A 72,089-nucleotide genomic window follows, 5' to 3' on the forward strand; every position below is an offset into this window, starting at 1 on the left:
TACCTAGGACGAAATTCTTCTTTTGCCACATGACAGCTGAACAGGTATGGGAAACTACATAACCTCTGTAAGCCTCAATTCCCTTATTTGTAAAATGGGGTCAATCATAACACGACCCACCTTAGATACAGTGGTAAAACAGTTCAATGAGATACTATACCTTCATCATGGAGCCTTGTCAATAATCAATATTCAACAAATGTGGTGGTAGTTGTAGTGGTAATTATAATTATCAATATTATTATTCATTTGCTGGTTTTATAATCTACAATCAGGACATAAGAAATTATTACACTGCACCAGTTCCAAGGAATCTGTCTGGGACACCTGCAGCCTTGGAGGTAGGAGTTGTTAGTCAAGTTGTGGCTGTGGACTACATCAAAGTGAAAAATAGGAAGGACAATGAGGGAAAGTTCTGTTTCTGTTTAGAGTTAGAGGTATTCTTCCAAATGGGGCATCAAGGAACCAGTCCTTCTAACACAAACACCAGGTCTACCATGTGGACAGCTCAGTAACTTTTCCCAATATCATAGATAAAGGGACTCATCTTTCAACCATCAACGGAACAATTTCAACATTGTGCAGGATGTGCAGACACAAAGACAAGCAGCCAAAAAAGTCAGAAAAAGATAACTAAGAGAAATTTAAAATAAGGGGAGCAACAATAACAAATTTAAAATAAGAAAAGCAACAATAATATTTGAAATATTAAGAATATTTCTAATTTGGCTGGGCACAGTGGTGCATGCCTATAGTCCCAGCTACTCCAGAGGCTGAAGCAGCAGGAATCCATGAGCCCAGGAGTCCAAGGCCAGCCTGGGCAACAGAGTAAGACTCCATCTCTAAAAAAAAAAAAAATTTAAAATTCACTGGTCATTACAAGTAAATATTAAGGATTCCCTAGGCTATTGTACCTCTGTAACTTCCTTGGTTCTACCATTACTTGTTTAAATCACCAACCCAAAGCAAACTACGGAGACTCAGGCCAATTTGTAAGAAGATAGTACTGAAGAAGAAAGGAGACAACACAGGCACTGTAATTAAATCTTGAACTGGTCCTAGATTTTTAAAAAGATTGCTGATCCCTAGCAAGGGCAAATAAGATGTCAGGGTAAGAACCACATACATATAGGCATATATATAAAACTGCAGTGGAAACTATTAATGAGGAAATAATACAGAATAATGGCTAAGAATCAGCAGACCTAGGTTTTAATTTTGTTTCTACCATTCACGTGCTGTGTGACCTTGGAGAAGCTGCACAATCTCTCTGAACATCAATTTCTTCATGACAGTAATTTGTTATTACTATTTTTACTATTATTGTTTCTACAGGAATATGTATGGATCTTATGTCCCACCCAGGGACTCTCATACTGTCACAATTCTTTTTTATTTTTTGAGACAGTCTCACTCTGTCACCCAGGCTGGAGTGCAGTGGCACAATCTCAGCTCGCTGCAGCCTCTGCCTCCCAGGTTCAAGCGAGTCTCGTGCCTCAGCCTCTGGAGTAGCTGGGATTACAGGCATACACCACCATGTGTGACTTATTTTTGTATTTTTAGTAGAGATGGGGTTTCTCCATGTTGCCCAGGCTGGTCTCGAACTCCTGGCCTCAAGTAATCTGCCCGCCTCAACCTCCCGAAGTGCTGGGATTACAGGTGTGAGTCACCGCACCCAGCCACACAGTTCTTATCTAAGCTGAATAATATGATTCCTGATCATTGTGATTGTAGAGAAAGTAAACAGAAGCTTATTGGTCGAAGAAAACACTCAGAGCTAATGATGATAATGAATCTGCCTCAAAGAGGCCACCTGAAGAGAAGGAGGATTGGGTTTGATGGCTTAGGAAACCGCTGTCACAAGCTGCAAAGAGTCAGAAATTTTACCCTACTTGAAAGCTAACAAGGTAGTCTACAGTTTAATGGACAGACGAAGATGTGTGGATCAAAGACGACTTTATTCCTCAGTGGGGAACATGAGCATCAGCATATCTATACAGTTTCCCTTGTCCCCAAGTCCAACAGGGGTGACATGATGGGACCCGATAATACCTGCTCACACAATGGGGTGGCTTATAGGAGAGGAGCCCAAGTCCTAGCGTCCAGAAATTTTCCCTCAAGCAGCAAACATTGTAGCAAGCAAAAAATAAGTTAGTCCCTCTCCTCCTAGGGCGCAAGCTGTTACAGGGTGGTCACACTGTGGTCATCTAAACCTGCTTACTTGCCTGTGACTAGCTACAGAACTGTTCAGCATCAGGAGGCAGGTGAGCCATTTTGCAAGAATGTGTAGGAACGCTCAGGGGCCATAGCAAACTGCCTGCCTAATGGGGCACTCACACTTACTGAGTGCCTTCTGAGTCCCAGCAGTCTGTGGGGTGCTTTATTAATATGTTTGCAGGTATTTTTCCATTTATTCAGAGCCGGAGTGTGGTCCTTCATCAGGATACAAAGGCAAAGTCTTTCAAATGGATCATAAGACATCGACTCACCACATCTCTAAAGTATATGATTATTATTTCAAACCACACAAGATATCTGGAGTTCAGGAGACCTTAATTATGAAGTACCTTTTATAAGTTCCTAACAAAAACCCAGTTCTGACCACTGATGCTTAAGAAAGATAGACTATAGGAATTTTAACTTTCATCCTTCTTGTTTTTCTTTTAGAATTTCTAAGCTGTGTCATGTCACTTCACTGGAAAGTTATATACCTGAGTACTGCTCTAGTTCTTTATAGAAATGGCTTCACAAACTATGACTTAATACTATGCCCTCATTTTTCTATCAGAAACTGGTGTAGATAATGCTAAATAAAGAACACCTTGTTTTGTTGAAGATATGTCCGCTATGTTTACCAACATCTGCAAAGATTTACAACATAATTTTTTTGAATTTAATTCCAGTAAGCCATTTATTCAGTATGTTTACTCATATTAGATATGAGAGCTAGATAACCCAAATTGATTCCCTTGTTTCCCTGGCTCTAAGAAAATCCAGAATTAAGTCTTGGGCTTAAAAGTAGACATTTCCTGGCTGGGCACAGTGGCTCACTCCTGTAATCCCAACACTTTGGGAGGCTGAGGTAGATGGATCACCTAAGGCCAGGAGTTCAAGACCAGCCTGGCCAATATGACAAAACCCCATTTCTACTAAAAATACAAAAAATTAGCCAAGCATAGTGATGGGCACCTATAATCCCAGCTACTCAGGAGGCTGAAGCAGGAGAATCACTTGAACCCAGCAGGCAGAGATTGCAGTGAGCCCAGATCACACCACTGCACTCCAGCCTAAGTGACAGAGTGAGACCCTGCCTCAAAAAAAATAATAATAATAACATTTCCCTTAACCTGAGTTTTCTGGAATAATTATTCAATGTCCTTCACTGCTTGGCCCTTATCTTTGCATTTTTACTTCAGTGCTCTAAAGAATTATGGTACATTTTCTCAAATAATGTTTTGAAAGTAAACAGAGTAAATGCAGTAAGTCAATGAAGGAACAAAACTACCCAAGTTTTGGGTTATTTCATTTATTATTACTAATATTTTGCCTAAGTACCCATAAAGCTTTTTAGTTTAAGACGTAATCCTCAAATTAGTCTTAGCCTTACAGAATGTAAATTGAGCTTCCAAAAGTTAGTTAGCATGCCTTATATTATGAATTTTCCTGACTGATTTTATTGGGGTTTAATCAGAGACTATTATAAGAATTTCTAATCCGGGTTCTAAGCATTTGACATTATTAAACAGCTAAATGAAAGAGAACAGAAGGGTTGCAAAGTAGAAAATGCATTTTATTTTTAAATTGAACACCATTATATTTGTAATAACATTGCATGCTAAGAAGCATTAGGCAGCTCTGTCAGTTCCTGCTTCATACAGTCTAAATAAAACTGGAGAGCAATTTCTGAGAAGCCAAGAAGGTGAGGATCTCATGTCTACCCCAGAGCGATTCCCAAGAATAGCAGGTTGGAAGTTCTAAGGTACAAGTGAAAGGCTGTCTGAAGTTCTATTTGGTTGTTGACCTACTGCTGGCTGCTAGGTTTGCCCAAGGGGCATCAGTGATAATAGGTTACTCATAGGTCAGTCATTGCACAGATACACTCATCATCTTTGGAGGGAATCAGATGTGCCTGGAATGACTGCTGTGAGTCATGAAGGCCCCCTTGGAAGACCACATCCAACCCTGTACTTCTCACCTGGACTCTGCCTTAAGCAAAGTCCTCCTGAAGACCAGAGAGATGATCCACCATTGAGTGTGCTCCGTTGGAAAACACCCAAATCCTTAAGGACATACAACCTCTTCCTGGGACCCCCACATCCACCCTTGCTCTGGGGGTGGCCTAAATGAGGGTGAAGACTCAGCTAGAAGAATAAGGGGCAGCAAACATACCTGCTTACTACAAAAGAAAGGAGAGCCGTCAACACTCAATCTTGTTTCTTGATATCACCTGAGTCTTTAACTCCATCGGAGGATTTAGGGGGCAAAAATTAAACTCTCAAAAATGATTTTAAGGATTTTAACCTTTAAAGAGTAAACATTTGTCATCCCATTTTGAGTTGCACTGTGTCACAAACCAGAAACAAATAAAATTTTCAAACCAGCAGCTAAGTTTAGCACAGTTGAGCCGGGACCATCCACAGTGAGAGAGGCTGCCAGCACAGTACCCTCTGCTGGGCAAAGGGGTCCCTACAGCCCTTCTTAGCAGGGCTAAAGCTGTGTGCAACAGGGTGACCCTCCAAGCTGCCCTGGTCCCCAAAGCCAAATAGCCCATGGGAGTGTCATGGCTAATTTTCCATCTTCGGATATGAGCTCAAGAAATATACATGGCCGGGCACAGTGGCTCGCACCCGTAATTCCAGAACTTTGGGAGGCTGAGGTCAGGCAGATCACTTGAGGTCAGGAGTTCGAGACCAGCCTGACCAACATGTAGAACCCTCATCTCTACTAAAAATACAAAAAAAAAATCAGAATAATAATTAGCAGGGCATCGTGGCAGGTGCCTGTAATCCCAGCCACCCAGGAGGCTGAGGCACGAGAATCACTTGAACCCAGGAGGCAGAGGTTGCAGTGAGTCAAGATTGCACCACTGCACTCCAGACTGGGAGATAGAGTTAGACTCAGTCTCAAAAAAAAAAAAAAAAAGAAAAAGAAAAGAGAAGAGAAGAAAAAAAAGGAAAGAAAAATACTTGAGAAAAAGCAAAGACCAGAAAGCCAGAGCAGGTGGGAAAGAACAAAAGACATTTTTCTGCTTCTCTCCACTTTTTACCAACTGCTGCTCACAGCACTTTCTGCTGAAATGTTATTGCTGCTAAGGTGTCAGCAGATGAGAGACAAGTTTCCGCCTTCCCTTGGGACATCTGGATTTCCAAAGCAGGGTTTTGAAAGCTAAAAAGTTTTCAAGCCCCAAATGAGAATGGGTTTGGATTTATTCACAAAAGGACCATACACATGGGAGAGAGATTTTCCTGGCACACTTCAAATCACATTTTCCAGGAAAGGAGTGCTTTCAAGTAGCTCTGCTCAGGTCAGACTTAGGGATATGGGATACTCAAGGGATAGCATAGGATAGCCTGGGCAGGGTAGGGGGGTGGAGGGGACATCCCTGTCTTTAACTGAAATGCAAGAATATGTTATAGAAGAACGATCACTATTGGGAAGAGGATGGTTTCATGTAATGTATTTGAAATTATATGAAGGGTTGGTTGATTCCACTTGACAACTATGTATGGAGATCCTCTTAGGAGCTATACTGTGAGATACTAAAGTATACAAAAATGACTAAGACACAATGCCTACCCTCAAGGTGCTCATTCTGGCAGAGGAAATAAACATGGAAATACCAATGCATTGAGGCCCATACTATACTAGCTTTATATTCAAAGTGCCATCACCCAAGAAGAAAGAGTGGAGGAGGCCTTTTCAAACATCAGTAAGTATAGAAGAGAGATCTTGACTTTAAAAATGCTGATCTCTCATATAAATGTTTTTAATGAGGCTCGTGCTAGATAAGGGAAAGAAATGGAGAAATGAAGCAAAAAATGAGACCTGTAAATTAAGTAGGACCTACTGCAAGAGAATGTTTTCTTTTGCTTTTTAAACTTGCAGCCATTTGAGATGCATAATTATTAACTGTGTCACAAGAATAAAAAAATAAACAGAGCATGGAAGATGATAGTGCACATAAATATTAGATCTTAATATCCAAGAAACCTTGGCCATTCAGTACATTTAGGGTTAGGGCCAGGAAACCAGAAGGTGAACAGAAAGAGAAAATTGTAATATAGAAGGAAAATCAGATGAGCATTACCAAATATTTCAATAAAAGTGGAACTGAGGCCAAATAGCACAAAAGGCAGAGCTGCAGAGGTAGATGATTTATTAACAGAGCTACTAAATTCTGTGTCAAGGGTAATTTCAAGTTACAAAGACTGAAGTTAAGAAAGAATGAAGTAGAAAGTCCAGAGAATTGGGAGTTTAGGGATCAGATTCTAGACTTAGCTGCACTGCTGACAAATAAGGGGACCTGTGTAGACCTTGGTTTCCACATCTGTAAAAAGATGAGGTAGACCGGATGCAGTCACTCACCCCTGTAATCCCAGCACTTTGGGAGGCTGAGGCAGGCAGATCACTTGAGAGCAGGAGTTCAAGACCAGCCTGGCCAATATGGCAAAACCCTGTCTCTACTAAAAACACAAAAATTAGCCAGGGCATAGAGGTACACACTATAATCCCAGCTACTCGGGAAGCTGAGGCAGGAGAATTGCTTGAACTTAAGAGGCAGAAGTTGCAGTGAGCCAAGATTGTATCACTACACTCCAGCCTGGGAGACAAAAAAAAAAAAGATATACTAGAGGCTCTTTAAGTTTCCTTGCATCTCATTGGAAAAAAAAGAGCTGGCTGGGCGCAGTGGTTCATGTCTGTAATTTTAGCCCTTTGGGAGGCTGAGGCGGGTAGATTGCCTGAGCTCAGGAGTTTGAGACCAGCCTGGTCAACACGGTGAAACCCTGTCTCTACTAAAATACAAAAGAAATTAGCCAGGCATGGTGACTTGCACCTGTAGTCCCAGCTACTCGGGAGGCTGAGGCAGGAGAATGGCGTGAACCCGGGAGGCAGAGCTTGCAGTGAGCTGAGATTGCGCCACTGCACTCCACTTTGGGTGACAGAGTGAAACTCCATCTCAAAAAAAATAAATAAATAAATAAGAGCTGAAACATGGATAACATATAGCACCCATTCATTCATTTCAACAAATATTGAGCACACATATAGCATGTTCCTGGCATATAAGGACATCATGGAGAATAAGGAGTTTATACTCTGTCAGGGAAGACAGTCAAAGGAGACAAGAAAGGGTAAGAACAGTACTTGGGAATATTTTCAATTCAGTTATTGAGCACTGTGGTAGCAGCTCCAAGATGGCCCCCAATAATCCTTGTCTCAAGTATTCACGTCCTTGTGTAATTTGCACTCACACTGTACCAGGGTTGGTCTCCATGATTGACAGTATACAGCATAAATAATGGCAGATCACTTCCAAGATTCTTAGATTATAAAAGACTGCAGCCTCAGTCTTGAGTACCCTATCCCCATCCATCTGTATCTGCATCTGTATGTCTATGTCTATGTCTATGTCTATCCCCATCTCTATCTCCGTCTCTCTTGGATCTCTTGCTGTTTTGACTTAACGTTTGATGCTCTTTTCACTATACTGCATTGACTCTTTAAAATGAGTTAATTTCATAGATAAATAAGTTCAAGTGGATTAAGTAATTTGTTCAAGATTCTACAGCAAGTAGCTGAGCCTCTGCACTAACCTATCAAACACAACTCCATTCTTTAGGATAATCTTTTTCCTTCTGTTTAGCTTCACTGACCTCGAGATAATTAGCTGAATGAACATTAAAAGAAACCAGAACTGTCCTTAAAGGATAAGCTGGGGTGTTTGCCTCAGGTCTTCCAATTTGAGGTGAGTGCTATATCAGTGATTCATACTTAGTGATCTATTCATCCATTTACTCAACAAGTATTTTTTAACACCCACTTAAACACAGTGGGTTGTAGGAAATACAAAATGCTAATATTTATTAATCTAATCAGGAATAAAAGGTAAATGTCATGAAAAATTAGAATAAGATCATTATATGTCTGCCTGCTGAATGAATGATGTGAACAGTATATACAATAAGCATTTAAAAAGAATCATGGAACCTTAAAAAATGAAAGAATGAAGAAAATCCACTGTTTCCTGGAGGAATCATACCACACTCTCAGGCAATGGAATCTAGACCTAGAACCCCTGATTTTTTTTTATTTCCATTTTTATTTTGGATTCGGGAGGTCCATGTGCAGGTTTGTTACAGGGGCATATTGTGCGGTGCTGAGGTTTGGGCTTCCATTGATCCTGTCACTCAGACAGTGAACATACCACCCAATAGACAGTTTTTCAGCCTTTGCCCCCTTCCCTATCTCCCTCCTTTTGGAGTCCTCAGTGTCAGTTGTTCCCATCTTTATGCCCATGTGAATCCAAGATTTAGCTCCCACTAATAAAAGACCCGGACTCTTATTCCCTCAAAGTTACTTTCTCTCATAGGGATAGCCCATCAGTTACCATTACAAATACTACCAGACCCCAGGAGACACTGCTTTCTCCTTCAATATTTTGGCTGTGACTTGGTCATCAGGCTAAAGAATTTGAGCTCTGTTTCCATAATTGTTGAAAGTTTTTGAGCTAAATTCACAACAGGGATGAGAATTGAGGTGTCAGAGGCGGGGGATTGACGTCAACACCCCTAGCTCACACCAGGCCAGCAGGGCAGGACCACCACCTGGTGACAGGCACAGATGGGCAGCAGAGTCCTCCAGAGAGAGAGTTGGGCAGGGCACTAGAAGGGGCTGTGGGTGCTGCAGTGCTTGACTGACTGGCAAGGACTTTTTCACGCCCAACTTAAAGAGACCCTGTATTTATTTATTTATTTATTTATTTATTTATTTATTTATTTATTTATGGAGTCTTGCTCTGTCTGTCGCCCAGGCTGGAGTGCAATTGTGCGATCCCAGCTCACTGCAACCTCCGCCTCCCGGGTTCAAGTGATTCTCCTGCCTCAACCCCTAGAGTAGCTAGGATTACAGGCGCACGCTACCACGCCCGGCTAATTTTTGTATTTTTAGCAGAGATGAGGTTCCACCATTGTTGGCCAGGCTGGTCTCGAACTCCTGACCTCAAGTGATCCGATCCACCTGCCTCGGCCTCCCAAAGTGCTGGGTTTATAGGAGTGAGCCACTGTGCCCAGCCGAGACCCTTTTTTAGCTTCATGAAGAGCAGAGACAAATGCAGGTGTTTTAAGAAGATTGATATGGCCCTAGGTTCTCAATATTTTTAGTTTTCTGGCCCTCTGGTGTCATGAAGTCACAGTAAAGATAACAGAAACTACCTACTTTCAGCATATGCTGATTTTCACAGAAGATTGTGAGAAATGGACTGCAAAAGTAAAAAGGGAAAATTCCAAGCAGGAATGTAAAAAATATTTGAATCTATGCAAGTTTTTCAAGTCAGGAGGTAAACAAGGGCTCCTCTTTACCCCTAGAGGCCCCACAGGCACCTTGAGATTACTGTACTCCAGAGTGTTGGCTTTCTCCTTAGTACCTGTCCTTCCTTTTACATTCTATGATATGGTGAATGACATCACCATCTACGCACTTAGGCCCAAAGCCAAGGATCCATTCTCTCTACCTCTTCTTCCTCCTGACCCTACAGTCAGTGACTATATTGTCAGTTCTGCTTCCTGAATATCTCTCTACTCTATGTCCTCACCTTCTTACTATGCGAGTCTTGGTTAGAACTCTCGTTCTCTCTACCCCAGATCGAACAGTTCCTAGAAACGGATGGGTATTTCTTAAAGACAATGTATTAGTCCCTTCTCGCACTGCTAATAAAGACATACCTGAGACTGGGTAATTTATAAAGGAAAGAGGCTTAATGAACTCGCAGTTCCACATGGCTGGGGAGGCCTCACAATCATGGACAAAGACTAAGGAAGAGCAAAGGGATGTCATACATGGTGGCAGGGGAATTTCCATTTATAAAGCCATCAGATCTCATGAGACTTATTCACTACCATGAGAACAGTATGGAGAAACCACCCCCATGATTCAATTATCTCCACCTGGTCCTGCCCTTGACACCTGGGGATTATTACAATTCAAGGTGAGATTTGGGTGGGGACAGAGCCAAACCATATCATTCCACCCCTGGGCCCCTCCTAAATCTCATGTGCTCACATTTCAAAACCAATCATGCCTTCCCAACAGTCCCTTATAGTCTTAACACATTTCAGCATTAACTAAAAAGTCCACAGTCCAAAGTCTCATCTGAGACAAGGCAAGTTCCTTCCACTATGGGCCTGTAAAATCAAAAGCAAGTTAGTTACTTTCTAAATACAGTGGGGGTGCAGGCATTGGGTAAATACACCCATTCCAAATGGGAGAAATTGGTCAAAACAAAGGGCTACAGCCCCCATGCAAGTCTGAAATCCAGTGGGGCAGTCAAATCCTAAAGCTCCAAAATTATCTCCTTTGATTCCATGTCTCACATCCAGGTAATGCTGATGCAAGAGGTGGGTTTCCACAGTCTTGGGCAGCTCCACTCCTGTGGCTTTACAGGGTACAGCCCTGTTTTCAGCTGCTTTCACAGGGTGGCATTGTGTGTCTGCAGCTTTTCCAGGCATACAGTACAAGCCGTCGGTGGATCTACCATTCTGGGGTCTGGAGGATGGTGGCCTTCTTCTCACAGCTCCACTTGGCAGTGCCCCAGTGGAGACTCTGTGTGGGGTCTCCCACCCAACATTTCCCTTCCACACTGCCTTAGCAGAGTTTTTCCATGAGGGCTCCACCGCTGCAGCAAACATCCGTCTAGAGATCCAGGCATTTCCACACATCCTCTGAAATCTAGGCAAAGGTTCCCAAACCTCAATTCTTGACTTCTGTGCACTTGTAGGCTCAACACCATGTGGAGGCTGCCAAAGCTTGGGGCTTGCACCCACTGAAGCCACAGGCCAAGCTGTTCTTTGGCCCCTTTTAGCTATGACTGGGATGCAGGGCACCAAGTCCAGACTACACAAAGCAGCAAGGCCCTGGGGCCCATTTTTCTCTCCTAGGACTCCAGGCCTGTGAAGAGAGGGGCTGCCATGAGAACCTCTGACATGCCTTGGAGACATTTTCCCCATTGTCTTGGTAATTAACATTTGGCTCCTCATTACTTACGCAAATTTCTGCAGCTATCTTAAATTTCTCTTCAGAAAATGAGTTTTTCTTTTCTACCACATCATCAGGCTACAAATTTTCTGAACGTTTATGCTCTGCTTCTCTTTGTGAATATAGAAAGCTGAATGCTTTTAACAGCACCCAAGTCACCTCTTGAAGGCTTTGCTGCTTAGAAATCTCTTCCGCCAGATGCCCTAAATCATCTCTCTCAAGTTCAAAGTTCCACAGATCTCTAGGGCAGGGGCAAAATGCCATCAGTCTCTTGCTAAAACATAGCAAAGGTCACCTTTGCTCCGGTTCCCAACAAATCCCTCATCTCCATCTGAGACCACCTCAGCCTGGACTTTATTGTCCATATCACTGTCAGCATTTTGGTCAAAACCACACAACAATCGCTAGGAAGTTTTTTCAAACTTTCCCTCTAAACAATTCCAACCTCTGCCTGTTACCCAGTTCCAAAGTCACTTCCACATTTTCAGGTATCTTTATAGTAGTGCCCCACTCCCGGCACCAATTTACTGTGTTAGTCTGTTCTCATGATGCTGATAAAGACATACCCGAGACTGGGTAATTTATAAAGGAAAGAGGTTTAATGGACTCACAGTTCCACAGGACGGGGAGGCCTCACAATCAGGGAGGAAGATGAACGAGGAGCAAAGGGACGTCTTACATGGTGGCAGGCAAAGAGAAAACTTGTGCAGGGCAACTCCCATTTATAAAACCATCAAATCTCATGAGATGTATTCACTACCACGAGAACAATATGGCAGAAACTGCCCCCATGATTCGGTTATTTCCACCTGGCTCCACCCTGGACACAGGGGGATTATTACAGTTTAAGGTGAGATTTGAGTGGTGACACAAACCATATCAGACACTGTTCCATGATTGTATCAGTCAGCATCCAGCAGGAAGCTGGCTACGCATGCAGAGGTGACACTTGAAGACATTTGAATAAATAAATTATTTTCAAAGGTGTGGGCTGGTACAGGAACCAGCAAAGGATAGTGATGCACCCCTAGATTAGCAATAGCAGGAAGTCATTGCCACTGCGAGGTCTGAAGGGGCAGAGGAAGGAGAGAACTATGGCTATAAAATCCAGAGTGAGCTGTAGCTATAGAAATGGGACCTCTCATTTTCATTAGCAAAAATGATAAGTGTGTGAGGTAGCACGTGTTAATTAGCTCAATTTAGCCACTCCATAATGTATACATATTTCAAAATAACATATTGTACACAATTAATGTAGATAACTTTCATTTGTCAATTAAAAAAATAAAAATAATGAACAAATGAAAAAAGGGACTTCCCAACATGAATTACGACCTCAGGTAGAGCCACTGGCAAACTGAGGGCCAACTGAAGAGGGTTAGAAATTTTCTAGGCCAGTCATGGTGGATCACACCTGTAATCCCAGCACTTTGGGAGGCTGAGGTGAGAGAATCCCTTGAGCGCAAAAGTTCAAGACCAGCCTGGGCAATATAGCGAAACTTCTTTTCTACACAAAATTTTTAAAATTATCCAGGTTTAGTGGTGCATGCCTGCAGTCCCAGCTACTCTGGAGGCTTAGATGGGAGAATGGCTTGAGCCCAGGAAGCAGAGGCTACAGTGAGCCATGATTGTGTCATTGCACTCCACTCCACCCTGAGTGACAGAGCAAGGCCCTGTTGACAAAAATTTTTTAAAAAGGAAAGAAAAATAGATAGGAAGAAAATTTTCTGTGCTTTCTCCCCACCTCTGATCTCCTGCTGGTTTCCCCCATTGGCTGAACCCAACAAGAAGGGAGCAGGCAAGAGAGTCAAGCTGGGACGTTTCCAGAAGGTCAGCCTCCTGAAGTCAGGGTAGAGAAAGGTGGGGATCAAACCCAGATGGACAAAAGGAGAATATCCACAACAAAGGCATTTCACAGGACCCATTTGCACATTAAAATATTATAAGAGACCTCTGGCAAAGAAACCTCTTCAAATTTATTTACCCAGTGTTTTTCTGATCTTTCTGAATTTAATCTTGCTCAGCTGCATCTACTTCCTAAATGCCACCATGTATGACTTCTTAAAGCACAAATCTTAGCAAGTTATTTCTCTGCTCAAACATCTGTCAAAGTTCCCTATTACCATAAAATGGACATCTCTCCCTGACCCTCACACCATCGCCCACCCCAACATACACACACACCAGACCATCACTGACTCCTGCCTGTGTTTCCAACTTTATCTCCCCCACTTTCCTCCCAGTAATTTATACTCTAGGCTGACTGAGCTGCTTAGGGTTCCCTGTTTCATGACCCCATGCTGTCCTTCCACCTAGAATGCCCCAGTGATTCCAAGGCCTGCATTAATATAATCAAGTGGGCCCTTTTCATAAAAACCTTTTCCAATGAACTAGACTGGATGACACTTATTTTTGTGCTCCTGCTGTACTTCTTTTGGCCTGCAACTGGTCTATCATACAGTAGTAACTCTGTTTGATTTCTATCTCCTTGATGAGGCTGAAGAATGTCTTGAGGTCAAGCTCAGTGGGTAACATTGCTCCGTATCCCTGCTGCTCCGCTCAATGCCCAGCAAACAACAGAGGCCCAGGGAATGTTGGTTGACTTGAGTTCTTCCTCTGTGTGAGAGCCATATAGATGGTGAGCAAGCAGAGGTGGGATCTTTCCAGAACACACCCCTGAGTCATGAGCAGAGGGGAGACCAAAAATGTCTGCATCTTGGACTCCTCGTGTTTGGTTCTATTATTCCTACTCATAAACACTGAAATGACTGCTAGGAAAAAATAGTAAGATTTGAGGCCAGGCGTGGTGGCTCACGCCTGTAATCCCAGCACTTTGGGAGGCCGAGGTGGGTGGATCACGAGGTCAGGAGTTCAAAACCAGCCTGGCCAAGATGGTAAAACCCCATCTCTACTAAAAACACAAAAAATTAGCTGGGTACGGTGGCAGACGCCTGTAGTCCCAGCTACTCAGGAGGCTGAGGCAGGAGAATCGCTTGAACTCAGAGGGCAGATGTTGCAGTGAGCCGAGATCGCACCACTGCACCCCAGCCTGGGCGACAAAGTGAGGATCTGTCTCAAAAAAAAAGATTCAAGTAATTGTCACAATACATAGGGAACTTACTTCTTGAATAACTCCTAAATACCTGCCTGCAAACACCAATACCAAAAATGGTGACAGGGACTCCCCTCAAATAGTTCAGGAAACAAGTGCCCTGAAGAGCTATTATGTTTTCATAGGTCCTGCCCCTTGCCTGTCTCTGACTGTCTTGCATTAGGCTAATTATAAATTTAGATTTCCCAGGTAGGTCTACACCATGAAATAACCAGCCCATAGAATAAAACTTGGGTCCAAATTCTTCCAGGTGTTCCTCTGGAAGTAAGACTGGCCTGTTAACAGACACAATCCCAGACACCTTCAGAGGTGGCAGGGGGACTCCAGCCAGCTGCAGTACCACTGACCTCATTGCAGTAGGTTGAGTGATAGGAAAAGCACTGGATTACAAATCAGATGAAAAAGGGTGAGGGGAATGCTTTCAATCCTAATTCTACCGCTTTACCAACTGGGTGACCAAGCTACTCAATGCCTTTAAGTTAGTTTCCCCATCTGCAAAATAAGAGTAAAACCCACCTCACATGGTTATTACCAGGATTTAATGAGATAGCATGGGGTGGAGATTAGCAGACACCCGATAAATTTGTGTTTCTGTTTCTACTACCTTAATTATCTCTTCTTTGAAGAGGCTGCCTTTCTAATTTTGGAAGGAGGCAGGTGACTTGGATGGGTGCAGTGAGGTATGCTACCTTGTTTGTTTAAATTTTTAAAAAAATTAATTTCAAAGCTTCCTTATGGCAATCGTGTGACAGAAATAAAACTAGGCAGTTGTTGCTATGCGACATCGGTAGTTTGCCGAGGGACTGGATATATATTTGCTGTTACTTATCTTTAGTAGAATCTTGAGCAATATTTTTCTGACTACCCAATGTTATCCTGTTCTCATTATGTAAAAAAACAGTTGAGTTGGGAAATTGGGGAGGAAGTCCTGCCCTGAGGTTCACTGGATAACGACTGGCCCACAGACACCTTAGTACAAGACTTTGTGTGTCCTCTTTCCATTTTTTATTCTTTTTCCTTAATCTGTTTCCCCCCATTTTCTTCGCTTTTATAAAAGAAAATACTGGGGTTTTTTAGACCTTTTTTGCCCAGGCTGGAGTGCAGTGGCACGATCTCGGCTCACAGCAACCTCCACCTCCCAGGTTCAAGTGATTATCCTGCCCCAGCCTCCCCAGTAGCTGGGATTACAGGTGCCTGCCACCACGCCCAGCTAATTTTTTATGTTTTTAGTAGAGACGGGGTTTCACTATGTTGGCCAGGCTGGTCTCAAACTCCTGACCTCGTGATCTGCCTGCCTCGGCCTCCCAAAGTGCTGGGATCACAGGCGTGAGCCACCGCACCCGGAATCTAGGCCTTTCTTTGATGGTGTCTTTCTCAGTTTTGGTTGGGTGTTGGACCTTGACCCTTTTAAAGCAACAAATATTAGGATTTATCTAAAAATTGGATTCATAGCTAGTCCATCCAATAAATGTCTCTCTCTACTTTTCACTTAACAAAAGACATGACAAAGTTCATATAAATGTTTTTTGTGAAATATTTAACTTCATGCTCTTGGGTTATTCTCATCCTCACTCGTGTGCTGGTGTACAATCTTCATACTTCATATTTTCTTCTAACACGTTCCTTTCTTTGGAAAAAAAAAAAAAAAACCCCTGGCCAACATGGTAAAACCCATCTCTACCAAAAATTAGCCAAACGTGGTGGTGCACGCCTGTGGTTCCAGCTATTTAGGAGGCTGAGGCTTGAGGATCACTTGAACCCGGGAAGCAGAGGTTGCAATGAGCCCAGATAGTGCCACTGCACTCCAGCCCTCCAGCTTGGGCAATACAGTGAGAATCTCTCTCAGAAACAAACAAAACTTTAACTGCATTAAAAACAAACAAGTCTGCAGTAAAACTCCTAAATGTGTCTTGTCCCTAACTCCTCCCCTTTGTCCATGTCCCCTTTTCAGTACAGAGCTCTTACCAGTTCTGCCCTTCCTAATCCTCTCTGCCGGCTCTTCTAGCTCTCATCCAAGTACATGCTTGAGTTCACCTGACCTTTCTACATTTTTCCATTCTCAACTCACTGGCAGCAATGTGTTGAAATTCTAAGCAAGTGCAGAAAAAGAGTGCACAAGAAATCTAATGGGGGATATTCTAAAGGAGTCTGTGACCAGGTTTGAGGAAAAAGTCCCACTCAGGGTTAGAGAGCATCATGGGGGAGGGGTGAGCATTCTGAAGAAGGCGTGTTTGAGCTGGGAGGACTTACTCTGTGCTGCGAGAAGTGACTAGACAATAACAACACAATATTCTAATTTTGAAGGGAGCCCCAGGGCTTTTGGGCTGATACCTGTCCTACCCAACCCCCCCACCCCATCTCCAGCCTGTGTTTCTCAGTCTCCTGACCTTGTGATCCACCCACCTCGGCCTCCCAAAGTGCTAGGATTACAGGCATGAGCCACTGTGCCCGGCCTTCCAGCCTGTGTTTCTACCTTGGTTTTCTGCTCCAGCTGAAATGTATTTGCCTTGGTTTGAGCTCACCCAGCTTTTCAGCATCAACTATGTAAAAGAGAAATGGTCAGAATAGAGTAGGATCCCTGAGAATATCTACTCTAACTCCCAGACAGTCCAAAACCTGAAGCCAAGAGATGGGCTAAAGTCACATAGCTTGTTAGTGTTATCAGACAGAGGGACCCAGTGTCACAGGCCCTGGCTTTCCAGCCAATGGGCCAACTGGCTAAAGGAGAGGCCTGGAGGGTGGAACATTAAAGTAAGGCCTGTTTTGTCTAATTTATGTCCAGTTAATGACTAGAGGATGATGATGTATTTTTAATCTCAGGGAGAGGGGAAGGAAGACCCAAATGGGCACAGTTCCAGGCTATAAGGATTGCTGGCAAACAGATTCCTGTTTCCCTTATCAGTATATGGTAGCAAACATGAATTGAGTACCTACTGTTTCTGCATCCGGTACTGGGCACTGGTGCACAGAGATGCAGAGAACACAACTCTTGTCCAGCCCTCAAAACTCTTGTGGACGAATGGCTAAACAAATCTCAAATTAAATAGAGCAAAAGACAGAATCCTGGGGGAAAAGGTTTTTTTTTTTTTTCCCCCCTGCACAAAGAAGGAATGATGAATCCACCCTGTGAGGAAGAAGAGGTCAGAGATGGTCTCACAGAAGAAGTAGTTTTGAGTGGGGTCTTAAAGGGGAGATATGGAAGTGGCAGAGAGAAGGCCAAGGGCTCCATGCAGCTGAGGCAGCCCATGTGAACAGAAGGCAGCCTCAACCAGCAGCGCACCTGAGCTTTGTTTCCTGTGAGAGGTGCTGTAGCACATACAGTGTGTAGGAAAGAAATGGGGGGACTAGGATGAAAGGCTGGAAGCACAGAAAAGGGCTGGTACTGTAATGATGGGCCTCTGATTAATAAATCCATTTGCATATGTATATTCCACTTAGATAGGGAAACGATTTGCAGCCCTGGCATTTAGACCTGATCCTGTGAGCCACAGGGAGGAAAAAGGTTTTTAATAATAGGAGCATCACGACTGGGTTTGTGTGTTAGAGAGATTTTCAGATTTCCATGACTGACCCTTCAAATGCTAGGTGAAATTAGTGAATGTTGCATCTTTCTGCGGGTGAAAGGACTGTAAAAGCAAAGCTACATTTACAAAGAGGAATATTTCAAGAAGACTTAGCTTGTTATGTCTGTTGAATTCTAAATAACAATGGTTATGGGTTAGAATAAGACCTAAGGATGAAGAGCACATCATCTTTTACTCTGCAGGAGCTCTTTGAAGCTCTGTGTAAGCTTCTAAACCCATTAAACCATACAAAGTCTTATTTATAATACACAGAGTGACCCCCTACCTCGACAGCCAGATAATGGCAATCACTAACGTCTGTATAACTCTCTATATTCACAAAGGACTCTATTCCATTTCCTGTCTTGAGTCCCACAAAAACTGGATAGATGCTATTTTTGTCTCCACTTTACAGATGAGAAAACTGAGAATTAGAAAGGCAAAGTGACTTGCTTAAGGTAAGAGCCTATCAGGGATGGAGTTGAGAATTGAACCTGAGTTCTCTGGCTCCAAATTCTGATGTTCTTTCCATTGCATCCTGCTGGTAATCAGTAGGGTGCCAGACATCATAGCCAGATCACCTACCTAGAGACAAGAGACAAGAGACTGTGTTCTGCATCAAAAGCTGCCACCAGTTGACTGATTATCTTGGCCATGTCCTTATCCAACTAATAGGAATAATGACACCTGCTCACTGATGGTAAGGATGTTACAACACTCTGCAAAGTGTAGAGCACTATATAGGCATAATGCTCATCTGTATTCATTTAGCATAATAACCTGATCTCCAAAAGTCTAGAAACTATCCATATGTTAGAGCTGGTAACAAAATATTTTCACCCAAAAACTGCCACTATCACATGGAGAAGGGAAATCAGAAATAGGTCATATCTGTAATGTGCTCCTCTTCCAGATTCCAAAAAAAAAAAGAAGGTATACTTTTGCAGCCAGTCTGAGTGACACATAAGTCAGGCATTTTTTAAAAATCTGTTTAAGATGGTAAATTAGTGGGCAAAGTTACTTCACCTTGAAGGACCTGAGAGGCCTTATCTGTAAAATGATGGAGTTGGACGTGATAAACTCCATGGTCCCTTCCTGTTCTAAGACTGAATTATTCTATGCATAAATGAAACAGGTTTGTGTAAGATCTGATTAAGATCTTTTTGAGCCTCTAGGGGAGATTACTGAGAACGGGGTTTTGTTGTTGTTTTTGAGACAGGGTCTCACTCAGTCACCCAAGCTGGAGTGCAGTGGCACAATCTCAGCTCACTGCAGCCTTGACTTCATGGGCTGCCATCCTCCCACCTCAGCCTCCTGAGTAGCTGGGACTACAGGTGCATGCCATCACAGCCAACTACTTTTTGTATTTTTTTGTAGAGATGAGGCCTCGCTATGTTGCCCAGGCTGATCTTGAACTTCTGAGCTCAAGCGATCCACCCGCCTCAGGCTCCCAAAGTGCTGAGATCACAGGCATGCACCACCAAGCATGGCCTACTGGGAACAGGTTTTAAAGCCTATTTCTTGCTGTGAGCCTTACATCACTACCCACGCCCCCACCCCAGGGGCAAGAGAACCTGAACTGATTCACCAGCAAACAGCCATAAGAGGTGGCTCATGCCTGTAATCCCAGCACTTTGGGAAGCTGAGACTAGTGGATCACTTGGGGTCAGGAGTTTGAGGCCAGCATGGCCAACATGGTGAAATCCCGTCTCTACTAAATACACAAAAATTAGCTGGGCGTGGTGGTGGACACCAGTAATCCCAGCTACTCGGGAGGCTGAGGCAGGAGTATTGGCTTAAGCCCAGGAGGCAGAGGTTGCAATGAGCAGAGATCATGCCACTGTACTCCAGCCTGGGTGACAGAGTGAGACTCCATCTCAAAAAAAAAAAAAAAAAAAAATAGACACCACAGGCTTGAGAAAGTAAGGAGAAGTCTTCCTCTTTCTCCTGTCTCTATGGTAGCTGAAAAAAAAAGAGAGTGGGGAAAGAAAAGACAGCCCAATTAAAAAATGGGTAAAGGACTTGAATAGACATTTCTCCAAAGAAGATACACAGATGGCCAATAAACACAAGAAAAGGTGCTCAACACCATTAGTCATCAGGGAAATGCAAATCAAAACCACAAAGAGACACACTTCACACCTACTAGGACAGTTATAATCAAAAATGTGGAAAATAAGTGTTGGTGAGGATGTGGAGAAATTAGAACCCTCGTACATTGCTGGTGGGAATGTAAAGTGGTGCAGATGCTATGGAAAACAGTTTGGCAGTTCTTCAAAAAATAAACACAAAATTACCACGAAACCCAACAATTCCATTTCTAAGTATATACACAAAAGAACTAAAAACAGGGACTCAAACAAATACTTGTATGGCAATGTTCTTTACAGCATTATTCACAATAGCCAAAAGATGTGGATAAGCAAAATGTAGTATATACATAGAATGGAATGTTACTCAGCCACAAAAGAAAGAATCCACTTATAATACATGCTACAACATGGATGAAGCTTGAAAACATTATGCTAAGTGAAATCAGCTAGACAAATTCCACTTGTGTGAAATTCCACTTACGTGAAGACACAATGTGGATTATAGGTTACCAGAGGATTGGGGGAGGGGAAATGGGAGTTATTACTTAATGGGTAAAGAGTTTCTGTTTGGGTGATAAAAAGTTTTGGAAATAAATAATAGTGATGGTTGCACAATATCATAAGTGTAATTAAGGCCACTGAATTGTCTCTCAAAAAGAATTAAAATGGCAATGTTTGTTTATAAATATTTCACAATAAGCAAAAGAAGAAGGGAAGAGGGGCATGGCTTGCCCCAGTTGTATGTTTAAGAAGCCTAAGGTGGCCAGGTGCAGTGGCTCGTGCCTGTAATCTCAGCAGCACTTTGGGAGACCGAGGAGGGTGGATCACCTGAGGTCAGGAGTTCGAAACCAGCCTGGCCAACATGGTGAAACTCTGTCTCTACTAAAATTACAAAAATTAGCCAGGTATGGTGGTGCACACCTGTAGCCCCAGCTACTCTGGAGGCTGAGGCAGGAGAATCACTTAAACCCAGGAGGCAGAGGTTACAATGAGCCAAGATCACCCCACTGCACTCCAGCCTGAGCAACAGAGCCAGACTCTGTCTCAAAAAAAAAAACAAAGCCTAAGGCAAATAATTTTTGGCTAAGTCCCCAAAAGCAATTGCAACAAAAACAAAAATTGACAAGTGGGACCAAATTAAACTAAAGAGCTGCTGCACAGCAAAAGAAACTATCAACAGAGTAAACAGACAACCTACAGAATGGGAGAAAATATTCACAAACTATGCATCTCGCAAACATCTAATATCAGAATCTATATGGAACTAAAACAAATCAAGAAGCAAAAAACAAATAACCCCATTAAAAAATAGGCAAAGGACATGAACACTTTTCAAAAGAAGACATACAAGAGGCCAACAAACATGAAAAATGCTCACCATCACTAATCATCAGAGAAGAGCACATCAAAACCATAATGAGGTACTATTTCAGAGCAGCCAGAATGACTATTATTAAAAGTCAAAAAATGGCCAGGAGCAGCAGCTCACGCCTGTAATCCCAACACTCCGAGAGGCCAAGGCGGGCGGATCACTTGAGGTCAGGAGTTCAAGACCAGTCTGGCCAACATGGTGAAATCACATCTCTACTAAAAATACAAAAATTAGCCGAGCGTAGTGGTGCACACATGTAATCCCAACTACTTGGGAGGCTGAGGCAGGAGAATCGCTTAAACCTGGGAGGCAGAGGTTGCAGTGAGCTGAGATCACACCACTGCACTCCACCCTGGGTGACAGACCAAGACTCCCTCTCAAAAAAAAAAAAAAAAAAAAAAAGGGTCAAAAAACAACAGATGCTGACAAGGCAGCAGAGAAAGAGGAACACTTAGACACTGTGAGTGGGAATGTCAATTAGTTTGGCCACTATAGAAAGCAGTTTGGAGATTTCTCAAAGAACTTAAAACAGAGATACCATTTGACCCCACAACCCCATTACTGGGTATATACCCAAAGAAAAATAGATCATTACACCAAAGGACACATGCACTGGTATGTTCATCACTGTGCTATTCACAATAGCAAAGACATGGAATCAACCTAGGTGCCCATCAATGATGGATCAGATAAAGAAAATGTAGTACATATACACCATGGAATGAATACTACACAGCCATGAAAAAGAATGAAATCATGTCCTTCGCAGCAACATGGTTGGAGCTGGAGGTCATTATCCTGAGTGAATTAATGCAGGAACAGAAAACCAAATACCACTTGTTCTCACTTATTGGTGGGAACTAAACATTGAGCACACACGGACAAACATGGACACTGTGGACTACTAGAGAGGGGAGGCAAGGGAAAAGTGTGTGAGTTGAAAAACTACCTATTGGCTACTATGCTCACAACCTGGGTTCAAACCTGCACATGCACCCTCCACATTTAAAATAAAAGTTAAAATTTAAAAATTAAATAATGCAAACATATAGGAAGAAGAAGGAGGAAGAGGAAGAGGAAGAAGAGGAGGAGGAAGAGGAGGAAGAAAAAGGAGAAGGAGGAGGAGGAGAAGAAGCCGCCACCTAAGGCCACTGGGCTTGCTGACCTGCCCCAGAGCAAGAGAAGGAGCACCAAAGAGCAGGGCTCAGGGGTATAGCTCAATGGGGGAGGGGCACAGATGGTCCCCTTGGGTCTCTGTTTCCTGAGGCATGCAGAAGATGGATTCTATAATTTGGTGCAGACCCTCAGTAGGGAACCTTGGAGGGCAGATGTCCTCAATACCAATGCCAACAGAGCACCCGGAATGGAGCCTTATCAGGAGGACCTAAAGTCATTCCCAGTACTACCACTGGCAAACCACTACTCTTCAAGCAACCAGCCAGACAGTGAGAATGATGAAAAGAAAGGTGGGGAGGTGCCACCATCTACATCCCTCAGCCTTGTTCCTGACTCAGTCTCAGGGAGGTAAGCAATGGAGGAAGGAGGGAGATGGAAAGAGCAGGTGATGACAGCCACCCTGTTTACCTAAAGAAAGAAACAAAGGCACAATTAACATAGAGAGTTTATTTGGGCCAAGGTTGAGGATGGCTACCTGGGACACACGTTTAAGCTGCCTTGAGGAGTGCTTCTATTTGGTCTTTGTTACAAGCAGGTTTTTAAAGGGAAAAGGGGAGAAGGAGTGGGCAGATACAAAGTTGTTTGACAGGAATTCTGATTTACGGAATTAACATTGGTAGTGATTGGCTTTACGTTGTTGAACTACAGTGTATGAGTTATGGTGTCCAGTGCAATGCATTTTATGGCTACTTGGCATCAGTTACTCTAGAGCCCACAGGGCAGGTGACTTTAAGATGAAATGATTTAGCTCAAAGGGAAGTGAAACATGACTGCTGTCACACACTGTCACAATTCAATGCCTCACTGGGCCTGATAATTAAAGAGGGTTCACTTCTTTCCTCTAGGCCCCTGGAACCTGAACTGGAGAGAGGAGTGAGAGAGCTTTGAATTAAGCATCAGACAGATGTTTGTTATGATTTGAATGTATGCATCCCTCCAAAATTCATATGTTAGAATCTAATACGCAAGGTGATGGTATTAGAAAGTGGGGCCATCGGAGGGTGATTAAGTCATAAGGACTTCACCTTTATGAATGAGATTTTGTGCTTACAAAAGGGCCTGAGGAAGTGAGTTTGCCCCTTCTTCTCTTCTGCTATGTGAGAACATAGAGTTTGTCCTCATCAAAAGATGCAGCAACAGGGCACCATCTTGGAAGCAGAGAGAGAAGTTTTACCAGACACTAAATCTGAGAGATTTGTTTGGTGTTACGTATAGATGATGTCTGGTAATTAATAAGACAACAGAATGTTGTAGGATTTGCTGTCTTGGCTACTGTAACTCATACTACACATCCACAGGACTGTTGTTTAAATAAAATGTAGATAATTAATTCTCAATTTCCTTATAAACTGAGTAATGCTGTACTATAATGTGAACCCAAGAACATGTTAGAAAACATCCACTGAAAAATATATAACACTAAGAAAATTGCTGTGATAACAAACCTACAATTCTGGCCAAATAGAGCAGGTATGTTGTTATTTGTGGTAAATCTAATAAAGCAGGTTATTTGAGCTTATTTGTGTTGTTATTGTAGAAAGTAGAATCTCCACTCTCTCAAAAATGTTTAACCAGTATATACAAAGTAATTAGTCACCAAAAGCAACTGTCTTATTTTAATGTTCAAATTTTCTGCTTGTTTCTCCTTTACTAAATTTAAAACTCTTTATTGAATACATTCTCAGAGCAATTCTACTTTCTACCAAATCTGCCAGCAACTTGGTCTTGGACTTCCCAGCCTCCAGAACTGCGAAAAATATATTTCTTTTTCCTTTTTTCTTTTCTCTTTTCTTTTTCTTTTTTGAGATGGAGTCTAGCTCTGTCACCAAGCTGGAGTGCAGTGGCGTGATCTCGGCTCACTGCAACTTCCACCTCGCGAGTTCAAGTGATTCTCCTGCCTCAGCTTCCCAAGTAACTGGGACTACAGGTGCGTGCCACTATGCCCAGCTAATTTGTGTATTTTTTAGTAGAGACGGGGTTTCACCATGTTGGCCAGGATGGCCTCAATCTCTTGACCTTGTGATCTGCCTGCCTCTGCCTCCCAAAGTGCTGGGATTACAGGTATGAGCCACTGCTCCTGCCCATATTTCTGTTATTTATAAATTATCCACTCTCAGTATTTTGTTATAGCAGCAGGAACAGATTAAGATAATGTTTTAAAATGAAGAGGACTAGGGCTCACAAACTGGAACAAGACTATTCTGAATAGCCCAAAGTGACCAAAGTAAAAGAAATCAGACTGAACTATCATTAGGGGAGCTGGTTCCCAAGAGAAAGTGGTGACTTGGCAGAGAAAAGTTGGTGGAAGTTATTGGACAAATCAGTCATTCAGATTTACACCACAATGAGTTGAGTCAGTTTTAAAAACAAGTTGCATAATGTGGAGATGTGTGCCAGTATCCCCCAGTATGCTTTCTACCAATTCTTTTATAGATTTGCAAATAGATTTGCGATTCTCAGCTGAGCAAATGTCCACTCAGAATCAAGAATACACTTTCTATCCTGCATTGCAGCTAGGTCTGAACATTTGACTAATTCTAGACAATGGAATATACATGGAGATACCCTGTGGTTTGGAGACCTCCTTTAAAAGCCATGATCTAATACCCTTTGCCTTCCCCATCCACTTTCTTCTTCAAGCATTCTTACACACTACTTCTTAAGATGTGAACTTAGTGACTGGAGCTATAGCTAGCGTTTGAGATCATGAGGATAATGGTCACAGCCTCAAGATGACAGAAGCGCAAACTAACAATTCAGAATTCTTGGAAAATGTTCAAAGTAGAAAAATCACACCAGCCCTGGTCAGCCTACCTCCTTTTACTTGAAAAAGGAAAAAAAAAAAATCTCTATTTTTAAAGCCACTGTCATTTTAGGCCTCTGTAACACAGCTGAACCTAATTTTATATGAAATATATACAGATTATATTATCACAAATAATCTAAGTTCAAACATAAAGAAAAAAGAACTATATAATACCTCTTCACCTCAATTTATTCAAAATAACATAGATACTAAAACCAACATTTATGGAGATCTTATGCAAGGAATTTTACCAATGGCTTCATATGCATTATTTCTTTCATTTTCTTAGTAACAGCTCTATAAATGTGTAACATTGTATACATCTTAGAGATGGAAAAGTTAAGACTTAAAGAAGTTAAATGATTTGCCCGAGGTCACACAGCAAGTAAGTGTAGACCATAATAAAAATCCACTCTTGGCCGGGCCTGGCGGCTCACACCTGTAATCTCAGCACTTCGGGAGGCCAAGGTGGGTAGATTGCTTGAGCTCAGGAATTTGAGACCAGCCTGGGCAAAACGGTGAAACCCCACCCCTATAAAAAGTTAGCTGGGCATGGTGGTGTGCACCTGTAGTCCCAGCTACTCAGGGGGCTGAGGTGGAAGGATCACTTGAGCCTGGGAAGTTGAGGCTGCAGTGAGCCATGACCATGCCACTGCACTCTCCAGCCTGGGCAACAGAGCAAGACCCTGTTTCCAAAAAACAAATAGACAAAAAAACCATTCTATCTTACTCCCCTAAAGTCATGCCCTTAGCCACTGTATGTTACACCTGCATAGAGGTTCTGCTGGCAAAGATTTATTCATGTGGAGATCTTAGACAAATTGAACTGCAATAAAATTTCTTAGAATTTTATTAATCTATAAATGAGGGATTTGTTTGATGTTAGATATAGATGATGTCTGGTAATTAATAAGACAACAGAATGTTGTAGGATTTGCTATCTTGGCTGCTATAACTCATACTACATGTCTACAAGGCTGTTGTTTAAATAAAATGTAAGTAATTAATTCTTAATTTGTTTATAAACTGAGTAATGCTGTACTATAATGTGAACCCAATAATACATTGGAAGACATCCACTGAAAAATATATAACACTAAGAAAATGCTGTGATAACCAACCTACAATTCTGGCCACATAGAGCAGATAAGATATTTGTGATAAATCTAACAAAGCAGGTTATTTGAGCTTGTTCGTGTTGCTATTGTAGAAAGCAGAACTTCTCTGAGAATGTATTGAAGAAAGAGTTTAAATTTAACGAAGAAGGTGAAACAAACAGAAAATTTGAACATTAAAATAAGACAGTTGCCTTTGGTGATCAGTTACTTTGCATATACCAGTCAAACATTTTTGAGAGTGTAGAGATTCTAATTCACTGGCGTTACTTCAAAAAACTACATTTAGGAATACTCCTCAGAGAGCCAATAATTACTTACATTGGGCCCATCCCATAGTAAAAGACTTGACACAGTGTAGATGTTTAATATATGTTTGATAATGAAAGAACAGATGAGTGGAGTTGGATTGATGGTGGTTAGGTAGATAAATGAGTAGAGGGTTGAATAAATAAACAAATTGTGCTTTATCAGTTTCAAGTAATTTTTACAGGAATTATCTCACTTAACCCTCAAAAGCATGCCGATAGTAGGTAAAAGAAGTGTGATTATTCTTTTTTTTTTTTTTTTTTGAGACAGAGTCTCGCTTTGTTGCCCAGGCTGCCAGGCTGGAGTGCAGTGGCACAATCTTGGCTCACTGCAAGCTCCGCCTCCCGGGGTTCACGCCATTCTCCTGCCTCAGACTCCCGAGTAGCTGGGACTACAGGCGCCCGCCAACACGCCTGGCTAATTTTTTTGCATTTTTAGTAGAGACGGGGTTTCACCGTGTTAGGCAGGATGGTCTCGATCTCCTGACCTCGTGATCCACCCGCCTCTGCCTCCCAAAGTGCTGGGATTACAGGCGTGAGCCACCGCGCCCGGCCAGAAGTGTGATTATTCTTATTTAAAAAACAAAACATTGAGGTTCCAAAATTTTGAGAGATTTACCTAGACTGACTTATTATGTGAATCCTTGTCTCCCATAAACATAAGAAAATTTAGATTGCTTACTGTTTGGGGAAAGGAAGGAGGAGAAGAGGGTCAGGAGAGGGAGGGGGGAGGAGGAGAAGAAGAGGAGGAAGAGGAGGAGGAGGAAACACCTGTTATGATGTATTTCTTTTTTTTTTTTTTTTGAGACGGAGTCTCGCTCTGTCGCCCAGGCTGGAGTGCAGTGGTGCAATCTCGGCTCACTGCAAGCTCCGCCTCCTGGGTTCACGCCATTCTCCTGCCTCAGCCTCTCCGAGTAGCTGGGACTGCAGGCGCCCACCACCACGCCCGGCTAATTTTTTTGTATTTTTAGTAGAGACGGGGTTTCACCGTGATCTCGATCTCCTGACCTCGTGATCCGCCTGCCTCGGCCTCCCAAAGTGCTGGGATTACAAGCGTGAGCCACCGCGCCCGGCCATGACGTATTTCTTGAATAGGCCACGATACTTCACTCTCACATGCCTGTATCAGATTGTATTTTCCAAAGGTGGTCACAGTAATATCTCCTTACAATGTGACTTAACGCTCTTCCCACTGAGATATGGAGTCTACATTCTCAACCCTTGAATCTGGATTAGTTTAAGACTATGGACCTGGCGCGATGGCTCATGCCTGTAATACCAGCACTTCGGGAGGCCAAGGCAGGTGGATCACCTGAAGTCAGGAGCTCAAGACCAGCCTCGCCAACATGGTGAAAACCTGTCTCTACTAAAAATACAAAATTAGCTGGGCATGGTGGCGTGTACCTATAATCCCAGCTATTCGGGAGGCTGAGGCAGGAGAACGGTTTGAACCCAGGAGGTGGAGGTTGCAGTGCGCCAAGATCACGCCACTGCACTCCAGCCTAGGCAACAGAGCAAGACCCCATCTCAAAAAAGAAAAAAAAAAAGAAAAAGACTATGGTAGAAGTGAGCTATGTGACTTCTCAGGCCAGATCATAAAAGGTGACATAGCTTCTGCTTGAAGTACTTGAAACATTCACTCCCGAAAACAGCTACCATCCTATCATGCTGTAAGGACCTCCCACAGTCCCCAGCCTAGCTGAGCTCCCAGCCTATAGCCAGGACCAACTGTAAGTAAATCAATGTGAAGGTGGATTCCCCAGCCCCGAGTGCGGCTGCCTCCACTGAAGTAAGCCATTCCTGCCTAGCTCTGCTCAAATTACGGATTCACAACCAAAATAAATTATTGCCATTGTCTTAGGTCATTAAGTTTTGGGGGGTTGTTACATAACAATACCTATCGGTAAAAATGTATGTTTACTGTTTCCATTGTTTCACATGTTTTTCTTCTTCTTGTCTACTTAGAAAATGCCTACTCAGGCCAGGTGCGGTGGCTCACACCCGTAATCCCAGCACTTTGGGAGGCTGAGGCAGATGGATCGCCTGAGGTCAGGAATTCAAGACTAGCCTGACCAACATGGAGAAACCCCGTCTCCACTAAAATTACAAAATTAGCCTGGCGCTGTGGCACATGCCTGTAGTCCCAGCTACTCAGGAGGCTGAAGCAGGAGAATCAATTGAACCCGGGAGGCAGAGGTTGCGGTGAGCCAAGATTGCGCCATTGCCCTCCAGCCTGGGCAACAAGAGTGAAACTCCCTCTCAAAAAAAAAAAGAAAAGAAAAGAAAATGCTTATTCATAGGCCAGGCGCGGTGGCTCACGCGTGTAATCCCAGCACTTTGGAAGGCTGAGACGGGCGAATCACCTGAGGTCAGGAGTTCAAGACCAGCCTGGCCAACAAGGTGAAACCACCTCTCTACTAAAAATACAAAAAATTAGCCGAGTGTGGTGGCGGGCGCCTGTAATCCTAGCTACTCAGGAGGCTGAGGCAGGAGAATAGCTTGAACCCGGGAGGTAGAGGTTGCAGTGAGCTGAGATCAAAAAAAAAAAAAAAGAAAAAGAAAATGCCTATTCATTCTTTAAAACCCAGATCAGTAATACATCTAGACCACCTTCTCTTATACTGCCTCATTCTCCAATAAATTTAACCTCCTTTCTCTGTGTAGCTCCTGTGTATCTTAAATCTCTCTCTAGGATTGCATTAAAAATATTGCACTCGGCCAGGCACGGTGGCTCACACCTGTAACCCCAGCACTTTGGGAGGCTGAGGCGGGCAGATCACGAGGTCAGGAGATCGAGACCATCCTGACTAACACAGTGAAACCCCGTCTCTACTAAAAATACAAACAATTAGCCGGGCATGGTGGCGGGCGCCTGTAGTCCCAGCTACTCGGGAGGCTGAGGCAGGAGAACGGCGTGAACCTGGGAGGCGAAGCTTGCCGTGAGCCGAGATCACGCCACTGCACTCCAGCCTGGGCAACAGAACAAGAGTTCATCAAAAACAGAAAAAAAAAAATTGCACTCTACACCTGGCATATGCCAGGAACTCGGTAAATGGTTTCCAACTAATCAAATTGAATTTGGTGAACAAAAATGTGCAGGTGGTGCTGTACTTAACCAATTCCTGCTGACGTTGGATGGCCCCACCATTACCACTGTCATTAATCCTGTCTCTACACCAGCACTCTTACACTGACCTCATGGTTCTACTCACCAGCCTGCACACTGCTCTCCCTTCCATCCAGCCAACGACGTTTGATTTAATATGGGGAGCTACTCTTTTTTTTTTTTTTTTTGAGACAGTCTCCCTCCGTCGCCCAGGCTGGAGTGCAGTGGTGTGATCTGGGCTCACTGCAAATTCCACCTCCCAGGTTCACGCCATTCTCCTGCCTTAGTCTCCTGAGTAGCTGGGACTACAGGTGCCCGCCACCACGCCCAACTAATTTTTTTGTATTTTTAGTAGAGATGGGGTTTCACCATGTTAGCCAGGATGGTCTCGATCTCCTGACCTCATGATCCGCCCGCCTCGGCCTCCCAAAGTGCTGGGATTACAGGCTTGAGCCACCGCACCCGGCTAGGGAACTACTCTTTCCTCACTACTTTTATGACTTTGTTAGCAGCATCTCTTTTCTCTCCATCCCCTTTAGGTCTCTCACTTATAGCATTTTTTAATTTGTTCCCTTGGGGCTAATAACTGCAAGATATTTGAATGGCAACATTTTCTCCAAGAGCCCAAATGTTAATTCCAATGTCATCTTTGTTATTTCCCCCAACTTACTAAATAGGATTCCTGGCGGTCAGCGTGGAGTGCCAAAATCCCCTGGCTGAAGAAACCGATTAGGCCTCCATTGCCTCCAATCTGTAGCTTCCACTTAGATTTATTTGTAGAATTAATTACAGAAACTGTCTTATTCTTTTATATATATGACTTTTGTAGTAGTGTCTACCTGGGGTATCTCAGTTTGCTGAGGTCACAAAGCCGCTTGTTAAGATGTGATAGGACTATACTCAGATACTACAGTGAAATCACTAAACCTAAGGCTTATGGGAACCTAAGCCTCAGTCATTTCCCTCCCACCTTTTGCCACACTCTAGCAGAGGTTTATTCAAGTTAGTATCTCTACTTCACTGGGAAGGATTGGGATTCAGCATTTTCATATTTTTCTCTTTGATTAACCATTCCCCCACTCAAGACGGGCATTTCCTGTTTTGGTTGGGCCTGTTTAGACACATGTTGCTCAGCACAGCTTGTTGGGCATTTGCAGTCCAAGTGATTATCCTTGCACTTTTATATGGTGGCAGCATGCTGCAACAGGAAGCACGATGAAGCTGCAGGCAGAAGGCCTGGGTTCTGGTCCCAGTTTTCTCATTAAATACCAATACGACCGGCGGGGCGCGATGGCTCACACCTGTAATCCCAGCACTTTGGGAGGCTGAGGCGGGTGGATCATGAGGTCAGGAGATCGAGACCATCCTGGCTAACACAGTGAAACCCCGTCTCTAATAAAAATACAAAAATTAGCCGGGCGTGGTGGCAGGCGCCTGTAGTCCCAGTTACTCCGGGAGGCTGAGGCAGGAGAATGGCGTGAACCCGGGAGGCGGAGCTTGCAGTGAGCCGAGATTGCGCCACTGCACTCCAGCCTGGGTGACGGCGCAAGACTCCGTCTCAAAAAAAAAAAAAAAAAAAAAATACCGATATGACCTTGAATAAGTCATTTCATCCTTCTATGTCTCCATTTATCTGTAAAATGGGGAAATCCAAACATACCATCTCTAGGGACACTTTCAGAAATAACATTGGATGCTTCTACAATTTACTTGAAACGCACTTTATTCATTCAATGCCTTTTCAAAGTACTTCTATAAAAAAGAAATTTCAGGGCCAGGAGCAGTGGTTCACATCTATAATCTCAGCACTTTGGGCAGCAGAGCCTGGCAGGAGGACCCCTTGAGCCCAGGAGTTCAAGGCCAGCCCGAACAACATAGTGAAACCCTGTCTCTACAAAATAAAAAGTTTTTAAAATTAGCCAGGCATGAAGGCTCACATCTGTAGTTCCAGCTACTTGGGAGGCTGAGGTGGGAGGATTGCTTGAGCCCAGGAAGTTTAGGCTGCAGTGGGCCATGATTATGCCACTACAGTACAGCCCGGGCAACAGAGCAAGTCCCTGTCTCAAAAAAAAAAAAAACAAAGAAAAAAAATTTTTTAAAGAAATCTCAGAGCCACCTTATAATCAGAACACGGAATGATATGGTTGGAAGTCATGCTTTATAGAATTCTGATTTTTTACATATTTATATAAAAACATCTTGTATGATTATCCAGAATAGCATTGCCAACTCATCAAGCTTTCAGGGACAAGAGAGAGGGTGAGTAGATTGCTTCTGCTAGAGTTGAAATTAACAGCTCTGGGCCGGGCGCTGTGGCACGTGCCTGTAATCCTAGCATTTTGGGAGGCTGAGGTGGGCGGATCACTTCAGGCCAGGAGTTTGAGACCAGCCTGGCCAACATGGTAAAACCCCATCTCTACTAAAAATACAAAAATTAGCTGGGCATGGTGGCGCACACCTGCAATCCCAGCTACTCAGGAGGCTGAGGTTTGAGAATCGCTTGAACCAGGGAGGCGGAGGCTGCAGTGAGTCAAGATCATGCAACTGTACCCCAGCCTGGGTGACACAGCAAGACCCTGTCTCAAAAACAAAGAAAAAAAAATTAACAGCTCTGAACCCTACCAAAGACAGCAAAGGTACTCTATTTTCCCCTGAAGCCCAGCATAGAATTTGTTATCTACCTACAGTGGTTGATTTTATGTGTCAACTTAGCTAGGCCACTATACCCAGATATTTGCTCAAACACATCTGGAGGTTCTGTGAAAGTATTTTTAGATGAGATTAATGTTTAAATAAGTAAACTCTGAGTAAAGCAGATTACTCCCCATAATGTGGGAGGGCCTCATCTAATCAGTTGAAATCCTTAAAAAAAAAAAAAAATACTGAGATCCCCTAAGGAAGACAGAATTTTCTGCCAGCAAACGACCTTCAGGCTCAAGCTGCAAAAATCAACCCTTCCCTGGGTCTCCAGCCTGCTGCTCTACCCTATGGATTTTGTACTTGCCTATCATGGGAGTATATATTATATATATATACACACACACATATATATGCATATATGCATATATATATTTAGACAGAGAGAGAGAGAGATCCTTTCGTTCTGTTTCTCTGGAGAACCCTTCCTGGACATAGAGGAAAAGCTCATCCTGCCCTTATCCCCTCCCTTTATCCCATGAAGTTCTATTCCCCTGCCAGAAGGTCCACTCACCTCAATAACAAATGCAAGTGAAAGGGATCAATAAAGTGCCATGCACATGTTTGTTAACATAATAACAATTATCATCATCATCCTTATTGTAATTTTAGTCAGACCATTTGAGAAACTAGATGTGGGGCCAACTGCGTATGCCCAGTATTATACAATATGAAAGCCTGGAGTCTCTAAGGGAAGGCAGACCACACAGGGCAGGGGGCTATTGTGCTTTGCTTCCACAACCCACAACCCAGCCACACATCAGATTATTGAAACCACTCCTGCGAAAGAACAAAATTGGTTGATTATGCATTCATCCCACATAACTCTTGGCTCTAGCAATTCTCTACACCTCCGGAGATCTCTCATCTTCCTCTTCATCTACATTATCCAGAAAAGAAAAAAAGCCAGCTGTCAGAGGGAGTAATCTTTTTAGCACTTTTCCAATCAAAACCAGCCTTTGCTGACTTCCCCTGACTTCCTAGAATAAATCCTGCCTGGTCTCCAAAAAGCCTAATGGCTCTTTAGTGCACTGGCTCCACCTAGTGACTGCTAGAGAGAATGCACACAAACTTTCTTGGTTTGGATAGAGGTTACAGAATTGACAGCTAAAATGTCAGACAAGTTATTCACGATAGCCAGCCAGACCTTGATTTGAATTCCAGAGACTTCTGGGAAACATTGTATATAGCTCATTTTAGGAGTACCTAGCATAAGGTTAAGAGTATGTATTTTAAGTTCAGGTATCTCTGAGTACAAAATTTTGTTCAGCCTCCTACCACATTTTGCCTATATGACTTTGGACAAGTCATTTACCTTATTTAAGCTTTAAGGCACTTATTTGTAAAAACTGAGCTAATTGTGAATACTTACTAGAAATTTTGTAATAATTAATATAGATAGTAGATGGATAGAGTGCTTAATAGACTACTTCGTCCATCATAAACCATCAATAAACCATAGTTACTTCTATTAGCTACTTGGAAGACTTCCATAGAATATCCATTTCTCTGTGGGTCGATGCTTCTTGCCCTTTTAACTGAGCTAAATAGGAGATTATGATCAATTTTTAAAGGCTGCTTTAACACAATTTGAGTCTGATAGATACAGATTTCCCTGCAGGAATTATGTATTCTTTGCCATGCTACTGCCTAGAGAATAAATATTCTATTTTATTTCTTTATTTAAGACATAGTCTCATTCTGCTGCACAGGCTGGAGTGCAGTGATGCAACCATAGCTGACTGCAGCCTGGAACTCTTGGGCTCAAAGAATCCCCTGCTCCAGCCTCCCGAGTAGCTGGGACTACAGGCGCGTTCCACCACATCAGGTTAATTTTTTTACTTTTTGTAGAAATGGAGTCTCAGTACGTTACCCAGGCTGGTCTCAAACTCCTGGACTCAAGCAATCCTCCCACATAGGCCTCTCAAAGAACGAAGATTACAGGAGTGAACCACCATCGAGCTATAAATATTCTAGTGATTCAAGAAAGGCAATCAATTTTTTAATTAAATGTGTGTCACATATGCTCCTTTGTTTGGTACTTAGATGGAAGTTCAAAGTTCATTCTTAAATCTGAGACCTTCGGAATATAATCTTTTAAATTACCTCCTATATCGGTTCTCAAAATAAATCAACAAAATAATTTTGGGTCTTTCTTGAATGCAAAACCGAAAGCACTTCTTAAAGAGTGAGGAGGAACTGTTAGATGTTAAAACACACCTGTTTATGTTTGGCCATAAGGTACCTTTGCTCAATCTCATAACCAAGTCTGACTTCCAGAATCCCTTAATTTGTAACACCGCTGTCAACAGATGAACCCAGCCCTCCTCCTGGCCCTGTTCTTCCTTTTTGTTGGTTCCTAAGATGCATATATTTTATTTATAGTCCCATATTTCCCTATCCTTCATTCTGGATATAATTTTTCCACAAGGAAAAAAATATTTGTAGTATAAAGGACTGAATTAAGATCCATGGAATTTGCAAGCTTGTCTCAACTGAATTGATTCAAGTCATGAAACCATATACAAGTCACAGCCTAAGTCTCAGTTTTGCATTTGAAAAATGGTGATACCTCCCCATCTTACCCTACAAAGTTATGGTGAATATAATAAATTAGTGTAAGTAAAAGACCTTTGTATATTACAAGGTACTATACAAATATAAAACTAGTGCTTCCAGCCCAGGGTGAACACTACTAGTTTAAAATCCAATCCCAATCTTTTAAGTATGGAAACCCTCATAAGCCAGTTACTGTATTTTTACTGTATTTTACTGTAGTGATTGAGAAAATGTAAGTTTTCATTTGTATTTCAATTCCCTCGCAAAAATTCCAAGGTCTCTCAAAGTGTCGTGGTCAGATACTTAGAATCACTGCCTAAATCAATAGGGAGATTAGCCAAAGGTGGCCTCAACACACTGGGCTGGAGAATTTTTTCTTGTTTTCTGATTCCTCTAAACCAACTACTTTCCTTTCCTAAATGTTTTCTATCACTTGCTAGGATTCCTGGTCCCCCTTCTTCTTTGCTGGTTTCTGGGATACTAGCCCATCTGTCACTTCTTCTGAAACTACTGATTATAAATTCCTAACAGTTATTCATAGTTAAACCTATATAAGTATACACCTCAAAAGAAGAAAACAAAATTGATGTCACACATTGAGATGGAAAGATCTGATTCCAAAGTACTGGTAAAAAGTACAAAAATACTCCCCTCCCCAGTCCTTGAGTTATTAATCATCTTGAGGTTGCAGTACTTGGACATCTGTTGGATAAAAGAACAGATTAGAGGGAGGCAAGGAAATCTGCCAAGACCTGAGGCAGATGCTTCCTCTTAGACTTGGACCTCGTAGCGATGCGACATGTTCTGACTCTTTTCTCAGATCTAAGTTTTAACATCGCATTTCTCCAATGTATTGGAACAGCTCCAGTAGAGGTAGAACTTGAACATAAGGAGTCCCAGGAATTATTGGGGCTACTTCATTCATTTATTCAAAAGAATTAATTGAGAGCCTACTCATTTAGCCTTGAATTATTCTAGGGCTGGAGATTTAGAAATAAAAGACATGCATTCAGGTGGGCAGGAACATCATTTACGGCAGTGACTCAGTAAAAAGTGTTGAAAAAGAACTCAGCCCATGGTTTAAGCCCAAAGAACCAGTTGACTACAAGTCTTGTGCCAATGACTGGGCCTATGAATAAGAGGTGGACATAGCAGCAGTCTCCTTCAGCACTGCTTGGTGTGTCCCTTGATACGGCTCTTCATTCCACTGACATGGAAGCAACAGGATTGATCATTATTTTCTAGAGCATATTTACCAATTAAAGCCATTGGAAACTGGAAAAAAGGATTATATATGCATATCAACCTTCAAATAGCATACATGTGAGTTTGGTGTGATCTACCAACCTCTCCTTAGTAGAACAGATGGAAGGCTAGGCTAGTCTAGCTAGTTCTGTTCCAGACCTTCTTTTCTTCATTATTCCAATTCATTTTTGGCCTTTTAAGAATTATACAGACTTTTACAATTAAGAATAAAATCTAAAGATATTTTTGAAAGAAAAAGAGAAAGGAAGGAAGGAAGGAAAGAGAGAGAAGAGGGAAGGAAGGAAGGAAGGGAAGAGAGAGAAGAGAGAAGAAAGAAAGACCAGCCTGACTAACATGGTGAAACCCCGTCTCTACTAAAAACACAAAAATTAGCCGGGCTTGGTGGCGCATGCCTGTAGTCCCAGCTACTCAGGAGACTGAGGCAGGAGAATCTCTTGAACCTGGAAGGCGGAGGTTGCAGTGAGCTGAGATCATGGCCATTGCACTCCAGCCTGGGCGACAGACCAAGACTCCCTCTCAAAAAAAAAAGAAAGAAAGAAAGTGAGGGGAGGGGAGGGGAGGGAGAGTGGAGGGGAGAGGAAGGGGAAGGGGAAGGGGAAAGAGAAGGGGAAGGGGAAGCGGAAGGAGAAGGGGAAAGGGAATGGGGAGGGGAAGGAGAAGGAAGAGAAGGGAGAAGGAAGGAAGGAAAGAAAGGAAAGAAGGACAGCTTCTGCCCTCAACATGTTCACCATCTACTCGGGGATTCAGTTTATGGCATGGTGGCCTAGATTCAGTGGTGAAAAAAATTCCAAGTTATGGGGTGAGAGGGAATCCAGTGACCGCCCAGGGAAGGTGGTGTCGGAAGTAAGATTTGAAATATAAACACAAGCTCATTATGGAAGGAAGGAGTAACTTACTCTAGGTTAACCAGCAAGGTTCAGAGATTTGAAGAGAGCACAAGCATAAAAATGCAAACTGAGGAACTGAAAGCTGAAGAAAGAGTAGCTGAAGACCTTCAGAGGAAAGACTTGCTCGGCCCAGCTGATGAGCTTACATTATGTCTTAAAAGCAGTGGGAGCTACTAAAGGATTTTTTCTTTTTTTAGGTGGAGTTTTGCTCTTGTTGCCCAGGCTGGAGCGCAATGGTGTGATCTCGGCTCACCGCAACCTCTGCCTCCCAGGTTCAAGCGATTCCCCTGCCTCAGCCTCCCAAGTAGCTGGGATTACAGGCATGCGCCACCACACCAGGCTAATTTTGTATTTTTAGTAGTGATGGGGTTTCTCCATGTTGGTCAGGCTGGTCTCAAACTCCCAACCTCAGATGATCCACCCGCCTCCGCCTCCCAAAATGCTGGGATTACAGGCGTGAGTCACTGCACCCGACCTACTAAAGGATTTTAAGTGGGAGAGCCGCATGATAGGATTTGCCAAAAAAAAAAAGTCAAGTTCAATCATTCTGGGATCTATATTTCCCTCAAACCTCTTAACTCCCATTATGTTACCAAAGTCTCTTGATTCCTATCCTGGCCTCCTGCCAATCCTTAGCCTCCTGCCCATCCAATCCATCCCCAACTCTTTGCAGAGTAATCTTTCCCCGGCTCTCAGCTCTAGAATGGAATCCACGCCTAACATTTCACACTCATGTTGTTGCCAGTCACCCTCCTCATATGTTAATTTCCAGCCAGCCTCACCAGTTCTGCCTCCCCAAAAGGCCATGCTGTTTAACGCCCCTACTATTATCAGCATTAAAGTCTGGGACACCCTTCCTCCACTGCCTTGCTGATGGAGTCTCACATATCTTTCAAAACCCAGTTCCAGTGTCTCCCTTTGTGTGAAATCTGCCCCCATCTGCCTAGGCACCCCTCCTTTGTGCCAACCCCATACCTTGCAGTTTCCTATTCCTGCATTTATACGCAACACGACTAGTCTCTGCTTGCTGGTTCACTACCTCCTTTTGTACTCTCCCACCTTGTGGGAGACATGTCACCATCTTATCTTTGTATCCCCAGTGCTTAGGGCTGAGTTTAATGCTCAATACAGAATTGGGAAAAGAATAAATGAATGAATAATGTTCCTTCTTACAGATAAAAGAAAGATGGTCCCAGCCTGTTATGGCAGAATAATTTTCTGAATTCTAAGCATGTAGCTATATACTTGAAAATGTCTGAAGTTATATTTGTTACTGTGGTAGAATACTGCAATCAATTTCTTTATATTATGCCTCCCAATTTCTCTTTTATGAAGACTATACACTCTCGGAAATGCATGGATGGACATATGCTATGTTGTAATATTCTTCTCATACACTGAGAAACTCACCCAATGTATCGATATGTGTATACCCCAAGCAAACTTATATAAGACCTTACCTTCTTTTCCTATAATCCCATCTGAATATTTTTGCAGCAGTAAAAGTGCCTAATGTGCTCTATTGCCAAAATAAAAAGAAGCTCAAGTATATGATTTTCCTTTTCTGCAAAACATGTGTCCCAAAAGATTCTACTTTTGCTAAACCACATCTAAGTAATGTCAAGGTATTTGTGGAAAGAGTGACTGTTATTGGAAATTGAACTTGAAGCACAAGGCCAAAGAATCTTGTGACACAGAAATAGTGTCACAGGTCCTAAAAAGGTCATGTTCCCTGGACCTGCCTTCATGGTAACCAGAAGGGACCAATAATGGAGATTCAGAGAAGCTTCTCTGATATTTGACCTGCATGTGATCCTGATACCAGGGAACCATACTGAGGCAAGGGTGAGTCTTTTTTTTTTTTTAGTTGAAATCTCGCTCCATCGCCCACGCCAGAGTGCAGTGGCACAATCTTGGCTCACCGCAACCTCTGTCTCCTGGGTTCAAGCAGTTCTCCTGCCTCAGCCTCCTAAGCAGTTGGGACCACAGGCACGCGCCACTGCACCTGGCTAATTTTTGTATATTTTTAGTAGAGATGGGGTTTCACCATGTTGGCCAGGCTGGTCTTGAACTCCTGACCTCAGGTGATCCCGCCTGCCTCAGCCTCCCAAAGTGCTAGGATTACAGGCGTGAGCCACCGCACCCGGCCAAGGGTGAGTCTTAATAATGACAGAGTGAATTCTCATCATCTTAGTGGAACAGGAGTTCAGAGTTGGAATTAATTTAAAGAATATAAAGAAGCAAAAGGTAAAAACAAATTAAATATCTATCAATCAAGCTGGTAATAAAATAGGTTAAAAGAAATAGGATTTATGGTAAATTGGACTTTCGGTCCCAATCCTGTCACCTACAGTAAGATTATACATCTATGACCTAGCCATAACCTCAAGGTAGGTGAAGTAAACTTTCCCACTTTCTGACTATGGGTTTGGCCATATAAACTGATTTGGCCAATGAGATATTAGCAGATGTGATGTGAGCCGAGGCTTGAAATGCACTTAGATGATTAACCTCATTTACTTGTGCATGTGTCATTGCCATGAGAAAAACATAACCTAGTGTTGACTGCCCCTCCATATGAAGCAACGCCACCTCAGCTGGTTTATCAACCTGCAATCAGAAACAGAGCAACCCCAGTCCACCCACAGATGCGTGAGAGAGAAAGAAATGCTTATTCCTATATGCTGCTGCTATTTTGTGATGGTTTGTTACCCAGCAAAAGCTGACTAATACGTGGGTTATCCATACAATAAAATCTTCTCTAGCTATTAAATGAGATAGACCTTGACGAATTGATATAGAAGGATATTTAGGATACGCCTGCAAGTAAAACAGCAAGGTGCAGAGCAGTATAAATAATATGCTCTCATTTGTGGGGAAAAAAAGAACATTTCTATATTTGTCTAAACAATATTAGACTATCTTTAGAAGAATGAATAAAAAGTTGTTAACTGAGATTGTCCACAGAAAGAGCACTGGCTGGCTGAGGGACAGAAGTGAGAGTAATCAATCAGTTGGAAAGCTTTTCAGTATTTAACAGCTGGAGAGTCGCACTGGTGCCCACCGGCTGAGTATCCATCCTAGATGGACACATTCTGGAAATAGCCTAGATTCCCCCTCTCACAGCTTTTTAGATCCCCCTTTCACAGTTTTCAGTATGGTCCATGCAGAAATTGAAGTGATTTCAAGGTTTAAAGAGAGCTAGATTTAGTTGAGTAGATGAGGATCAGAGTAGGGAGAAAAAGGGAGAAAAAAGAAAACATGCACTAAAAATGGGTTTGCCATCCATGTATTTTTAACAACTTATTCTCTGCTTCTCCCCCTCTGCAATACCACTTCTAAGCTCCCAGTACCATTCCTAAACTTGACATCATTATAGTCCACAGTATGCAGATAACTGATTCAGTTACTTAAACACATTTTTAAAAAGATGAGGTAAAAGAAATATTGTAATACAAAAGATTTTCTCACAATGTGGATATATATATATATATATATATATTCAAATTTCACATAATCCAAGAAACATTATGAGGATAAGCGCATGTTGCCATGGAAACTAGATGTCATCATTAGCATCATCAACAGTCACTAAATGCCTGTTAGTGCTGTTTTGAGCTACTTCCTACTTTCACTAGAAAAGACATGATGTTTGCTGTGAAGGAATTTCGAATTTAAATGGCTTCTGGAACAGCACATGCTTGGTAAGGAAAGGATGAACCTTTACCATTCATCACTGCTAGATTCCAGAGATACAGAGATTAATAAGACTTAGTTTCTATCCACAAAGAGTTCAGTCTGGTGTGGGGGACACTCATGAATGGATGATTATTAGATAATGGGGAAATGTAGTGTTGGTTACACACAACTCCCAAAGCAATCAAATGCTGACAGATGAAGCGCATGCTTATTCAAGAAAAAGCAATCTGTTTATATATCTATTTCTTGCCTCATTATTTATCCCTAAACATGTTTTAAGATTAATAATACATAAGGGAGAAAACTCTCGATGTCCTCTCCCTGAATTCCTCTTACTATTCCTAGTTTTAACCTTAGTCAGTGAGATTCCCCTGTTCAAATGCAAACAAAGCTTTTATAAAAAGTGTAAAGAATGGAACTGTGGATTCTACAAGCTGTTAAGTCAAAGAATGCATGAATAATTTAGACTCCACCAACTGGCAATGATCATGCATTCCAAAACTCTGGATCCCAGGAGCCAATGATAGGCAGGACACCTGGGATAGATAATATGCCCAGGAGAGTGATTAATCTTTATTTCCTCTGTATTGTCAGCAATTATTGATGCAGGCTGCTCGCTGCCTGTCTAGATCTGCAATACTCTTGGCTTGCCCTCTGGAGCCCCACTTGTTGCCAGCGTTCTACTTGTTACTCCTTGTTGGACCTCCATGGCATGGCCAACTGCCTAACCTCCTACACCCCATCTGCACCATCCACCAAAGACTATGCTTTGCCTATCAGATTAGCCTTTTTCCTCTCTCCTGCAATAGAATCTGCCTTCAAGTGCCTGCTCTGCTAAGAGAAAATCAGAGTTTTGTTATTCTGGTATACAAGCAGGATTCTGTAGAGAAGTCAAAGCAAAAGAGAGTCATGCTAATCACATACAGTGGCCTGGGATGTGGAATGTGGCACCCTAATCAATTCCAGAGGGTTCTGGAGTTCATAAAGGAGCTTCAATCCTAAGTGGATCCAGTCCCTCCGTAGCCATAACACTAACACGTCTCTCTCCTAGGCAATAGCATAGCGATGTTTAAGGGGCCTCTAAGAGTCACTCTCAGTTTCATAAGGAGAAAGAATGGTCGAAGGAATTGGCAAGTTCGCAAATTGCCTACAGTGAGTTTAAAACCTAAACCATTATTGGCTGGCTGAAGGATTGCTTGTTGTCAGCCTGTGCAGTCAGCATCATGCTCAATAAATGTTAATTTCCTTTCCTAAAGTAAAGTCCTAGCTACTCAGGAGGCTAAAGCACGAGCATCACTTGAACCAGGGAGGCAGAGGTTGCAGTGGGCCAAGACCCAGCCTGGGTGACAGAGCTAGACTCTGTCACAGAAAAAAAAAAAAAAAAAAAAAACTTAATATGGGCTGGGTGTGGTGGCTCATACCTATCATCCCAGCACTTTGGGAGGCTGAGGTGGGAAGATCACATGAGGCCAGGAGTTTGAGACCAGCCTGGGTAAGACAGTGAGACTCCATCTCTAAAATAAATAAATATATAAATAAATAAATAAATAAATAAATCAAAATTTAACATGTAGGGCTTTGGGAAGCTGAAGTGGGATGATCACTTAAGCCCAGGAGTTCCAGGGCATCCTGAGCAACATAGCAAGACTCCACCTCTATTTCTTAAAAACTTAATAGGTAAATTAGATGCTTTAAAAATGGGAATTTTCAAGAGGTCAAGACTGCAGTGAGCCATTATTGCACCACTATACTTCAGCTTGGGTGACAGAACGAGATCCTTTATCAAATAAATAAATAAATGTATTTTATTTTACATCAATTATATTTCCACAAAGTTTTAGTGTGTTTGTTTTTTGAGACAAAGTCTCACTCTGTCACCCAGGCTGAAGTACGGTGGCATGATCTTGGCTCACTGCAACCTCCTCCTCCAGGGTTCAAGCGATTCTCCCACCTCAATCACCCGAGTAGCTGGGATTACAGGCATGTGCCACCATACCCAGCTAATATTTTTATTTTTATTAGAGATGGGGTTTCACCATGTTGGCCAGGCTGGTCTCAAACTCCTGGCCTCAACATAAGAACTCAAAGTGTGCTGGGATTACAGGCGCGAGCCACTGCACCCAGCCATACAAAATTTTTTTTGTTTTTTGTTTCTTTGTTTGTTTTGAGATGCAGTCTTGCTGTGTCACCCAGGCTGGAGTGCAATGGTGTGATCTCAGCTCACCGCAACCTCCGCCTCCCAAGTTCAAGTGATTCTCCTGCCTCAGCCTCCCAAATAGCTGGGATTACAGGCATCCACCACCATGCCCAGATAATTTTTGTATTTTTAGTAGAGATGGGGTTTCACCATGTTGGTCTGGCTGGTCTTGAACTCCTGAACTCGAGTGATCCACCTGCCTTGGCCTCCCAAAGTGCTGGTATTACAGGCATGAGCCACCATGCCTGGCCACAAAGTTATTTTTTAAAGGATAATTGATGACTGATAGTAAGAAAATAAATTATGGAATTTATAGTATATGTAGAAGTAAATTAAAAATATGGTGTAAAATATATAATAACAGTAGCACAAAGAAAAGAGAGTAAATACACTTCTCTAACATTTTTATACTAAATGTACAATAGTATAATATTTGAAAATAGACTTGAAAAGTGAAAATATATGTGTGTGTGAATATATATATATGTATATATACAGTATGTCCTAGAGCAATCACCTTTAAAAAAAAAAAAAAAAGGGCTGTAAGCCTAGTAAAGATAAAATGAAATCAGAAAAAAAAAAATACTCAATCCAAAAGAAATCAGGTAAAGAAAAAAAGGAAAAATGAGCAATTGAGACAAACAGAAAACAAACAGCAATATGCTGCATTTAAACATAACCATATAGATAATTACATTAAATTGTTTAAACAATCAAAAAGTAGAGATTGTCAGACTGATTTTTTAAAAAGACTCAACTACATACAGTCTATAAGAAGAAACTCAATTTAGAAGTCAGGTTTCTCAAAGATCAGATGGTTGTAGATGTGTGGTATTATTTCTGAGGCCTCTGTTCTGTTCCATTGGTCTATATGTCTGTTTTGGTACCAGTACTGTGCTGTTTTGGTACCAGTACCGTGCTGTTTTGGTTACTGTAGCCTTGTAGTATAGTTTAAAGTCAGGTAGCGTGATGCCTCCAGCTTTGTTCTTCTTGCCCAGGATTGTCTTGGCTATGTGGGCTCTTTTTTGGTTCCATATAAAGTTTAGAGTAGTTTTTTCCAATTCTGTGAAGAAAGTCAATGGTTGTTTGACGGGGATAGCATTGAATCTATGAATTATTTTGGGCAGTGTGGCCATTTTCACGATATTGATTCTTTCTATCCATGAGCATGGAATGTTTTTCCATTTGTTTGTATCCTCTCTTATTTCCTTGAGCAGTGGTTTGTAGTTCTCCTTGAAGAAACCACTGACTTTCTTCACAGAATTGGAAAAAACTACTCTAAACTTCATATGGAACCAAAAAAGAGCCCACATAGCCAAGACAATCCTGGGTAAGAAGAACAAAGCTGGAGGCATCACGCTACCTGACTTTAAACTATACTACAAGGCTACAGTAACCAAAACAGCATGGTACTGGTACCAAAACAGCACAGTACTGGTACCAAAACAGCACAGTACTGGTACCAAAACAGACATATAGACCAATGGAACAGAACAGAGGCCTCAGAAATAACACCACACATCTACAACCATCTGATCTTTGAGAAACCTGACACACACAAGCAATGAGGAAAGGATTCCCTATTTAATAAATGGTGTTGGGAAAACTGGCTAGCCACATGCAGAAAACTGAAACTGGACCCCTTCCTTACACCTTATACAAAAATCAACTCAAGATGGATCAAAGACTTAAACGTAAGACCTAGGACCATAAAAATCCTAGAAGAAAACCTAGGCAATACCATTCAGGACACAGGCGTGGGCAAAGACTTCATGTTTAAAACACCAAAAGCAATGGCAACAAAAGCCAAAATTCACAAATGGGATCTAATTGAACTAAAGAGCTTCTGCACAGCAAAAGAAACTATCATCAGAGTGAACAGGCTACCTACAGAATGGGAGAAAATTTTTGCAATCTATCCATCAGACAAAGGGCTAATATCCAGAATCTACTAAGAACTTAAACAATTTTACAAGAAAAAAACAAACAACCCCATCCAAAAGTGGGCAAAGTACATGAACAGACACTTCTCAAAAGAAGACATTTATGCAGCCAACAGACACATGAAAAAATGCTCATCATCACTGGTCATTAGAGAAATGCAAATCAAAACCACAATGAGATACCATCTCACGCCAGTTAGAATGGCCATCATTAAAAAGTCAGGAAACAACAGATGCTGGAGAGGTTGTGGAAAAATAGCAATGCTTTTACACTGTTTGTGGGAATGTAAATTAGTTCAACCATTGTGGAAGACAGTGTGGCAATTCCTCAAGGATCTAGAATTAGAAATACCATTTGACCCAGCAATCCTATTACTGGACATAAACCCAAAGGATTATAAATCATTCTATGATAAAGACACATGCACACATATGTTTACTGCAGCACTATTCACAATAGCAAAGACTTGGAACCAATCTAAACGTCCATCAATGATAGGCTGGATTAAGTAAATGTGGCACATATACACCATGGAATACTATGCAGCCATTAAAAAAGGCTGAGTTCATGTCCTTTGCAGGGACATGGATGAAGCTGGAAACCATCATTCTCAGCAAACTATTACAAGATCAGAAAACCAAACACTGCATGTTCTCACTCATAAGTGGGAGTTGAATAATGAGAACACATGGACACAGGGAGGGGAACATCACACACCACGGCCTGTCGGAGGGTGAGGGGCTAGGGGAGAGATAACATTAGGAGAAATACTTAATGTAGGTGACGGGTTGATGGGTGCAGCAAACCATATGGCATATGTATACCTATGTAACAAAACTGCACGTTCTGCACATGTAACCCAGAACTTAAAGTATAATTTTAAAAAGAGAGAGAGAGAGAAATAGAAAAACCTACAAATATAAAGGCCATTTAAATGCCTTTTTTTTTTTTTTTTTTTTTGTTTTTTTTTTTTTTGAGACAGAGTCTTGCTCTCTGGCCCAGGCTGGAGTGCGGTCGCACGATCTCGGCTCACTGCAAGCTCCGCCTCCCAGATTCACGCCATTCTCCTGTCTCAGCCGCCCCCCCCCCCACCCCACCCCCAGTAGCTGGGACTACAGGCGCCCCCCACCATGCCCGGCTAATTTTTTGTATTTTTAGTAGAGATGGGGTTTCACTGTGTTAGCCAGGATGGTCTCGATCTCCTGACCTCGTGATCTGCCCGCCTCGGCCTCCCAAAGTCCTGGGATTACAGGCGTGAGTCACTGTGCCCGGCCCCAAAGTTCCTCTTTTAGTAAGTGGTAGCACAAGCACACAGAAATAGATATAGAAGACCTAAGCGACACCATTGACCAAACTGACCTATTGCCTTCTATAGAACACAACACTCAGCAACAGCAGAAAACACATTCCTTTCAAGTACACATAAAACATTCACCAAGATGGACTATATTTGGGGCTATAAAACAAATTTCAATAAATGTAGTAGAATTGAAATCATAAACAGTATGTTCTTTGACCACAACTCCACTAATATCAATATTAAAATGACATCTAAAAAATCTCCAAATCTTTGGAAACTAACAATTCTAAATAATTCAGTAATCAAAGAACAAGTCACACAAAAAAACTAGAAAATATTTTGAATTTTAAAAAAATGAAAACATTTCAAAATTATAGGATACAGCTGAAACAGTCCTTAGAGAGAAAGGTATGTCATGTTAAATGCTTACATGAACAAAGAAGAAGGATCTAAACTTTGATGATAAGAAACTAGAAAAAGAAGAGCAAATTAAACCCAAGGCAAACAGAAGAAATGAAATAATAAAAGTGCAGAAATCATTAAAATAGAAAACAGAAAAGCAACACAGAAAATCAAAACCAAAAGCTGGGTTTTTTCAAATTTAATGAAATCTGTAGACCTCTATAGTCAGACTTAAGAGACAAAAAAATTACACAATTTAACAAAGATCAAGAATGAAAGAGGCTGGGTGCAGTGGCTCTGTAATTCTAACACTTAGGGAGGTAGGGGTGGGAGGATAACTCGAGCCCAGGCATTTGAGACCTGCCTGGGCAATATAGCAAGAACCTGTTCTAAAAAATATTTAAAAAAAAAAAAAAAAAAGAAGTGAAAGAGGGAGACATCCCTATAGATCCTAGAGATACAATAAAGAAACGTTATGAATAACTTTGTACCAATAAATTTAATAAGCTACAAGAAACGGACAAATTCCTTTAAAAGCTAAAACTGCCAAATCTCATTCAAAAGGTAGATAACTTGAATATCATCTACAAAAGATATTAAATTTATAGCTGCAAACATTCCCACAGAAAAATGTCTAGGCCCAGATGGTTTCAGTGGTGAAGGCTATGAAACATTTGGATAAGAAATAATACAAATTCTACACACATTTAGAGAGAGTAGAAGATGAAATACCAGCTAATTTTATCAGGCCAACATTAACTTGATAGCAAAACCAGACCAAGATATTACAAGAAAAGTACATATCATGATCCCCCATGAACACAGATGCTAAAATTCTTAACAATATATTAACAAATCAAATCTGGCAACATATAAAAAGAATAAACAAGTAAAGTTTGTCTTGGAATAGAGAGTTTGTTCAACATTTGAAATCAGTCCATGTAAAAAGTAAAGTCATATGATTAAGAGTTGCAGAAAAAGTATCTCACAAAATTCAATATCCTTTCATGATAAAAATTTTCAACAAGCTAAAAAATATACAATGAAGTTTTCTCAACCTGATAAAGAAAACCTATAAAAAACATGCTAACATCACTTAAAGGTGAAAGATGAATCCTTTTCCCCTAAGATCAGGAAGAACATCCATGCTCCCCACACTTATTTAACACCACTGGAGATTCTAGCTGGGGCAATAAGGCAAGAAAAAGAAGTACATGGCCAGGCATGGTGGCTCATGCCTATAATCCCAGCACTTTGGGAGGCCTAGGCAGAATTCGAGACCAACCTGGCCAACATAGCGAAACCCCGTCTCTACTAAAAATACAAAAATTAGCCAGGTGTGCACGCCTGTGGTCCCAGCTTCTCAGGAGACTGAGACAGGAGAATTGCTTGAACCCAGGAGGCAGAGGTTGCCATGAGCTGAGACTGTGCCACTGCACTCCAGCCTGGGCGAAAGAAGTGAGACTCTGTCTCAAACAAAAGATAAAAAGAAAAAGAAGTACATACAGACACTTTAGAAAGAAAGAAGTAAACCATTTGCAGACAACATGAGTATTTCTATGGAAATTACTATGGAATTTTTTAAAGCTAATAGAAATAAAAGTGAGCCTTTACAGGCTCTCAGAATAGTAGGCCAGTATACATAAATTAATCGTGTGCTGGACAAAATGAAACTATGGTGCAAAAGTACTATTTTTTTAAAAAAAGAAAAAAAGCATTATAAGTTCTAGAAACTGGAAAAATAGGGGAAAATCTTAAGAATTGAGAGGAGGGAAGAAAATGTAAGTAATAAGATAAGGCTTAAGGATGGAGAAAGACGGAGATCTTTGATCAGTGAAACAACAGAGGATCCGTTAATTTAATCTGGAGACGGACCTGACTGAGATCATCCTGAAAAGTAAAATAGAAGCCATCAAGTTTGATTTGGAATAAACTCTCAGGAGGTTCTTGCTATCAATTAGGCAAAAAAGATGACAGCTTGCTCTCAAGCAAAGGAGAAGGAGAAAAGCAAACCATAATCAAGAGAGAGCTGGAAGATGAAATCAATTGGCTATTGACAAATGTGGAAGGGAAGAGAGAAGGGGGAGACCAGGGCTGCTCCCAGATATGGGGCTGCAGCAGGGAATGACAACGTCCTGCAGAGGAGCAGCTGTGCTGGCTTCAGTCTCTGACTCACAAAATACCCCAGGGAAAGATCCGGTGTCATCTTTAGCATCAACCATAAAGTGGCATGCGGTGCAGAGAGTGGCAGCCTGCCTGGGCCACTTTACCCTAAAATGTGGCACCTACTGGGTCCTCCACTTCAGCCACTGCCCCAGGCACTGGCATAATGGTCATTTACAACAATCGTTTCCCTTGCTTGCTTGCCTGGACACCTCCTGGGCCACAAAAGTATGCCTCAAATTAGGCAACTGACATAATAGAGACAGTAGGACCTGTGTCTGAGTCGTGACCATTTTCTCTTCCCCTATCTTCTCTCAGGTTCGCTCTCTGAATTCTCCTGGGGGAGCTCCATCACCTACCAGCTTTTCTTTTTATGAAACTTGAACATCTTAAGCTGAAATTAGCCACCCTTCCTGAATAGCAAAATGCAATCACCTTTACAGGACTCCAGATGTTTCAAATACAAAAAGCCATGGGCAGAAGTAATGTTGCAATTCCATGCCTCAAAAGGGATTCACAGCCTAAGCATCCACAAGAGGGAGCTCTCTAGTACCTTTTCACTTAACAAAGATTTACAATCACCTGCTGTGCACCAGGCTCTATGCTAGGCATTGGAGATACAATAATAAATAAAAATAAAAAGGCCAGCTGCAGTGGCTCATGCCTGTAATCCCAGGACTTTGGGATGCTGAGGCGGGAAGATCATCTGGGCCCAGGAGTTCGAGGCTGTAGCAAGCTATGATTGTGCCACTGCACTCCAGCCTGGGTGACAGAGCATAACTCTGTCTCTAAAGAAAAATATTTATTTATTTATTTAGAGACGGGGTCTTACTCTGTCACCCAGGCTGGAATGCAGTGGCACAATCACAGCTCTTGGCAGCCTCAACCTCCCAGGCTCAGGTGTTCCTCCCACCTCCACCTCAGCCTCCCAAGTAGATGGTGCTACAGGTGCCCACCACCACACCCAGCTAATTTGTGTATTTTTTGTGATCCACCTGCCTTGGCCTCCCAACAAATTAAAATTAAAACTGAAAACGTAAACGCAGGAGCAGTGGTTCAGGCTTGTAATCCCATTTTGGGAAGCCAAGGCAGGAGGAATGATTGAGTCCAGGAATTCGAGACCAGCCTGGCAACATAGTGAGACCTCATCTCTAGAAAAAAAATTAAAAATAGATAAATTAGCCAGGTGTCATGGCACGCACCTGTAGTTCTAGCTACTCAGGAGGCTGAGGTAGGAGGCTTGCTTGAGCACAGGTCAAGGCTGCAGTAAGCCATGTTCACACCACTGCACTCCAGCCTGGGCAACACAGTGAGACACTGTCTCAAAAAAAATTAAAAATAAATAAAAGATCCTGGCCTCATGGATCTTACATTTCTATGGGAGACACAATTAGTAAGTAAACAAATAAGCGGCATCAAACATTGTGATAAAGTTATTAAAAAAAAAAACAGGGCCGGGCGCGGTGGCTCACGCTTGTAATCCCAGCACTCTGGGAGGCCGAGGCGGGCGGATCACGAGGTCAGGAGATCGAGACCACGGTGAAACTCCGTCTCTACTAAAAATACAAAAAAATTAGCCGGGTGTAGTGGCGGGCGCCTGTAGTCCCAGCTACTCGGAGAGGCTGAGGCAGGAGAATGGCGTGAACCCGGGAGGCGGAGCTTGCAGTGAGCCAAGATTGCGCCACTGCACTCCAGCCTGGGCGACAGAGCAAGACTCCGTCTCAAAAAAAAAAAAAAAAAAAATGATGAGACAGAAACTAAGTAGAGGAGGACACTCATCAAGAAGGACATCTCTGGGGAGGCAGCATTTAGGCTGAGACTTGAAGGCTGAGAATAAGCCTGCCTTGTGCTCACTACAAGTGATGCAACAGAAATAATTATGCCATATATTTACAGCTCTACACGTTATTAGGGTGTGGTGTGGGATCCGTGGCAGAAGTGGTGCTGTTTGCATAACTCAATACACGAGGCTGTGCAAGGGAAGATAGTATTTTGAAAAACTATATTATGCGAACTTCTCCCTACTTAACTGTTAAGGAAAACTTATTCAGTGATACTAGTTAAAGCATGGCAAGGAAAACGTCATTCAGAACCATCACGATAGCTACAGGGACCAGGGCAATGGGGTCTTGCAGTCAGGGAGAGAGACTGGGGCAACTCCGAATACAGCACAAGCAGGTGGGAATCATAATTGATGCCAACGAGCAGGGTGGGGGTCAGTGGATGGAAAATTACTAAGAGGAAACATCAGGGGTAAGACGGATTCTGGCTAAACCAACCCAACAGGATTCTTGCTGAAGACAGGCCAGGGTGAACAGGCATCGTGTTGGGGAGGTGGGAGAGGAAAAATCTGATCAGATTTCCAGGATGATCAGATATTGAGAATGAGGGGTTCTGGCTAAACTGACTTAGCAGTGTTCTTTGCTAAAACTGCATGTTAGAAGAAAGTGCACAGATGGGCTGAGCAGAAGATTTGGAAACCTGACTAAAGTTTAGCCAAGCAAAGAATCTTTGTCAAAACCTAAAGTATCCTGGGAGAGAAGGAGGTGCAGATTGGATCGAGACTGTGAAAGAAGGAATGAGAAGAGCAGGAGTTATTATTCAACTTATAACATTCAAGAGATGGCATAGCATAACAATAAACTAGATAGCAGACACAACTGACAGAGAAAGGATTCTCTACATTTTTAACTCACATTAAGTATATCAACAGCTAGTCCCGATGGACTATAGTAGATAGATTGGAAGTTAAAGAAACATCCGCCGTCTCCTGACGAAGGGGATTGTAGGACAGGAAGAAAGAGGAAGCGAGGAGGTGGTCCCACAACGGGTTCCCAGTTTCCTTGAAGTAAGGTGAACAGGCTGAGGGGGAACACCGGGGACTGCAGGGAAATTGCTCCATTCCTTTTTTGGGACTCTGGAAGGAGAACTCTGCAGAGGGTATCCCTGCGCCAATATGGATAAGAGAAGTTGGGCACCAGCATGACTTAGGGGCGCTGCTTCTCAAAACGCCCGTGGAACAGATTTTTGTTGTTGTTCTTTTCCAATTACCCCTGATTCCCTAATAAGATACACTAAAAATGAGTCAATAGAAAAAGAAGATGAGAAAAAAAGGAATACAAGCTCAAGTTTTTTATTAGATTCAATAGACATAAAATTTCTACCAAATTGTTTTGAAAGTTTCAAACGATTCCACCAGACACTGTTGGAAGACAGAACAGAGATTGAACTCAGCTTTTAAAAAGCAGGGGAGTCCCACAGAATGCCTGCCCCCTCCATGGTGGCTTTCTGGTACCCAGATATGTTAATTGGCCAAGCAGGTAATTTCTGTGTGTTATTATCAAAAAGTGTTTCTTTATGAAAACACTGGGTGGGACCACAGGGCAGTCTCGGGTGAGAGGAAAAAGGGACAAGAAGGTCAGACAGCCCCCAAGGAGAGTGGAATTGCTTTTCACACCAGAAAGAGACTTGTACTCCCGCAGCCTCCCTAAATCATCCTGTGAGAATATGTTATTAGCAGACACCTTCAGAATCCCCTGCTAGCATCCTAACAGTGCTTTTGCCAATGATCATTTGGCCACATGCATAGAGCCAGCAGCAAAGACTGGCTTTCATTGTTTTATTCCCGGCAGTATATAGGCTTTCTGGCCTGAAGTAAGACGAAGTAAGAAAGAAAAACATACGTAATAAAATGGAGGAAGTTTCCAGCTCTTCCGGGCTTAGAAGGAGACCTGGTTCAATGCAAGAGTATTTTACATTTAGCACTGTTACTTTTGGGGAAAGAAGAAATGAGAGAAAAAAATGAAGAAGGTAGAGTGACATCAGGAAACCCTGCATAAGGCTAACCATTGTTACCTCCTTTCAGGGTGGGTGGCTGGTTCCCCTTGCTTCCTTTCTTTCTTTGCCACAGACACCAGGGTTCCAGAATTGTCCACTTCTTCACAGTGCCACCACTTGGAATTTCCATATGTATCATGTTTGTCCATAGAGGAATACATAGCTGCCCCCAGAGATCCCCTTTCTACCTACACACAAACACAGGCAGCAGGGTCTCTGTGAACATGAGAAACAAAGATAAGGCAGCCGCAAAGAGAATAGGTTCAAGGGATGCTGGTCTTGCTCACCTGTTGCTGATTAATGGGGCTAGTGCACTCAATTAGAATAGGGTTCACCTGAGATTTGTCCCATCTCCAACTTTCCTCTGATGGAGCCTCCCTTCTATGTAAAAGGTAACCATGACTAGAGAGCCAATCAGTATAAAGCAATAGTGTCCTTTTTGTCCTACCTGGACCTGAGGACTTGTAGACTAGATAATTACCAATCAAATAGGCCACTAAGAGGCCCAGAACTTAGTATCTCTGGCTTTATCATCATTGCCTGAACCTGCAGCTGTTTCCCATGCATCCTGGGCAGGGATAACCTAAAGTCTAAAGGAACTTGCCCTACTTTAAACTGCCCGCCAGTGCTCTTTGCAGAAAAAAAAATGGAGTTCAGGAAGTTGGGGTACAAATAAGAGTTTTGGAAAGGGACAGACCAGTCCAGACAGAAAGGGTTGGACTGTTAATTGGCTGGCTAAATCGAAAGTCATCAGTATTTAGGCTACAGTAACCAAAACAGCATGGTACTGGTACAAAAACAGACACATAGACCAATGGAACAGAATAAAGAGCCCAGAAATAAAGCTGCACACCTACAATCATCTGATCTTAGACAAAGTTGGCAAAAACAAGCAATGGGGAAAGGACTTCCTATTCAATAAATGGTGCTGGGATAACCAGCTAGCCATATGCAGAAGAGTGAAACTGGACCCCTTCTTTAACCATATACAAAAATCAATTCGAGATGGTTTAAAGACTTAGATGTAAAACCTAAAACTATAAAAACCCTGGAAGATAATCTAGGAAGTACCATTCTGAACATAGGACTTAGCAAAGAGTTCATCATGAAGACACTAAAAGCAATTGCAACAGAAATAAAAATGGACAAATGGGACCTAATTAAACTAAAAAGCTTCTGCACAGCAAAAGAAACTATTAGCAGAGTAAACAATCTACAGAATGGGAGAAAATATTGCAAACTATGCATCCAACAAAGGAGTAATATCTAGAATCTATAAGTAATTTAAGCAAATTAACAAGCATTTGTCCATTAAAAAGTTGGGAAAGGACTTGAACAAACACTTTCAAAAGAAGACATACAGCTGGGCACAGTGGCTCACATCTGTAATCCCAGCACTTTGGGAGACCGAAAGGTGGGAGGATCACTTGAGCCCAGGACTTTGAGATGAGCCTGTGCAACATAGTGACTTTGTCTCTCCTAAAAATAAAAAATTAGCCAGGTGTAGTGATGCATACCTGTGGTCCCAGCTACTCTGGTGGCAGGAGGATAGCTTGAGCCCTGGAGGTAGAAACTGCAGGGAGCTGTGATCACATCACTGCATTCCACTCCAGGAACAGAGCAAGACTCTTGTCTCCAAAAAAAAAAAAAGAAGACATATACATGGCCAAAGAGCATAAGAAAAAATGTTCAGTATCACTAGTCAAAAGAGAAATGCAAATCAAAACCACAATAAGATACCATCTTATACCAGTCAGATGGCTATTATTAAAAAGTCAAGAAAATAACAGATGTTGGCAACGTTGTGAAAAAAAGGGAATACTTATACACTGCTGGTAGGAATGTAAATTAGTTCAGCCATTATGGAAAGCAGTTTTGAGATTTCTCAAAGAACTCAAAGCAGAATTACTATTGACCCAGTAATCCCATTATTGGGTATATACCCAAAGGAATATAAATTGTTCTGCCATAAAGGCACATGCATGTATATGTTCATCACAGCACTATTCACAGTAACAAACACATGGAATCAACTTAAATGCCCATCAGTGGAAGACTGGATAAAGAAAATGTGTAATGTATACACCATGGAATACTACACAGCCATAAAAAGGAACAGGATCATGTCCTTTGCAGCAACATAGATGAAGCTGGAGACCATTATCCTAAGCAAACTAACACAGGAACAGAAAACCAAATACTGTATGTTCTCACATTGACTGGACTTTATGTCAATAGACATAGACATAATAATATAGGAGCAATAGACACTGGGGCCTACTGGAGTTTGGAGGGAGGGAGGAGGGTGAGGATCAAAAAACTACCAATCGGGGACTATGCTTATTACCTGGGCGATGAAATAATCTGTATACTAAACTCCCATGACACACAATTTACCTATATAACAAACCTGCATGTATATCTCTGAACCTAAAATTAAAGTTAAAAACAAAAAATGTCATCAGTGTTTGAGGAAGGAGAAAAAAAAAAGAATAGAAACTTCAGACAAACATTTGTTCAGTGCAAAACATTGTAAAATATATAGGGAAAAGTACTTTGAAATACATTCTAACTCAATCATAATGGTGGTGTGACTTTGGACAAGTTAGTTTGTTTCTCTAGTTTCAGTTCCCTCATCAGCAATATGAGGAAAACTGGGTTTTTCTAACATCATTGATGAATTTGACCGTGTATGTGCTGTATCGTATTGGCTTGACCCAGGTTCTATCCGGTTCTCCCACTGCCCCAGCTGCAGGTCTCAGCAGCTCGAGCTGTTAAGAGGAGTGGCAGTGGCCTCCTCACCACCAAGATACCCGAGAGGAGGGTCAGCTCAGCCCAAGACACGGGGAAGGAAGATCCCAAGAGGAGATGGGTGAGGTTGTCAGCTAAACTTGCTCCTGCAACAGTAGAAATGAAAACAAAAAAGGCAGCAGGAAAGGATAAACCTTCAGACCAAAAAAGGCAAACAAAGGGGAAAAAGAAGAGGAAAGAGAAAACAGGCCAAAATGGCTAACCAAGAAAGTCAAGAAGATTTATCTACAGAAAATGGAGAAACTGAAAACGAGGACAGTTCAGCCTCTGATGAAGCTGGAGACGAAGAAGCCACGTCTGATTAGTATCATATGCCCTGTCTTCTCCACAGTCCCTGTCTCCCTTCCTGTACAATCCAGACGAATAGTTTTTATCAACTATTTTGTAAATGCCAAGTGTTTTAGTAGCTCTAGAAACTTTTTTTTCTTTTTTTCTTTTTTTCTTTCTTTCTTTTATTTTTTTTTTCTGTTTTTAAGACAGAGTCTCATTCTATTGCCCAGGCTGGAGTGCAGTGACACATTCTCGGCTCACTGCAACCTTGGCCTCCCAGGTTCAAGCAATTCTCCTGCTTCAGCCTCACGAGTAGCTGGGATCACAGGTGCCTGCCACCATGCCTGGCTAATTTTTTTGTATTTTTAGTAGAGATGGGGTTTTGCCATGTTGGCCAAGCTAGTCTAGAACTCCTGGCCTCAGGTTATCCACCCACCTCAGCCTCCCGACGTACTGGGATTACAGACGTGAGCCACCGTGCCCGGCCTCTAGAAACATTTTTAAGAAGGAGGGAATCCCTCTTCGTCCCATTTTTTTAAGTGTGAATGCTTTTATTTAAGAGATGAAATCATTTGCTAGTTATTTATTTTTTGGTACAACTAGCAAATAATGTGGGATACTGGATTACAAGAGACTTTGACTGTCTTGGGTGTCGGCTTAATATTCCACAAATGGGGGATAGTTTTTATATCCTATAATAGAAAGCACACTACATGGCAATATGGAGTCACAGTCCCATACTTAATGTCTTGAAAATTTTTAATCCTATTCCCATGTTGTTTTTTAGTAGAATTGTTTCCTAAGAAAACCACTCCTTGGCCAGGTGCAGTGGTTCACACCTGTAACCCCAGCATTTTGGGAGGCTGAGGCAGGTGGATCATCTGAGGTCAGGAGTTCGAGACCAGCCTGGCCAACATGGCAAAACCCCATCTCTACTAAAAATACAAAAAATTAGCCGGGTATGGTGGAACGCACTGTAATCCCAGCTACTTGGGAGGCTGAGGCGGGAGAATTGCTTGAACCTGGGATGCGGAGATAGCAGTGAGCTGAGATTGCGCCACTGCACTCCAGCCTGGGCGACAGAGCAAGACTCTGTCTCAACAAAAAAAGAAAACCAATCCTTGACAGTGGCTCTCCCTGTCAAAACTGTGTGCACTCTGTAGCATCTTTGGTTGTGGTGGTCCTGTTTTCCTAGGAACTTTGTTAATGTGCTGGGAAAGACTGAAAATTTCAGTACGTAGTGTCTATGATATAAAATTGTTCATTGACGGTACTTATGTAACAGTTTATCCACATTTGAAGACACTGGCATTTGATATCTTCTTAAGGAAATTTGACCTTCAAATTTCAAGCTGCAAAGTCATGAGAATATCTGTTTTTAAAGCTTACAATACATGGCTTTTTAGATTTTTGGTACAAAATTGTGTACAAATTGTGTGCAAAATGTGAAATGTCTGTGTACTTACTGATCCCCAACACAACCAATAAAATCTCAATTAGAAAAAAGAATTGCTTGATCCAACCTGCCCTGGCCTCTTGGCAGCTTGCCAAAGTGACAGCCCCCTGCCACTGCCGTTGCTTCCTCTCCTCACGCCACTGGCTGAGCTTCCACACAGCTGCGTCCTTTCTGCCCCAGCAGGAGCCTCGGCTGCTCAGGCGCCCAAGTTCTACCCAACCGGACCCAGCTGTTGGCTTCCCCAGCAGCTGCTGGGGAAAAGTGGCAGCGGGGGCGGGTGGAGAGGCAAGTAACACCCTGGAGGTCTGGGAAATTTAATAATAATTAGATGGTCAAGTTCTTCTGCTCTGAAAATTTTTAAAAAGCAAGAAAACAAGAAAGAAAGAGAAAAAAATTGTTAAATTTTATGCAATGAAAAGCACAAAATAAGAAGGCACTGATGAATAAGTCACTTACTTTTCCACCTTTCCAAACCTAATGGTCTGTTCCAGGGCTCAGTGGATCTATGCAGCCTCTCAGGAGATGCCCTACGTGATGGGCTTGGCTGTGTCTCTTTGTGAAATAGTGGTCTGCAGGATAAGAAAGTTGCCACCTTATGTTTGCCTACCCTCCCTCCCTGCTTGAATTCCCTCCTTCCTTCTTCCTTCAGTCTTGCTGACCTGGAACTCCACTCCAAATAAAGTGTTAACGTATAAACTTTGTTTCAGACTCGTTGTTGTTGGTGGTAGTTTTTAGGGTTTTATACATAATTCAAGGACAAAAGGAGTACCATGAAGATCAAAGGAAATAGCGTATGGGAAAGCCATTTGTAAGTGTTAAAGTAAAACTTATGCACGTAAAAAGTCCACAGGATCTTGAACAAGAAAACAGAGCGGTATAAAACGGCGTGACTGGCGGTGCTGCTGAGATGTCAAGGGATTATGGTTCAGAAAGAAAGAAGCACTTAACTCAGCTGGAGGGTGAGGATGGGAGTAGAAGAGGGAGAAGCTCCAAATAAAAGAGGGCCTTTAGAATAAAGACAGCGCCTAGGCAAAGAATGGTATTTCAGGCACAGGTAGAGATGTGACATTCCAGGGGCCTAAGAAAGCATGCCCCAGGAAATTCAGGAAGGAACAGAGTCGAAAGAACAGGCAGAGTCAGACCATGAAGGACGCTGCCCACCACACTTGACAGCTCAGACTTTTTTTTCCTCAAGGCCATGAGTATTGCAGAGGAATGACGCTGTCGAGGGTTACTTTACAAAAAGATCGCCTAGACACTGGTGTGGAGGGCGAAGAGCAGAGAGTGAGCCCAGAAGTAGGAGAACAATCAGGAGGCCATTGCATCAGTACCGGAAACGAAGGTGGAGGGCTGATCCAAGGCAGTGGCTGTGGCAATGTAAAGGAGAGGCAGACTGAAGGCGTGTCTAGGAAGTAAAATCAATTTACCTGAATGTGGAGGGCCAAGCAAGAAAAAGGCATCTAAGAAGGCTTCAGACTTCAGGTGTGAGCAGTTTAAGATGGACAGTGGTGCCACCCACCTGGATCAAAAATACAGGAAAAGGAGCAGAGATTTGCTCATTTTTGGTGCCCAGGAATGGAGTGGTATGCTGAATTTTAGCAGTCTAATAGACAACTAGCTGGAGATTAGCAATAAGCCAATGAAAATGTGTATCTCCAATTCAGTTAAGAATTTCTGCTGTAATCCCAGAATTTTGGAGGCCAAGGCAGGAGGATTACTTGAGCTCAGGAGTTCGAGACCAGCCTGGACAACAGAGGGAGACCCCTGTCTCTTCAAAAAATTTTAAAAGTGCCAGGCGTGGTGACACATGTATGTAGTCCCAGCTACTCAGAAAGCTGAGGTGGGAGGATTGCTTGAACCCCGGAGGCGGAGGTTGCAGTGAGCTGAGATGGTACCACTGCACTCCAGCCTGGGTGCAGAGCAAGACTTGTCTCAAAAAACAAAAAACAAACAAACAAATAAAAACATTCTTTGGATTGCTGCTAGATTTTGGAAATTACCTCTGAAGCATACTACATGGCAATATGGAGTCACAGTCCCGCACTTAATGTCTTGAACATTTTTAATCCTATTCCAGATAGATGTTTATTATCTCCACCTGAAGAGTGCTTGGAGTTACAAAAGTATGAAGGAGAAAATTTTAAAATACCAACAATTGAGGGATAAACCAAGACCAAAAACCATTAACAACAGAAAAAGGCAAAGAGCCATCTAAATGGGAGAAGAGAGACCAAAAAGACTAGTATTCGAGGTGAAGAGATAAGACAGTAAAGTATATGTGAGTAGTCAACAGACAGGTCCAGTAAAAGAAGAGCTAAAAAGTGCACATTGACAGCAACTAGGAAGCCGTTGCATATCTTAGCGAAAGAAGTGTTAGTGGGGTGGGGAAAGTGGGAAAGTGCCAGCAGTTTGTTGAAAAATAAGTGGGAAACTCTTCATTCATTGCTGGTGGGAGTGTAAGATCATACAGACACTTTGGAAGACAGTTTGCCAGTTTCTTATAATATTAAACTTACTCTTACCATATGATCCAGCAATTGTGTTCCTTGGTATGTACCCAAATGAGTTTAAAATTTACGTCCACACAAAAACCTGAATATGAATGTCTATAGCAGCTTTGTTCATAATTGTCAAAACTTGGAAGGAACCAAGACGTCCTTCAGTAGGTGAGTGAATAAATAAGCTGTGGAACATCCAGACAATGGAATATTATTCAGTGCTAAAATGAGATGAGCTATCAAGCCATAAAAGGACATGGAGGAAACTTAAATGCATCAACTAAGCAAAATAAGCCAATTTCAAAAGGTTACATACTGTATGGTTCCAATTATATGACACTCTGGGAAAGGCAAAACTATGGAGAGTGAAAGAATCAGTGGTTGCTAGGAGTTGGGGGAAAGGATGAACAGGCAGCGGATTTCTAGGGAAGCAAAACTATTCTGTATGATACTATAATGGTGGATGCATGTCATCATGCATTTGTCAAAACCCACACAATGTACAGCGCTAAGAATGAACCCTAATGTAAACTCTAGACTTGGAGTGATAATGACATGCCAATGTAGGTTCATCGTTTGTAATGAATGTACCACTCTGGTGAAGGATTTTGATAGTGGGGGAGTCTATACATATGTGGGGGCAAGAGGTATATGGGAAATCTCTGTGCCTTCTGCTGAATTTTGCTATGAACTTAATGTTCAAAAAAAATAAAGTCCATGTTTTTTTTCTGTTTTTTTTGTTTTTGTTTTTTTTTGAGACAGGGTCTCACTCTGTCACCCAGGCTGGAGTGCAGTGGTGCAATCACAGCTCACTGTAGCCTCTACCTCCTGGGCTCGAGTGATCCTCCCACTTCAGCCTCCCAAGTAGTTGGAACTACAGGCACTTGTCACCACACCCAGCTAATGTGTTTTTTGTAGAGACAGGGTCTCGCCATGTTGCCCAGGCTGGTCTCAAACTCCTGGGCTCAAGCTATCCTCTTGCCATGGCCTCCCAAAGAGTTGAGATTACAGGTGTGCACCACCATGCCCAGCTAATTTTTGTATTTTCAGTGGTGATGGGGTTTCACCATGTTGGCCAGGCTGGTCTCGAACTCCTGACCTCAAGTGATCTGCTCGCCTTGGCCTCCCAAAGTTCTGAGATTACAGGCATGAGCCACTGTGCCCTGCTACCTTATTTATTTATTTATTTATGAAACCGTGTGAATTTATTAATTACTCAAAAATTTAAATAAAACACCTATTATGTGCCAGAACATTTTTTTCTTCCTTTTTTTTATTTTTTAATTTTACTTTAAGTTCTGGGATACATGTGCAGAACGTGCAGGTTTGTTACACAGGTATACGTGTGCCATGGTGGTTTGCTGCACCTATTGACCCATCCTATAAGTTCCCTCCCCTCACTCCCCACCCTTCAACAGGCCCTGGTATGTGACGTTCCCCTCCCTGTGTCCATGTGTTCTCAATTTTTCAACTCCCACTTATGAGTGAGAACATGCAGTGTTTGGTTTTCTTTTCCTGTGTTAATTTGCTGAGGATGATGGCTTCCAGCTTTTTTCTTCTTCTTCTTCTTTTTTTTTTTTTTTTTTTTTTTGACATAGAGTCTCACCATGTTGCCCAGGCTGGAGTGCAGGGACACACTCTTAGCTCACTGCAACCTCCGCCTCCTGGGTTCAAGCAGTTCTCCTGCCTCGGCCTACTGAGTAGCTGAGAGTACAGGTGCACCACCACGCCCAGATAACTTTTTTGTATTTTTAGTAGAGACAGGGTTTTGCCATGTTGGCTAGGCTGGTCTTGAACTCCTGGCCTCAGGTGATCCACCCACTTCAACATCCCAGAGTGCTGGGATTACAAGCGTGAGCCACCATGCCCAGCTTGAGGAATATTTCTTGATGTCTTGAGGAAGACTGGCAAACCCCCCAAGGAACCAAAACGGAGATAGAGCCTTGTAGGATCTGAGATTATGACCTGGAAATCCCTAATAGCTTTGAATGCTGATGAGATTGGCCTCATAAATACCAAAGGTCTTGTGGAGAAAAAATAAAAAATCAGAAGGAAGAACTACCATAATTGCTGAAATCCCAGGGAGCTGGAAGTAGAATGAATGAGAAATAATAGAGTTCAATAACACTCTCTCAGTTAAGACTCAGCTAATAAGGTAGAAGGTAAGAAAGCATTTTTGTTATTATCCCAAACACCCAAGTTTAGTTGATTCTCTTTAAAAAATGCATACCAATTTCACTAGGAAAAACCTGGATTACTTTACATGCCGGGGGAGGGGTGGAAAACTCGGAATTATTTAGTTGGTCAACCCACATTGACAGGAGTTTGAAATCAACCACTAGAATTTGATTATAAAAACTGTTAAATCAATTAAGTTATACTGTCTGACAGCCACTACATTTTGATACATTTCTATGACCTGTAGTTCCCTTATTTTTGTATTCACCATAGTTGGCTTTCAGAATATCCCTCTAAGTAAAGACAAGTAACTCAAAGAAAGCCTCCCATTGAATTCAGAAGGGCTTCTATAGGGGAAAAAATCTGCTCGTTAACATTGCCATTTTAGGCTGGGCACAGTGGCTCACGCCTGTAATCTCAGCACTTTGGGAGGCCAAGGCAGGTGGATTACTTGAGGTCAGGAGTTCAAGACCAGCCTGGCCAACATGGCAAAACCTCATCTCTACAAAAATACAAGAATTACCTGGGCGTGGTGGCATGCACCTATAATCCCAGCTACTCAAGAGACTGCAACACGACAATCACTTGAACCTGGGAGGCAGAGGTTGCAGTGAGCCAAGATCATGCCACTGCACTCAAGTCTGGGTGACAGACTGAGACTGTGTCTCAAAAAAAAAAAATTGTCATTTTAACAAAACAATAGAATTACAAAATCCAGCACAGTCAACTTCACCAAGCAAAGAAACAAAAGTAGGTATGTAACATTTCAGCTTTTCCCCCAAAATAGTTTAAAACAAAAAAATGAACCAGTATAATACGCTCAAGAACACCCAAATAGAAATTCTTTTTGAAAGTCTTTTTCGAGGAAAATGGAAGTTAAATATTAACCTCACATGAAGCAATCTGCAATCTTTGTTGCCAAATACTGATAATTATTGGTGTTTTTCATGGAAAAAAGCAGTCTGGGTAAACAATGTAGATATGGAGCTATATTAACTCTATTTTAGGCTGACCATATTTACTCACATTATTTTCCCCTCTCCTTATCCTTTCCCTCAATCTTCTGAGGAAAAGAAAAGATGCTTTTTTACTGCCTAATTTTCCTCTGATGAATTATTATGGCATTGAAACTTTGAAAAAGAGAGAACTAGAACTACAGCCTCAATGGGAGATTATTGCCACATTATGCTTTCTATAATCATGTTATTTGTTTTATTTAGGGTTTTATTGTTCTGTTGTTTGAAGGGAAAAAAATCAGAACTTTACCTGCTTTTTTCACATTAATATGTATGATATGGTTTGGCTGTGTCCCCATCAAAATCTTATCTTTAACTGTGGTTCCCATAGTCCCCACGTGTCATGGGAGGGACCAGGTGGAGATAATTGATCCATAGGGGCAGTTTCCCCCATTCTGTTCTCATGATAGTGAGTTAGTTCTCACAAGATCTGATGGTTTATAAGGGGCTTCCCCCTTCGCTGGGCATTCATTCTTCTCCTTTCTGCCACCATTTGAAGGAGAATGTGTTTGCTTCCCCTTCTGTCATGATTGTAAGTTTCCTGAGGCCTCCCAAGCCATGCTGAACTGTGAGTCAATTAAACTTCTTTCCTTTATAAATTACCCAGTCTTGGGTATGTCTTTATTAGCAGTTGAGAACGTACTAATACAATGTGAACTTAATTAGCTTAATCATTATTATTAATCAATATTTCATTATTGGTATTAATAATGAATGGTTATTATTTTATTATTAATAACAAAATAACATTAATGTTATTAATGTGACTCTACTAATCATTAATGCAATCCTATATTAATAAAGCATTCACATTAATAATATTGGTCTATTTTTTAAGAGATAACATGTAACAAAAATTCTATTAATGTTCCTGACACAATTTAAACATCCAACAGACAGATATTTGCTGTGAAATGTCTGGTTAACCGGTTGAGTGGGGCAGTGGAAAGACCAGATTGACACCAATCCTCTTGTTCCCGCTTGGAAGAATGCATTTGATTTCTTTTTGAATAAATGAAAATTAAATCTTAACCATCCTAGCTCTCTAACTTAGTCTGAAAGCTGCTGAGGGAGATAAATATCCTTAATGTCTCCACCCAGCTATAATCCTATTATATTTAAATGTTTATGTTTCCTTTGAAATCCTAATTAGCTAAAGATTGCTTGTGCTGATAGCTGTGTAGCCAGCCTGTCTTAGAGAAAATATTATTCCAATGTTACTTGTACCCTGTTCTAGGAACAATATAATTACATAGCACCTACCTCTTTGTTAGTAGTAAATTATTTGGATGTGGATGTGGGACTTATAAGCAGGATGTCATGGCAACATATATACTCTTATTTCCAAGTTTCCAGCCAAATGTCACAAATCCTATTGCTATGGTTTGAATGTCCCCTCCAAAATTAATGCTGAAATTTAATTGCTGATGTGACAGTATTGAGAGGTAGGGGCTTTAAAAGAAGTGATTAGATCATGGGGGCTCCACCCTCATGAGTGAATTGATGTCATTGTTAAAGGAGTGAGTTAGTTATTTCAGGAGTGACTTTGTTTTAAAAGGAAACTCTATTGCATGTGCTCTCTTGCCCTTCCCATCATTTGGCCATAGTGTGACACAGCAAGAAGGACCTCACCAGATGGCCAAACAGATGCCAGCACCATGCCCTTGAACTTCCCAGCCTCGAGAACCATAAGCCAAATAAATCTCTTTTCTTTCTAAATTACCCAGTCTGTGGTATTCTATTACAGCAGTAGAAAACAGACTAAGACATCTATGTATCTGGATGTAAACTCCACGAAACTTTTGTTCACCAGTGTATTTCCAGGACCTAGTTCAGGCCCTGACAAAAAGTGCACACTCAGAAAATTTTTGATGACTGAGTGGGTAAATGAATTCATAACAGATAGGAATCAACAAACTCCAGTATACTACAGTATACAATAACTCACTTGTTCATATTCTTTTCTTCATTTTAATTAACTCTCAACCCCAATCCTGATGGACTAAAAATTGAGCCTCTATCTTATTTGTTGTTTTCATTCAGCCCAGAGTTTGTTTTTGTTTTTTTGGTTTTTTAGTTTTTTGGGGTATTTTTAGATGAAGTCTTGCTCTGTTGCCCAAGCAGGAGTGCAATGGCACAATCTCGGCCCACTGCAAACTTTGCCTCCCGGGTTCAAGCAATTCTCCTGCCTCAGCCTCCTGAATAGCTAGGATTGCAGGCACATGCCATCACACTGGCTAATTTTTGTATTTTTTTTAGTACAGATGGAGTTTTGCCATGTTGGCCAGGCCAGTCTTGAACTCCTGACTTCAAGTGATCCGACTGCCTCAGCCTTCCAAGGTGCTGGGATCACAGGCATGAGCCATTGCAACCAGCCTCAGCCCAAAGTTCTGAAGCCACATACAGTGCCAAAATGCAGAAGAGGTAGAGTGGGACTGTAGTAGTTGAGGGCTGGGTCAGCCCTCAATAATCAATCATTTTTCCACACAGGGTATAGCTCAGATGTGCACTACTACTGTCAACATGGTCACACAGGCAATCAATGACCAATCCAGCCCTGTGGTCTCCTTCCCTGGAGACCATGCATCCATTCCCTCTGGAATCTTGCTATTTCTCAGGAGGTTGCTAGGAAGGCTGGGACACCCCACTACTCCCAGAGCCCCAAGATTTCACTAGTGGTTTGTGGGAGGCCCTTAATTGATCCTCAAACTATTCCCCCTAGTCTACTTTTCTCTGTGGTGCCTGGCTGCACTTTCTAGATCTTTCATTTTTCCCTTGGACATAGCTAAAGAGGACAATAGAGAACATGGTCTCATTGGCAGATGGGCACCTTTCTCAGCCTATGGAAATCTGGGGCCCCAAAAGTCATTTATAGCCTAAATGGTCCCCGTCTCTTGTAATACAAGCTCATGGCATTTTCGACAATAAATCTCTCTCCAAAATATGTGTTCATTTTTTATTACTTCAGTCACACCAACAGTTCTTTTTGAAACATGACTTTCTTTCTAGATTTAATTACATGTCCTTTAAGTTCATAGGTTTCCACAGGACTTTGCCCTTAGTCACTTTTCCAGAAGCCATTTTGTTCAGCTGCATGGGTTAGTATGGTCCAGCTTAATGCAATCCAAGGTCTTAGCAGAACATCTCATAGCTACATCATTGATGTGGTCTTTATCCTAAGGCTGAATTGGCCTTCCTAGATGAAATTATTCCTCCTTTTATCATTTACTAGTTGGAAAAAAAGAGGCCGGGCGCGGTGGCTCACGCTTGCAATCCCAGCACTTTGGGAGGCCGAGGCGGGCGGATCACGAGGTCAGGAGATCGAGACCACGGTGAAACCCCGTCTCTACCAAAAATACAAAAAATTAGCCGGGCGTGGTGGCGGGCGCCTGTAGTCCCAGCTACCCGGAGAGGCTGAGGCAGGAGAATGGCGTGAACCCGGGAGGCGGAGCTTGCAGGGAGCCGAGATCCCGCCCCTCCACCCCCCCCGGGGGAAAAAAGAAAAGCCCCCGCCCTAAAAAAAAAAAAAAAAAAAAAAAAGAAAAAGTGGTATCTTTCGACACAGTCCTAAAATGTCCAAATTCTCTCTTACTTTTTAGTGCTGCTTGCAAGTAGGCTATTTTTTTTTTCTGAGTTTATTATTTCTTTCTTTTATAACCTTATGAATGCAGCTAATATCAGCCAATCCATGCTATTCATATTCTGCTTTGGAATCTCTTTCCCAAAATCCACATATTTATTATAGAAGAGATCAAGTCTTTCAGAAAACATAAAGGTCTTTAATATGCAAAGCAGCAGTTATGAACTAATGACATATTAAAGATCTTTTCCATAAACAAAAGTGTTGCAGATATGTTAAATTAAAAATAATAAGCAATCTTTAGAACAGCATTTAGCATATGTTACAGTGTATACAGGGGAAAAAGGTATGTGCATATGTGTGTGTTGTCAACCTAAGTAACAGACAAGAGAAATAGTCTTCAAACATAATGAGTTTAATGGGGAGTGCAGAGTGGATTTGCAAATCCAAGATATGCAGGCTAAGGAGACTACAGTTGTATCCAAGGAGGTTGAGGCAAGGAGATGCTTTTAAAGGCAAAAGAGAAAAGTACACAGAATTTGTTTTGAAACAGAGAACATTGTTTACAGAGTCTTATCACAGGAGATGACACTAGTTTTTTGATAGAGACAGTGTGTCAGGCAAGTGTTCTTATGGATCTGGCTAGCTGTCCTGGTGACTCACCTAGCAAGCTATAGTTTGGAAATCCCTTGGCAAAGATTCTTGCTATAGGCACACATGTGTAAGAGCCCTTTAGAGAGTCTTTGTAATAGTTCTTATCATAGGCATGTGTGAGTGAGGGCCCTTCATTCTTAACTTCCCAGCTTTATTTTGTTGTTGTTGATTTGGTCTGACAAAAGAGACTCCATTTTGATTCTGGAAACTCTCACTATATATACATAATTTAATACATAAGATATCTCTAGAAAAATACGCAAGAAACTGAGTGCTATAGTTGCCCCTGGAGAGGGAACAGGGGAACTAGAAGATGGAGGTGAAAGGGAATTATTCTTTTCAATAAATAAATACATATATATATAATTATATATATACTCCTTTATATCTTTTGAATTCCAAACTATGTACATATATTATATATTCAAAAATATTTTTTCTTCTTTGAGACAGAGTCTTACTCTGTCACCCAGGCTGGACTGCAGTGGTGCAATCTTGGCTCACTGCAGCCTCCACCTCCTGGGTTCCAGCAATTCTCCTGCTTCAGCCTCCCAAGTAGCTGGGATTACAGGCATGCACCACCACACCCAGCTAATTTTTGTATTTTTAGTACAGACAGGGTTTCAACATGTTGGCCAGGATGATCTCAAACTCCTAACCTCAGGTGATCCACCCGCCTCGGCCTCCCAAAGTGCTGGGATTACAGGCGTGAGCCACCGCGCCCAGCCAAAAATAATTTCTTAAAAGTTGAAATATGTACACAATAATGAAAAGTGAAACTTTCTCCTGGGCTCTGCACAAAAATCATAGGAGTTGGCACCACAAGTTAATACACTGTAGAATATGTGTAAACTTTAGGATATAGCACATTTATGTGCTCATTTTTCTCAGTAGTTTGTATTTTTGGTTTTAGTGCTTTTTACATTGTTAATTTTTTTTTTTTTTTGAGAGACAGAGTCTCACTCTATTACCCAGTCCAGAGTGCAGTGGCGTAATCATGGCTCACTATGGCCTTGACAGCCCAGGCTCAAGCAATCTTCCCACTTCAGCCTCCCAAGCAGCTGGGACTATAAGCATGCACCACCACACCCAGCTAATTTTTTAATTTTTTTGTAGAGATCGGGTCTTTCTTTGTTGTCCAGGTTGGTATCAAACTCCTGGCCTCAAGCAATCCTCCCACCCCAGTGTCCCAAAGATAGTGGCTCATTATAGGCATGAGCCACTGTGTCCAGTCATTTTTGGACACATTTAAAAAACAATGTATCCATTGTTTTTTAAGAATGAAATTCAAATTAAATATTTGCAATGAAGCACCTCCACAGAAGGGTTTTTTAGAACCCAGTTTAAAAACCGTTGCAGCTTTACACCAAGAATAAGAAGGCAATTACAGGCTTCTTAGAGACTAGACTGGATTTTAGAAAGATGCATTCAGGGCCAGGCACAGTGGCTCATGCCTGTAATCTCAGCACTTTGGGAGGCTGAGGTGGATCACTTGAGGTCAGGAGTTCAAGACCAGCCTGGCCAACTTGGTGAAACTCCGTCTCTACTAAAAATGCAAAAATTAGATGGGCACAGGGGTGCGTGCCTCTAGTCCCAGCTACTCAGTAGGTTGAGACAGGAGAATTGCTTGAACCCTGGAGGTGGAGGTTGCAGTGAGCCGAGATCACGCCACCGCACTCCAGCCTGGGTGACAGAGCAAGATTCCATCTTAAAAAAAAAAAAAAAAAAGGAAGAAAGAAAGATGCATTCAGATGGTCAGAGACTGGGTTCATTGAAAAGCAAACTCTAAGAGACTGAGTACAGAATGTTGCTTAGGAAGTACTCTCAAGAACAAAACCTGTGGGGACATGAAGAAAGTATCATTGGGAAAAAAATAGAAAGTATATGTGGGCAGAGAGAGAAGTTAAACTGTGAATCACAACAAAGGCCTAGGTTCATCTTAAAGGGAGCTTTGGAGATAGGATGACACTTCAGAGTTGCTCCAAAGTGAAGCAAGAGGACTGGGCCTTTATGCTCCCAAAACAACCAGACACTTGGATGTTAGCTACTCTTGGGGAGGGGCAGTTCTTCAACCAAGGCCAAGAACTGGAGAAGAATTCAGCTGAGGTCCATTGCCTGACAACACTCCCAGCAGCAGGGGTAAAAAAGGCTTCAGTCCTGGAGTGGGCAGATCAAGGTGGGGTAGTACAACATCCATTAGAGTCCACCCCTGAGTCTCTTGGATCCACCTGCTTGATTCAAGTTCCAAGAGCAGGTCCTTAAAATTTCACAGGGCCTCCATCCCCACCAAGCAGCTGATCTCAAGAGCACAAATGATACTTATCATCATTCTACCTCATAGGTCTCTTGGATTCCCTTTCTCTCTCCTGACCTAGGTGGCTTACCTAGTGTATTAGTCCATTTTCACGCTGCTGATAAAGACATACCCAAGACAGGGCAATGTACAAAAGAAAGAGGTTTAACTGGACATACAGTTCCACATGGCTGGGGCAGCCCCACAATCACGGTGGAAGGCAAGGAAGAACAAGTCACGTCTTACATGGATGGCAGCAGGCAAAGAGAGAATGAGGAAGATGCAGGTCGGGTGCTGTGGCTTACACCTGTAATCCCAGCACTTTGGGAGGCCAAGGCGGGTGGATCATGAGGTCAAGAGATCGAGAGCATCCTGGCCAACATGGTGAAACCCCATCTCTACTAAAAATACAAACTATTACCTGGGTGTGGTAGTGGGTGCCTGTAATCCCAGCTACTCAGGAGGCTGAGGCAGGAGAATCACTTGAACCCGGGAGACAGAGTTGCAGTGAGCCAAGATTGTGCCACTGCACTCCAGCCTGGCAACCGAGTGAGACTCCATCTCAAAGAGAAAATGAGGAAGATGCAAAAGCAGAAACCCCTGATAAAACCATCAGATCAGCCGGGCATGGTGGCTCACGCCTGTAATCCCAGCACTTTGGGAGGCTGAGGCGGGTGGATCACAAGGTCAGGAGTTCGAGACCAGCCTGACCAACATGGTGAAACCCCGTCTCTACTAAAAATACAAAAATTAGTGGGGTGTGGTGGTAAGTGCCTGTAATCCCAGCTGCCTGGGAGACTGAGGCAGGAGAATTGCTTGAACCAGGGAGACAGAGGTTGCAGTGAGCCGAGATCATGCCACTGCACTCTAGCCTGAGCAACAGGGTGAGACCCTGTCTCAAAAAAAAAAAAAAAAAAATCAGATCTCATGAGATTTATTCACTACGAGAACAGTACGGGGGAACCACCCCCATAATTCAATTATCTCCCACCCAGTCCCTCCTGCAACACATGGGAATTATGGAAGTACAATTCAAAATGAGATTTGGGTGGGAACAGAGAGCCAAACCTTATCACCTAGGTAGAGTGATCCAGACACTCATCTCTGAGAGGATCTAAGACCCTGGTCATCATCCCCATCTCAGGACATGCATGCCTGTTGTACCAAGAAACCAAGCGGATTGTGTGGGTGCCAAACATATTATTTCCTAATGGTCAGGGTTGATTACTTCTTCCAGGAGGGTGAATCTCCTTTTTGACTGAGGGTATGTTGGCACAATAAGTCCAAAGTAACCGGATGGCAGCCATAGCTTGAGGTTTAATGCAACACTTTCTGTATCCTCTGGTGAAAGTGCTCACGCTTTGGGATCAGGATCTCTAGGAAACACAATTTCCCCAGTTAGTCACTGGGAGTAACGGTTGGTGGAGCCACTCTTGCCTCCATCCATTAGTTCCCAGACCTGTGTATTCTGTTGCAAAGACTTCTCAAGTTCAGATATTTTAAAGGACTTACCAGACTCAAGGCTTTTATTTAAAGGCAAATGATGCACTGCATTAAGAGATGGAGAGTACAGGCAAGCATTGGAAGCTGAGAGACAGCTCCAACACAGCTCCCCAGGGTCCTGATTTGCACACAATGCACTCAGAATCTAGGTCAAACCACTAAGATCTGTGCAAGGAACCTTAGCTTTGGGGGAATTCAATAAGGAAGTTCCCAGTGGAGTTTTTATGTACCCTTAGCCAGGCCTATCAAACCGGTTAGACCAGTTTAAGGCCGTCAGCATAGAAATTGGACCTGGCAGTTAGGAGGGGAGTTTCAGACTTCAAACAGCACATCATAAATTCCACTTTTCTTATCTTGTCTGACAGTCAGAAACCAGACATCAAGGCATCCTCAGAGACAAAGACAGTGCTGTTCTAGTCCAGTTGTAAATTAACTCTCTCTCTCAGACTTTATTTATTGAAGATACCGTACCATACAGCTCTGTTTGACTTCAGATGTATACTAATTCTGGGAAATGGTGCCCCATCCTCTCAGGGTGTTCTCTCCAAGTTGGCACCTTAACAGGTTTCATCAGAGCTGTTTATACCAATGCTGTTTCATCACTCTATCAGACCAGCAGCCTCTGGGTGGAATGGTAGGTGAGAGGACCAGTGGATCTTAAGTCATGTGTGAACTGCTGCATTTCCTGTCCTGTTAAGTGGGTTCCTTAGTCCAATGAGATGTCATCCAGATCCCATGTCAAGTAGATCAAATACTTTGTAAGCCCTCAACAAGTGATGCTGGATGAGGCCCTGCAGGCAAGAAAGTTAAACTCATACTCAGAATACGTCAATTCCAGCCAAGATAAATTTAGCTGCCATAGCAGAATAACATAGACTGGGTGACTTACAAACAGCAGAAATTTATTTCTCACAGTTCTGGAGGTGGGAAGTTCAAGATCAAGATTCTATGTCTAGATCTTGACATGTCAAGGTATGT

General features: G+C 42.3%; 1 pseudogene; it reads left to right on the forward strand.

Moving 5' to 3' along the window:
• The first annotated feature begins 22,753 nt into the window (after positions 1 to 22,753).
• Positions 22,754 to 56,686, forward strand: LOC116472194 (uncharacterized; annotated as a pseudogene).
• Positions 56,687 to 72,089: the final 15,403 nt, after the last annotated feature.

The sequence above is a fragment of the Hylobates moloch genome, unplaced genomic scaffold (assembly GCF_009828535.3).
Source record: "Hylobates moloch isolate HMO894 unplaced genomic scaffold, HMol_V3 SCAFFOLD_8, whole genome shotgun sequence".
NCBI classification, from domain to species: Eukaryota; Metazoa; Chordata; class Mammalia; order Primates; family Hylobatidae; genus Hylobates; species Hylobates moloch.